The 72089-nt window shown below is 36.9% G+C and overlaps 5 protein-coding genes across 8 annotated transcripts in view; 3 read left to right on the top strand and 2 right to left on the bottom strand.

Annotated features, from left to right (window-relative positions):
* The first annotated feature begins 9398 nt into the window (after positions 1–9398).
* On the top strand, positions 9399–13920 carry LOC111777189 (probable splicing factor 3A subunit 1). The gene is made up of 3 exons (XM_023656663.1): positions 9399–9497; positions 11084–13349; positions 13435–13920. The coding sequence occupies exons 2-3, from the start codon at positions 11187–11189 to the stop codon at positions 13702–13704; spliced, it is 2433 nt and encodes an 810-aa protein (XP_023512431.1). The 5' UTR covers positions 9399–9497; positions 11084–11186; the 3' UTR covers positions 13705–13920.
* Positions 13921–40131: 26211 nt separating this feature from the next.
* On the top strand, positions 40132–45925 carry LOC111777323 (calcium-dependent protein kinase SK5-like). The gene is made up of 7 exons (XM_023656864.1): positions 40132–40875; positions 42566–42709; positions 42828–42980; positions 43070–43185; positions 44407–44574; positions 44647–44871; positions 45603–45925. Exons 1-7 carry the CDS (start codon positions 40323–40325, stop codon positions 45753–45755), a joined length of 1512 nt encoding a protein of 503 aa, XP_023512632.1. The 5' UTR covers positions 40132–40322; the 3' UTR covers positions 45756–45925.
* Positions 45873–48514, bottom strand: LOC111777324 (acyl-coenzyme A thioesterase 13). Its single transcript, XM_023656865.1, has 3 exons — positions 48277–48514; positions 47997–48140; positions 45873–46208 (listed from the first exon to the last, which is right to left on the bottom strand). Exons 1-3 carry the CDS (start codon positions 48448–48450, stop codon positions 46065–46067), a joined length of 462 nt encoding a protein of 153 aa, XP_023512633.1. The 5' UTR covers positions 48451–48514; the 3' UTR covers positions 45873–46064.
* Positions 48515–49607: 1093 nt separating this feature from the next.
* On the bottom strand, positions 49608–53023 carry LOC111777529 (protein SUPPRESSOR OF GENE SILENCING 3-like). The gene is made up of 6 exons (XM_023657172.1): positions 52887–53023; positions 51292–52274; positions 50861–51158; positions 50487–50731; positions 50252–50409; positions 49608–49934 (listed from the first exon to the last, which is right to left on the bottom strand). The coding sequence occupies exons 2-6, from the start codon at positions 52261–52263 to the stop codon at positions 49703–49705; spliced, it is 1905 nt and encodes a 634-aa protein (XP_023512940.1). The 5' UTR covers positions 52264–52274; positions 52887–53023; the 3' UTR covers positions 49608–49702.
* An 8231-nt stretch (positions 53024–61254) lies between these two features.
* The window catches only part of LOC111777163 (vesicle transport protein SFT2B), a 17711-nt gene continuing 6876 nt past the window's right edge, over positions 61255–72089 (top strand). For 3 of the 4 annotated variants that reach the window (XR_002812349.1, XM_023656629.1, XM_023656631.1), the window contains exons 1-3: positions 61255–61619; positions 63046–63099; positions 66706–66779. Coding sequence is in view for 3 of the 4 variants with exons in the window: in XM_023656629.1 (XP_023512397.1) it covers positions 61470–61619; positions 63046–63099; positions 66706–66779 (278 nt within the window). In the remaining variant the exon portion in view is untranslated. The remainder of the gene's footprint in view (positions 61620–63045; positions 63100–66705; positions 66780–72089) is intronic. The other variant, XM_023656630.1, reaches the window with a different exon arrangement.

Here is a 72089-nt window from a genome sequence, read left to right as displayed (position 1 = left end):
ATCATGCAACACGTAGTAAACTAACTCCAACAGTAAGGTCACTTACCTCGATGGCCTTGGCCGAAGTCACTCACAGCAAGCTAATCCCAACGGTTAAATACATCCTATAATAACCACATAAAAACTTAGGAACCTTTCATAATACACCCTAGCTAAATCTCAGGCTATTTAATACAATAAACTCCCAACCCAATCTGTCTTTAACGGTTAGGAACTATACTGACCTCAGATGGTAAAACTAAGGGCAAAAACTACTTCGGAAGGGCCGAAAACCTTGGAATCAATATATTATAGTGATATCGAGCCGATAAGCCTAGCTGCCGAGTCGACCAACTAAGCCGCCAAACCGAGCTGCGGGAATTGACAGAATCGAGCCGATTTCATACACGTGCGAGTCGAGCCGCACTGTGTACGCGTGCGAAGCTGTCGGAGCTATTGGGCGTGCGTCTGCGGCTCGACCCGATTCCAAAAACCTCGCCTTCCTTACCTGACAAGCGACGAAACCCTAGTTCCCGCCTTCCCGATTCTGGCGACGCGCCGACGATCCCACAACGTCCTCAACACCAATTTCCGACAGTCAACCTTCTTTGACACAATGATCCCGACATCAATACCTTACTTCCACTCGATTCTTCCTCCAAAGAGCAACCCCAACATTCAAGAGGAAAGTTTGGAGAGAAAATCAAACTTTTTCAAGGGACGTAAAAGGTTGGGCATAGGAATATAAAAATAATCTCAAGACAAATTTGCCAATAAGGCATTCTAGTGTTTTAGGATAACGAAAGTTAGAGAAATAGGAATGTTTTTATTAGGCAATAAAAGTCTCGCAGGAAATCCCTCGATTTTCGGGGAGATTGCATTTAATTATTTATTTTATTTTTATTTGATTTTATTTTATCCCATAAACTCGAATCGTTACAACACAAGTAGGTGACATGATGAATTACTACGGGTGTAGATGTAAACCCGCCTTGAGAGGGGACGAGGGACTACACGACTACACGAGTAAACAACATGAGAAACACTGTTATGTGTAAGTCAAACCCACCTTGATAGGGGTAGGGGACTACAAAAGTAGATGATGTTAGTGAAGAACTTCCTAGGCACTGAGAAAAGACTGCGGTAACTTACTAGGATTAAGGAAGAGGAAGCGATGACAGGCTACAAGTAAATTCCTCATTGAGTATTTTTATATTCACCCATTTCTCCTTTTCGATCAACCAAGGTGGGGAACATTCGAGAACACCATGGTCAAAGTGGGGGTTGTTCCGGAGCGTTCATTCATCTTTGTATTGAGTCTTTCCTATTTCGTTTTGTAAATGTATCCTTAACCTATTTTTCCCCTTTTATAATCAAGTTGAACAACACTCTCTTATCATTATAGTTTATTTTTTATTTAATTTTGGTGTGTGGTCTTCATTTCGATTTAAATTTTATCGGTTTGGGTTTTCAAAACCTCAAAATTTAAAAATGTTCATGTTTCTCGATCATTAAAAAAAAAAAAAACAATCCTATTGGCAAGAAAACTATAGGATTTTTTTTTTTTTTTTTTTTGGCCAACCCCTCCATATTTTAGTCTTCTACTCTACTCCTATTGCAACATCCATTTCAACCTATAATTTATACATTAAAAAGTGATAAAACAATAGAACAACTTTGATTTCTAATTAATTTAGATATCATCGTTCATCATTGAATTATATATACAAATAGTAATTTTTGAGATAGCGATCTTCTTGTGTTGATAAAAATTGAATATAATCTCTGTACGACTTTTTCGTTTTATTACCTAATCCAAGAACAAAAGTTAGTGGAAAATTCCTTGAAAGATACTGAATAAAGAAAATTATATTTTAGACTCCTAGCTAGAATTATATTTGTAAAGAATTGAGATATTTATAGAGAGTCTAAGTTGAATTCTTTAGTTGTATTCTTATGTACTATAGGATAAGTTATATCTACACATGCGATGTAACGACCCTAAATTTCTACTTACTCAGAGTCACTACTAACGTCTCATGCTCTGCTAAGATGCATAATTTATCTCTTAAAAGAAAATATCATCGGTAATATAAATGTTGAAAACATTTAAAACATCTTCTATCTCTAGAAAAACACAGCCATGGTATTACGTGTTTAATACAAAATACTAAAATTTAAAGAAAATAAAAACAAATACAAAATAATTTAAATCGATGAAATGCAAAACAACCTATTCTAACCTAAGACTAGAAATTAAAATATGAGGCTACCCCTATTTACGTGCCACAGTCTCTGCTCGCGATGTCTTCGTCATCCGTACATGTGCGCCTTGCCTTTACCTAAAAATGATGTGGCACACGGGTGGAGAATTTCGAAGAATACTCAGTAAGTGGCCCCACTATAGGGGGCATGCTAAATGCAATCACATGCAAATATGCCCTAAGGACCTGTCTCTTTCTCATCTCATATTAGGGTGGCCTCCAGTCTAGAACACTATGGATGTGTAGTACTTCCCTACACACAACCCACACATGCGAGTGTGAATCTCTAGGCAGCTCGCACACACCTTGGATTCTCTCTTGTTAAGCTAACTGTCTGTAGCAACGTCCGGAGGTCAGACAAACCCCTGGTGTCATGCTTCCCATAAACACTCTCATCATTATACTGTGCGCGTCCACACTCATCATTATCAAGGAGAAGTATCCTTATGATTATGTCCACACAACATGCATGAGGTCCCTCTAATTCACATCTTATCATCTCTTTTGACACAACCGTAGTCTCATCTCTTTCTTACCTTTAGTAATACATGCTCGTTAGATATTTATATTAATATCATTTTCATACTCTTAGGGTTGTGTCCTAGGTCGATCTATCGACATGATGCAATATGACACTCTTCATCATATAGCATGCTTAATATAGAAACATCAACATATTAAGATGAACATCATGCAAACACATCATACTCATCGTAATGTCATTAAGTGCATCAGCATGTCAAGTACATCATACATCGTAATATAACTCATGTACATCATACATCATCATAACTCATACATCATCATAGCTCATACATAATCATAGCTAGTACATCATCATAACTCATACATCAATATATAACTAGTGTATGACATCATACGATACAGCTCATACATCGTAAACATAAATATCACATGCATCATTGTACATCATATCAAACAATCATAAATTGTAACTCATAAATGATCAAACCCTTGTCACCGAGGTGACAAACGGGAATAACTGCCACTATACTACAATGACAAGGTAGGACATAAACCCAAGTCACCATCATGACTAGGGGGAATACTTTCGGTATCGCGGTCCTTGTAGGAGTGTAGAGTTCACGTCTCACAAGTTTTTTTCAAGCTAATGGTATTAATAGACGATTTATAGTAGCCTAAATCCCAAACAAAAATAAAATAGTTGCAAGAATAGGACAATCATGGATAGAGTTAGAAGTATGTTATCTGGTCAAGGATCGAATTTGAATCACCCACGTGACAATCACGAATACTTACAGTAGCCTACATTCCCCAACAAACTAAAACAGTTGCAAGAATAGGACAATCATGAATAGAGTTAGAAGTATGTTATCTGGTGAAGGATTGAAAAACTTTAACGTCTTTGCCAGGGATCAAACATGAGTCACTCTCATGACAAACGAGAATACCTACCACTAGACTACAACAACTAGACGAGAACCAAACCAAGTCACTTTTATTACTAGGGAGAATACTTACCACTATTCTACAATGACTGGGTAGGAACCAAACCCAAGTAACCTTCATGACTAAGGGGAATACTTACGAGTACACTAGAGACTTCTTAATTTTACTTACCAGTGTACTACAATGACTTGTAAGCTTTCGGTGTTGCATTCTTTGCAGGTGGAGAGTTCACGTCTCACGAGTTTTTCTTTTCTTTTCTAAAGCTAATGGTATTAATAGACAATTTATTGTAGACTACACTCCCCAACAAAATATAATAGTTGCAAGAATAGGACATCATGAACAAAGTTTGAAATATGTTATCTTTAGGTATCTTTAGGTCAACTTGATATAAATCACAGGATCAATGCAACAAATATTCTTTAATAATGAAATTGAAGATGGATAAACAAAAAATTCTTAATGAAATTGAAGATGGATAAACAAAAAATTCTTAAATAAGAAAATAGTTTTGCCCAGGCAAAGTCTCTAATGTTCTAATGTTCTAATGTTCTAAGACTTTACCCATGCAAAGTCTCTAATGTTCGCATGAAGTCTAACATACGGACAATTGTAAAATTTAGTGAAATAGTTTTGCAGAAGTTCGAACTTAAAACTGATGTTGTAAGTTCACATAGGTTGTCGTGGGCTCAAACTTTCATCAAGGATAAATTAGTGACACACGCTTAAGCTAATCAAGTAAGTGATGTCTTACAGTTGGAGTTAGATAATTAAAAGATGTATGATGGTGATGCCTCGTGGCCCCTACATGCACCATATTAGTTTATGATATGTTTATGTGTTCTTTGTATTGACATATGATGTTATGCTATGTATGCATGTGATATCCATTATACTATGTTATGAACGAAATGAAATGTTATGTACATCATCTTATGTCTTTTCATGTAAAGTTATGTGATGGATTATGTGATGATTGTCATGTATACATTATACATATATGTAATAAGTCATGGATTAAAGGAGAAAGAGAATGATGTTAATGTTATGTTATGAATAAAAATCATGGGGACCTCATGCATGTAAGTATGTTATGTGCATCAGGATAATTTCCTGTTATGCTATGTTAGTACAGATGCATACCTTCAATATTTATGTTTTTCATGATATCATGCGGGCCTTTATTTTTCTGTGGCGTCCAGTGACGTGTTAGCGTGTTGTGCCCGACCAAGTCAGCCCCAAGGGGTACGTATACGAGTCCGTCTGGTGGGTCCATGTGCACATACGTGGGCCGTGTGTGATGAAGTACTGCACATTCAACTCTGTCCGAAACTGGAAATAGCTTAAGGTCATGTTACAATTTTAAAGAATAGGTCACAATCATGTTATGTGTGTGATGGCATTACTAACCCCAACAGTGGGGTGACTTACTGAGTATTTCTTGAAATACTCAAGTCATGTGCTACCCTTATACTTTTCAAGTAAAGGTAAAGTTCTCATGCACGGATGATGGTAAATATTGGAAAGACTATGGAAGTCAAGATAGGACAGTAGAATGCATTGTTTTACGGTTAGTAGTTAATAAGTGGTTTCTTTATATTTCATGTTCAAAGACTGTGTTATTTCAAACTTCTTATTTTTTTAATTAAATAAGTCCTGGCTTCATTTTAAGGTGTATATTATGAATTTCCGCATATATATTTAAGACATGCATGTAATGACGTCACTCATTTAGGACAAGAAAATTAAGGGCGTTACACAAAGATAAGTACTAGAACATGAATCAAGATCTAAGTTCTCAAAACTAAGAATCTAGAACCTTAGAACTAAGACCCGTAAGTTAGAACCAAGGTTAAGAACTCAAAATCCAAGATAAAGGTCTTTGGGTAAGACCACGACAAGAACTAGGGGGTGTACATTCAACCCGACAACCCGGATCAACTGATATGAACCAAGAGACATCCATCATACAATATACTTCAATGAAGATGTGAAGAAAATATTGTTGAAATTATCAAAAGATATTTCAATTTATGTCAACTGAAGAAGAATGAAGTTTCATGTTATAAATTTTGGGTGGATTACAATTTAGAGTTATTTTATTTCATTAATGTATTTTAAGACTTTTTTTACTTTTTCTTTCCCTATTCTAGAACTCTCCCCTTTCTCAAATTTAGCTCGAGACTTCTCATTAATCTCTTGATTTCTATACTTATAATCAATGTTCTTACTATCCTTTTTCCATGTAGAAGTAGAATTGGGAAAAGTTTTAGAAGAATACCGTTTTGACCTTCGTTGGATTTACCTCTCGATCTTAATTGCAATGTGCAACAACTCCTCAATATTAGAATAAGGCTGTAAATCAGTCTTGTCTGCAATCTCTGTGTTTAACCCATTAAGAAACCACGCCATGAGAGCCTCCATGTCCTCATCGAGATCAAGTCGATCCATCAATGTATCCATCTCCTTGTAATAATCTTCCACAGACTTGCGTCCTTGTTTCAATGCTTGAAGCTTTTGCGCCATGTCCCGTTGAAAATATTGTGGAACAAAACGCTTCCTCATGGACTCTTTGAACTCGTACCATGAATCAATTGGTGCTTCAAGGTTTCTTCTCCTACTTGACATCAATTTATCCCACCAAATTTGAGCATATTGTTTGAATTGAGCAATGCATAACAGTACCTTCTTTTCATCACTAAAATTATGACAGTTGAACACCGACTCCACCGTTTTCTCCCATTGAAGGTACTCCTCTGGATCGGTTTTGCCATAAAACTTGAGAAGTTTTAATTTGATGCTCCCCACGTTACGATCAATTCTATCATCATAAGGAACTCGTTGTTGTAAATTATGATACCTTCTTCCATGGTCTCTCCCTCGCATCAAGCCATGACCAACCGCATGTGGATTATCCTCGTGGTGATCAGAATTGTCGCCCTCATATGTATCGGTTGAGGGCGTAGGTAGTGAAATCCTCTATTGAGCTTGATTTTGAATCTCCAATCTTCCTATTCGATCAATCAACTCTTCTATTCCTCGAATTAGTCTTTGCATGGTTCGTTGTTGTGCTTCTCTCAATCGTGCACCAGTAATGTCAGTATTGTCGTCTGGATCGAATATCTCAAGGCAAGAACATTGTTTGAGATTCGAATCACTCCACAACCAAGATCGATCATGTCTAGCTTGAATGATTCTTATTGATCATATATATCAACGCAAGAACACTTGTTTGAGATTCGAATTACTCCACAAACAAGATTGATCATGTCTGGCTTGAATGATTCTACATGCAACCTAAACTACATAGAATTGCAAAGAAACTGAGCCATTGGCTAAAGAAAAGCACAAATGCTTCTTTCTATATTTTCCAAGTCTACTTACAAATATAACATACATCACTTTATATAGCCTAAAAATGAAACTATTAAAGGCATTCCAAGAGTTGTAACATTCCTACTTAATGGCCATAATTAACTTGTAACCTAAAGTAAATAAAAAAATCTTAAAATACATTAATGAAATACAATAACTCTAAATTCTAATCCACCCAAAATTTATAACATGAAACTTCATTCTTCTTCAATTGACATGAATTGAAATATCTTTTTATTGTTGANATGAAATACAATAACTCTAAATTCTAATCCACCCAAAATTTATAACATGAAACTTCATTCTTCTTCAATTGACATGAATTGAAATATCTTTTTATTGTTGAGAAGTATATTGTATGATGGATGTCTCTTGGTTCATATCACCAACCCAACCCGAACTATAAGGGTTGGTGGGTTGGATTAACATTTCGGGTAGGGTTGAGTTCATTTCTCTGAACCCGAATTGAATCGGTTCGATTTTGGATTCGTGGGACAAACCCTCGGGTTGACCCGAGCGAGCCGATCTAAAGATATATATAAAATATATTAAAAATCTTTCAGTATGAATGAGTTTGCCAGAATGGTACTTTGCCTGGGTTCGACTCCAGTCTATTACATGTTTCTTTTTATTATTTATTTAATTTCTTTTATATTATGTTTCTTTATTTTTTATTATTTTGTTTAATTTCTTTTATATATATTTTTTTCTTTTTTTCTTTTTATCATTTTTATATATATACATGTTTCTTTTTATTATTTTGTTTGTTACAACATTATTATATTCTAATTTATATATTTTTTTTAATTTTTTCTAATAATTTAGGACTCTATAAGATTACGTAGGAGCGCATATTTCAATTAAAATATTTTTATATATTTTTTATTTTTATTATATATAATACCTCTAAACTAACTATTTAATTTCATGATCTAACCTTATATATTTATTATTTTAACCGATTCTAAAAAAATATCTCAGTTGTCTCTAATTTTGTGACAATGTTCAACTATATTAATATATGTTAGAATTTTCACTCCTTGTTTTTGACTGATTTTTTTATTTTTTTATTTTTGAATAATTATAGATTGATTTGTATTTGTTTGTAAACTTTTAATATATTTTATCTAAGATTGTATCCGAATAATTATAGCGTGGACTAATAAAACTTTAAAAAAAAATGACAACCCAACCCAAACCCAACCCAACCAGGTTGGGTTGGGTTGGGTTGTGAAAAGTTTTGGGTTGAGTCCAACCAACCCGAACTTTTGGGTTGGGTCAAAAAAATCCTTCAACCCAACTCAACTCGGACCATGTACACCCCTCACAAGAACTCAGAACTCAAAAATAGAACCTAAGGGCTAAGTTCTCAACTGAAGAATAAGAATGTGATAAGAAAGAGTATGGTACCTAACCTATCTTAAGGATACAATTAACAGTCTACAAATAGGCTACTTACTCGTCTTTGTACGCACTCCATGTTTTACATATTTTTAACTAACTAGGGAGCTGATCAAGGTCGGGAGTGGACTCTAGAGCAAGTGCCATAGACAAGTCTGACCTTACCCTTCAACTTCTTTTTGTTTTAAATGTTGCATCTCTTCTTTATTTTATATCTAATACTACTTATAATATACACTCTATTTTGATATAATGCAAGTATATTGTATATTATGTTTTAATACGATATTTTGATATAACACGATGAGTACATCAACTCTTTCGTTCATCTGATTATGACTTGACTGTCCGGGTTGGTGGTGGGAAGTTGTCGTTGTAGAAATTAACCTATATCATAATTGCTTAAAAATGAGTGGGTAATTCGTTTAAGTAGAAGCCCATGTAGTTAGCTTCAGATAAATGAAAAGTTTATGGGCTGGGTTGGTTTACCCGTATTTCTAAACTTAATTTGGATTAAATCGAATCCTTGACTCGTANTAAGACCAAAATGCAGCATTCTCCAATCAAAATATTTTCTATCCAGATTTTTTTCCCGATCTATAATATAATTATCTATTAGATAATTATTGATAGGGATATCCGTTAGTATATCAAAAAAAATCCATTTATCTGTGTTGTATCCAGATTTGTAATTTATTTTTAAAAAATACTCTTTTTCCACGTAATATAATTATATATACCTGATTTTAATTTAATTTCATTTCATATTTAAAAATAAAAAATTAAAATTTTGGAAGGTAATTTTTTGAAAAATATATTTTCCAGTTAGTTGAAAACCGAAATAATGGTTCGGTCTAGTTACTTCGAAAACCGAACTAATGGGTTCGGTTCAGAGATACAGACCGGTCGGCATACTTTATCAGCTTGGCTGCTGCAAATTTAGGGTACACTCACGAGCCAGGCGCTCCCCCTCGCTCCTTCAGAATCGCCCCGGACACGGATCTTCTGGAGCTCGCCTCTCGATCTCCGATTTGCTTCCATTTCCAGGTATCCTCCTATATCCTCTCTAAATCCTTTTAAGCGAGCGACTGGCGCTTCCCGAATCATTCTCTCAATCTCGCTCTACAGTTTTCTCTTTCTCAGTCTCTCAACGTTTGTTTTCTTCTTTTTTCTAAAACCCTTTTGCCATTTTTAGCTGCTTTTGAAGTACTTTAGGGTTCGACTCCTGATGCGATTCATGCGAATATTGGTAGTATTTTGCTGGATTCCTGATATCTTTGCGGGGATGTATGAGTTCGTTTGATTTTTTTTGTATGTTAGAAATGATTGGCGATGTTTCTGTTTAATCTGTTCTGCTGTTTATGTGATTTGTTTGCTGAATCTCTAACTTTTTTGCTGCTCTGGTTCGATTTAGTTTTTAATCTAACTGCAAATAAGCTAAGTAGTCAATTCAAGCTTCAGTGCTTATACCGCCATTACCATCTCTAGGATTAGCATCTTTTTCTTTGCATCTTAAGAAATGGAGTTGCATTACGAAAGAGAAGTTGGAAAAAGTAATTTCTCCGCCCAGCCCAACTATGATTAGGAAAAAAAAAAAAATCCCACAGTTGGTTTGTGTAGGAACAAGTAGTGAAAATCTCAGAAAGATTGTACAATTAGAAACGAAACGTTCCTTATAAAAAAGGCGATACAGAACAGTTAAATAGAATCAATCTCTTTATAAAGTAATATTGGAGAACGTTACAAAGGTCTGAAAATTGAAAATTTAATCAATCTCTAGTTCATCCCAAGAAACCGAGACTTGTAGTTTTCCAGTTAACCAAGTGAGTCCCACTATGGAATATGGCTCGCACAGAAATCCCACAATAGTTTCTCTATCAGCTTGTTGGTTTAGAAGGTGTTAAGAATGATACTCTGATACCATGTTAAGAATGAGAAATAGAAGTGGGATTGAAAGTCCAAGACACATAGGTGGGATCGAAAGTCTCAGTGGGATCTAAAGTCCGATTTTCATTAATGTTCAACGTTTAAATAGAATACAACAAACTAAATCCTAAAAATAAAAGAAAATATGCTACTAACCAAATCCTGAAGATAAGATAAAATATATCAAATATAAAATCCTAACTGATTAGGGCTATATAAAATATATTCCATTAGAAGGACTTCAAAGAGTGGACAAGCAATATCTCAAAATACTTGAAAGAATAGCTCGGATGGAAGTAGGGCCTCCCTTCGTTCGAGAGGAAATCAGCCTTCTCCTGGGGTTGTTTGCTTGTTGCTGATATCTTTGTGGTCTTTAGTTGTTATTTTGCTGTCACCTACAAATATATTTACATGCCGACACACATAAACTCATGTATAGTGCACGTGTTTGTATATGAGTGTTATTATGCACCCAAGCACACATCCCTTTAGCCCCCATGTTTCTCTATTCCTCCCTTTGCACCAATAATTCTATATTGCATTTTCCTTTTGGCATAGCAATATTTTAAATGTGTTTTCTCATCTTTCTGGATGATACATTGGTTTTTCCTGTCTTTAATATCGGTATTCGAAAAGATGTTAAGGGTTAATATCAACCTTACTTTTGTGAACTATAATGGCATCGCTCTCACTCTTTAATTTTGCAGATAACAATAGGTTGCAGAAAGTATATATCTTGCTAGTATGAGGCGGTGTTACCATTGAAATATTTTGTGTTTGTCTTGAAGTCTTATTTTATTGTGGAGAAAAATGCTTGGCTCATTTGGACCAATCTTGACTCTTCCAGCTCCATCCGAGGATTCAAAACCTACTGTTCAGGATGAGCAGGATGAAATTATTAATGACCATGAAGTGGATAAAGACAAAACCAACTCTGCACCGGTATCAGTTGCAACTCATACTAAAACTATTGGTATCATACATCCTCCTCCAGATATCCGAAGCATCGTTGATAAAACTTCACAATTTGTTGCGAAAAATGGACCAGAATTTGAGAAGAGGATCATTGCAAATAATGCCGGTAACGTCAAGTTTAATTTCTTGAATCCCTCAGATCCCTACCATGCATACTATCAGCATAGGTTGTCTGAGTTTCGTGCTCAGAATCAATCATCTGCACAGCAGCCTTCACAGGCTGCAGATTCTACTGCACCTGCGTTAGCCCCATCTGGTCCTGCTGCTGACAGCAATGAAACAGTGGCAGCTAAGCCTGATGTTTCTGCCTTGTTCAAACCTGTACGCAAAGTTCTCGAGCCTCCAGAGGCTGAGCAGTATACTGTCCGTCTTCCTGAAGGTATCACAGGGGAAGAATTGGATATTATCAAGCTGACAGCCCAATTTGTTGCTCGAAATGGGAAATCATTCTTGACAGGATTGACGAGTAGAGAGATTAACAATCCTCAGTTTCATTTTCTGAAACCTACTCATAGTATGTTCATGTTTTTCACCTCACTTGCGGATGCATATTCCAAAGTGCTAATGCCTCCTAAGGGGTTGACTGAGAAACTGAAGAAGAGTGTTACTGACATGACGACAGTGCTTGAGAGATGTGTGCATAGACTTGAGTGGGAACGTTCACAAGAGCAGGCAAGGCAAAAAGCTGAAGATGAGATTGAGCAGGAAAGGATACAGATGGCTATGATTGATTGGCATGATTTTGTCGTGGTTGAGGCGATAGACTTTGCAGATGATGAGGATGAAGATTTGCCCCCACCAATGACTCTTGAGGAGGTAGTTAGAAGAAGCAAGATTACGGTTGCTGAGGAAGAAATTGTTGAGCCTGGGAAGGAGATGGAAATGGACATGGATGAGGAAGAGATGCAACTGGTTGAAGAGGGTATGCGGGCTGCTCGGTTAGGAGAAAATGACAATGACAAGAATGATATGAAGGTAGATGAGGAGCCCGAGCCACCAATGAGAATTGTAAAGAACTGGAAGAGACCTGAAGAGAGAATCCCTGCAGAAAGAGATCATACGAAATTTGTTGTCTCTCCGATCACAGGTGAGCTAATTCCAATCAATGAGATGTCTGAACATATGAGGATTTCACTTATCGATCCGAAGTACAAAGAGCAAAAGGAAAGAATGTTTGCCAAGATTCGGGAGACTACACTTGCTCAGGATGATGAGATCTCACGAAATATAGTTGGACTGGCACGAACTCGTCCTGATATATTTGGTACCACTGAGGAGGAGGTATCAAATGCAGTCAAGGCAGAAATTGAAAAGAAGAAAGACGACCAACCGAAGCAGGTCATATGGGATGGCCATACTGGAAGCATTGGGCGTACAGCAAATCAAGCTATGTCACAGAATCTTGTTGGAGAGGATCCGAATGATACTACTTACAACGATGCGAGGAACCTTCCTGGCCCTGCAGCTCTGCCACCCAAACCCGGAGTGCCATCAGTTCGTCCTCTCCCGCCTCCACCTGGACTCGCCTTGAATCTTCCTTCCATGCCTCCAAATGCACACTATTCTAACCCAATTACTGGACTTCCTGTACACCAACCACAGCCGCCTGTTATCTCAATGATTCCATCCGTTCAGCCACCACCTCCTGCGATGCCTGGACAACAATCATATTTCATGAATCGTCCCCCATCTATACCTCCACCAATGTCTATGAATGCACCAAATATGAGTGTCCCACCACCACCTGGATCTCAGTTCACTCCCATGCAAGTTCCACGGCCTTTCGTCCCTCTCCCTGCCCCTCCACCTATGAATAGTATGATGCCACCTCCCCCTATGCCACAAGGGGTTCCTCCACCACCTATGCCCCAAGGGTCGCTGCCTCCCTTACCACCTGACGAAGCTCCTCCACCGCTTCCAGATGAACCCGAGCCAAAGAGACAGAAGCTGGATGATTCTTTGCTTATGCCCGAAGACCAGTTTCTGGCACAACATCCTGTATGCATTTGTTTTTGTTGTTGTCTGTCTATGAGTATCTTAATGCTTATTACCTCGATAATAACTGTGACTCTTTTGGTGGCAGGGACCTATCCGTATCACTGTATCTGTTCCTAATCTTGATGATGGAAATCTGAAAGGCCAAGTTCTGGAGATTACTGTGCAGTCCCTTTCTGAAACTGTTGGAAGTTTAAAAGAGAAGATAGCGGGTGAGATCCAGCTTCCAGCAAACAAACAGAAACTGAGTGGAAAACCTGGGTTTCTGAAGGACAATATGTCGCTTGCTTATTACAACGTTGGAGCAGGTGAAGCGCTTTCCCTGTCTTTAAGGGAACGTGGTGGTAGAAAGAGATGATCAAATCCTTGTAGCAGACAGACTATTTCAGGTTTAAATTTGGACTTTCCTAGTAGTATTTAGAAGACAACAATATATGTTCAAATTGAAGTGTATTGATCTTGTTTCAACTCCTCCCTCAGCTCCTCCCTATAATGAGACTGTAAAATTGCTTTCCAACTGTATCCTTATCAGAAAACTAGATTATGAAGTATATGTCAGAATTTTGAGTGTCCACGTAGGTTGTTAATTGCAGCCATTGAGGGGCAAATCAACTTAGTCTGAAGTAGTGTCGAGTTGAGTTATCGCGTTACTAAACTAATTCATGTGCCAGGATTGAACATCATGTCAATGACGTCATGTTTCCAAGTGATGCATGCCCAAGAGACTCTACATGCATTTAAAACAATGTAGGTAGGGTCGGTGTGTAAAAGTAATACATATTTATGCACGAAAGTGATGCATATCTAGTAAATCTAAAAATCATGAAAGTCTCGTATCTGATAGGTTTAGTGTACATGAACGTGATATTATATGGAATTATGTGTATGAAAGAAATGAAGATCTAGAGTACCTCGATGTTAGGTTTTAAGTCTAATCATAGTCATGTTAGTTTGATTCATGTTTGAATGTGTATGCACTTCATGGCTCAGGAGTAATGTCATTTATGGAATATTTTAATACTCAATCTTTTTTAAATTATTTTTTTACTAAATAAGGTAAGGACAAAGATATGCTATTCTGACGACTTTTGTTATCAAAGTCACGGGACAACCTTTGTCTGAAAAAATAAAACCTTTAAATCTAAATTATACCAGAACCGAAAATATAATAAAATTCTAACTCGAAGAAAAAAAATTTAATTGATTATCCTAATGATCAAGATCAAAAGTAAATAAAACTCATTTCTAAATTCGTGATTTGAATCGCTACAAGAGGTTTGATTAACGTCAAACACCACTTTATTGAGCATGCAAATTCTAAACATAATAATTTAGAAAGGATAAAAAAAAAAAATTAGCTCCCAACAAATCTAAAATAGAAGTCGGCCAATTTGAAAGGACGACCGTTCTAGTTTGAATCATGTTTTAGAAGTTGGGTCGTTACATTTTACATAAATTCAATTTCTTACTATTGATTTATATTTACATCAGCGATATTATTTTCTCATACATTTTGATATTCCATCGATATTTTACTAGAAAACGAAAATCTCAATTCACTCGATGATGTCAATTTGAGACCTATAAACATAAGTAAATAACAACAGAAATATCAAACACGTGCGAATTTATACACGTATAATTGGATACTATAATTATAAGAGACATGTTGTTCCATAATGCAAGCACATTAGATAAGTAGTTTGAAACATGGAAGAAGTTGATAAGGATGAGTTTGAGTTCACAAATTCCACCAACTTAGGAAGCCACACTCCATCTCTCACTTGCTTCAGTGATTGGGTCTGCAAAAGCCTCTCTCCCATGCACCATAACTCAACCTAATTCAAAGCTTCAAAACTTAATAATAACAAAACAACCCCTCAATTCATCATTATTTATAATTAAACCCCTCTCTCTCTCTCCTCTCTCCTCTCTCTCACTAGGACATTTGAGTGAGACAATTCATCTGACTTTGTAATTATTAGAGAGAGAGATAGAACAAAATAATGACTTTGAAAGAAAGGGTTGAAAATTAGGAGTAGTTACCTCAGCTTGATGGGAGAGCCCCAACTTTGTGAGCAGGTACTTCTTCACCATTAACACTGTCATCTTCTCATCCCTAAATAGTTTGTTCACCAAAATCCATAACCCAAACCCTTAGATCTTTGTGATTCGATCCAAACGATCGAAGGTATACGTGTTAATTGAGCTAAACTCAACTTACCCACGTGTCAATAGATGAAATATAATTGAAATCACAGTCTTTTCGACTTTTTGATCGAATGTATACTTCTCAACTGAGTTTAGCTTGATGAGTTAGAAGAGCTTTGAGTCTATATGGATTGAAATTTTCGATCTTTTGATCGGAGGTATACATGTTAATCGAGCTAAACTCAGCTTACCCACGTGTCAATAGATTAAACACAGTTAAAGTTACGTGTTTTTGACTTTTTGATAGAAGGTATACTTGTCAACTGAGCTAAGCTCGGTTAGCTAGAAGAACTTTGACTCTATTTGGATTGAAATTTTCGACCGAGGTATATACATGTTAATTGAACTAAACTCAATTTACCCACTTGTCAATAGGTTAAACACAGTTAAAGTCACGTGTTTTTGACTTTTTGATCGAAGGTATACTCGTCAACTAAGCTAAGCATGGTTAGCTAGAAGAACTTCAACCCTATTTGGATTGAAATTTTCGACTTTTTGATCGAGCTAAACTAAGCTTACCCACGTGTCAATAGATTAAACACAATTAAAATCACGTCTTTTCGACTTTTTGATGGAAGGTATACTCGTCAACTGAGCTAAACACAGTTAGCTAGAAGAATTTCGACTCTATTTGGATTGAAATTTTGACTTTTTGATCGAAGGTATACATGTTAATTGAGCTAAACTTAGCTTACCCGCATATCAATAGATAGAACACAATTGAAATAACGTGTTTTTTGACTTTTTGAAGGTATACTCTCAACTGAGCTAAAAGGTACACATGTTAATTAAACTAAACTCCATCTACGCACGTGTCAATAGATTAAACACAATTAAAATCACATTTTTTCAACTTTTTGATCAAAAGTATACCCGTCAACTAAGCTAAACTCGGTTAGCCATGTCTATCAAAAGTTCATAATATATAAGAAGGAAAAGAGAGATTTTGTCTCACTTACTTGACTCTAATGTAGGCTTTGGGTATCTGAGGCAATGGTGCTCCACCTTTCCTGTCATATTCCAAATGCAATTCTCATAAGAACTTGAGAACTTCGTTCTTTTTGTTTCGATATATTTCGATCGTGGGTTAAATTCAACAAATAAAAGAACATCAAAATCAACACCGGGTTTACGAAGTCACCTGTTGGGCGAAGATCGTAGAGAGAACCACAAGCCAGCAGGGTTAGGAGGAGGAGGAGGAGGTGGTGAAGAAAGGCCATGAAAATGGGGAAAATTGGTGAGTGAATGGCTATGAAACGCCCATTTTTGGTTGTTTTGAGTACTCATAAAACCCATTATTCCCATGTTGGTATCAAAACAATTGGGCCCAATTTGTAGCCTTAAACTCAAACTCCTACCCTCACCTTCATCATCCAAACTCATTTCATCTTCTTCTTTCTCTGCTTCTTCTTGCTTCTTCTTTGTGCCTCTCAATCCCAAGCTCAGCTCTAGCCACTCCTTCGAACCATGGGAACCCATTTTGCCAAACCTTTCCAAAGGAGATGCCTATATCAAGCTTTAATTTTAGATATATATATATATAGGGAGAGAGAGGTAGTGTAATCATTACCAATTTTTTATTATTTTTTCTGATTATTTCCCTTTTTTAAATAACTTTTGAGTTAATCGATGATTTATCGATATATAAGTGTGCTTCGTATCTTCCTAACATCGACCCATTGTAGTTAAATGAGAGTAGTATTCATATTGTTATCGGCGGGCCAATTTGATGACCCCATGGTCCCAAGTTTATTAGACCTACGCGTACATAAAAGGGAAGGGAATAGAATCGTGAGAAAAGTCTTTAGGTCGAGCGAAGGTGTTCGTGTTGACATCGTTTGTTCATTGTGTGGGGCTATCATCGTTGTAGGGTTGGAGCAATATAAGTATAGGAGTCCACTCTCTGTTCAAGATATACACTTCATTGTGTTTAACTTAACATCACTTTGTCTTCGATACTAACTCATGTATTAGAGAGTATATTGGGTCAAATGCTACACTCACTACAAATCAACAAATATAAAAAGAAGGGGAAGCCCTATTGACCACTAGACGTTGACCGACTAGCCAAGTTGTTCAACAACACTGATATGAATCAAGAGACATCATCAATCAAATAATATACTTCAATAAAGATGTGAAGAAAATATTGCTGAAACTATCACAAGATATTTCAATTCATGCAACATTGAAGAAGAATGAAGTTTCATTGTTATAAATTTTGGGTGATTACAATTTAGAGTTATTGTATTTTTTTAAGACTTTATTTACTTTAGGTTACATTTACATCATGATTAATTATGACCATAAAGTATGAATGTTACAACTCTTGGAATATCTTTCATAATTTCATTTTGAGACTATATAAAGCTATGTACGTTGTATTTGTAAGCAGACTTGGAAAATATAGTAAAAGAAGCATTTGTGCTTTCCTTTAGCCAATGACTAAGTTTCTTTGCAATTCTATGTAGTTTAGGTTGCATGTAGAATCATTCAAGCTCGACATGATCAATCTTGCTTGTGGAGTGATTCGAATCTCAAACAAGTGTTCTTGCGTTGAGATATTTGATCAACAAAAATCATTTAAGCTAAACATGATCGATCTTACTTGTGGAGTTATTCAAATCTCAAACAATGTTCTTGCCCCTTGAGATATTCGATCAACAAGGTAATCCGAATCTTACTCCCATTGTAGTGATTCTTTATCTTATCAAACACTCTCGCTAACAACATTGGTCCATTTTATGGGCCTTCTACCAGTGTCGGGTGGAAGCAATATGTGAGTCAATAAGCTCGATTTGTTCAAAATCGAGCATTAAGAATTACATTAAAATCATGGGATGTGACAATCATTTCATTAAGAAGTTGCTAATCATAGAGCATTTTTATAAGAAGTTATTAATTGTGGAGTATTTCTAGGAGAAGAATCGTTTTAGTATGTTTTGATCGAAGGTCAGAGCCAACACAAAGGAACCCACTCCATACCCAAGATATGACTTAACTACTCTCAGCTCGATATCAATATATTATCAATACTAACTGTAACAGCTCAAAACCACCGCTAATAAATATTAGCCGCGTTGGCCTGTTTACGTATCGTCATTCACCTCACAATTTTAAAACGCATCTTCTAGGAAGAGGTTTCCACACCCTTCTAAGGAATATCACATTCCCTTCTCCAACCGAAGTGGGATCTCACAATTCACCCTCCTTAGAGGCCAAGCATCCTCACTAGCACACCACTCAGTTTCTAGCTCTGATACCATTTGTAACAACTCAAGCCCACCGCTAGCAGATATTGTCCATTTTGGCCCATTATGTATTCCATCAACCTCACCGTTGTAAAACACGCCTTCTAGGGAGAGATTTTCACACATTTATAAAGACTGCTTCATTCTCCTCTACAACTGACGTAGGATCTCATACTAACTTATATATCAAAGTACGTTGAGCGAAACACCACACTAATTAGCAAGATCTATCGTACAGCCATATAGGTCGTCAAGATCATTTGTAGTCGATCCGAACCAACCGGACTAACCAACTAGATTCATTCACAAATGAACACAAATAATCACAAAGTAACATTAGTAACTGCAGTAAAAATGGGGTGAGATGGGTCGCTCTTTACCGAGGCATATAACACAAAGGATAAGAATGATAAAAAGAAGAACAGTATTTGGTTTAAAAATGGTTGCAATATCTCTATGAACTAAAGAACTGAAAGTAGGATTTGGTAGTTAGATTGAACAGCTACACGCAACACTCACAGAGAGAGAAGAACAAAGAAAGGTCAATATCCATAGGGATAGCGAATGATTTGGTCTGTTCTACTTTCTGTCACTGTTCATTGTGTTGTACGGACCGACAAAACATTTAATAAAGACATAGACAGAGACAGAGAGTGTGGGATTTGGTTAAGAAATCCTCAATTTAAGGAAAGGAAAGGAAAGAGATTGCACGTGAAAGGGTAAATGAAACATATATATATATATATATATATATATATATATGAGGCATGCAACGTGAAACGCTTAGCTTCGTGTTGTGTGTACTTTTTGGAAAAATGTCGGATAAAAAAACACACAAACACAAAATCTGATTACGTGATCACGGTCTTGTTCATTCTAAATGTATGGATTTGATTGAAACCCATGTTAATTGGATTTGGTTTTGTAACTTCTAAGATTTTGTTTCACTCATTTGTGGGATATACATCGATTATGTTGTCTATATTTGCCTAACTTAGACCTTCTTCGAGTACAAATCTTCGTGTGTGAGCTAATAAACTTGATTTCGTAGAATACGTTACTAACTTATCGAGTAATTTTAGTAGTTTGAGAAATTTTACGAGTTAAGTGATTAGAAGTGAACTAAAGTTGGTAACTCTCTATATCGACAACAAATTTGTGATTGCACTGATGAAGAATTCGATATTTCATTGATGCAGTAAACACATTGACACTTGTTTCTATTTCGTCCGTGAGTGTGTTGAGAAAAGACAAATCATTGTGGAGTTCGTATGCACTAGAGAGCAACGTGTGAATATTCTAACTAAGATCTTAGCAAGGGTTAAGTTTGCAAAGATGTGGGAGTTGCTGGGGTGAAGAATCTCGAACAATTGACTTATAGAATAAGTTACTAACTTATGGAGCAACTTTAAGAGAGTTTTAGCGGTTGCCCAGTAAAGAGAATTGAAAAACATAAGTGCTTACAAAAGATCTCTCCACTCAAGTTGTTCTTTCTATTTTGATAATTTGTTTTGACATATTTCGATCGTGGGTTACATCTAACATCAATGATCAAGATAAAATCTAAAATAGTAAAAATTTTAAACCCGAAAATTGATGGGCGTTCAATTAGTATTTTCATGTTTTCGATAGGTTTCATGAGTTTTGTTCTTATATTTGAATGGTTCTAATAAAGAATTTAAAGTGTAGTTCGTTTGTAAACGTTCATAACGTGTAGTTAGGGTCATTATAGGGTTTGAGACAAACCCAAATAATAGTGTCCGGTATTGCCCACATAGCTCAAATAGGCCTAATAATTAAAACTTTTCAAGAGATTCAAGTCATGAACCATCGCTTATTAACGTGAAATATTTAAAATTACTTAATAATTAAAACTTTTAAAAATGTGTACGAAGAATACTTAGTCCATAAAATTATAATATCTGGAAAGGAAAGAAAAGACACTGATCTATGCCTCTGCTTCAACCACTCCTAAAAATACTCGGTAAGTAGCTTGATTGTAGTTCTTAGATTCATTCTTAAGTCTTATTTCATTGGTTTGTTTGTTCGTTAGGTGCCTTATTCATACTTAGGAATTCGTTTTTAAGTTAAAAGGCTTTTCCTACGCTATACTTAGGTTTACTTGGTACACCTAAATCAACTTAGCGTGGTTGTGTGAAAATCGTAAGTTATCTTTCCTTAGACCTAATTGGGCTGTCAATTCTCATGGTTTGTTCTAAAAGTTTTTGTTTAGATGATCTTCTAATCCTTTTCATCGTCATCAACATCATTATTATGAACCTTGTTAGCATTATCATAGACCTATTGCCAGTAGGCTCTCGAGGCGCGACCTTAACATTTGTGTGTCAACCCATAACTCTCATCATACTGTTTAAAGACGTTGTTCTCAAATTCTTTAATGGGGTTTAGTTAGCATCCCCGAGTAGGCCCCATAATATAAGCAGTACTACAAAGGAGGTTATGCTCCTCAATCAAGCCAAGATTCATTTACCTATGTGGTCTCCCACTCTCTTCGGAACTAGATCATGATTAGACAATGGTTCGAGACCCCCTAACCGCCCCACAAGACGCTCACAAAATTCTTATTCGGTTCATGTGTTTTTAAGGCTCAACCCTAGTTCTACCAACTCGTAAAAGTAATGCAGCATATCCCTACCGATCAGGCTATTTTACTAAAAAAAAATTTAACATGTAAGCCCATTTATAGTCTCCACAAAGTACACATAAATTATAGTAACCTCTATAATATTATCCAGACCATCGATGACTCTGTGAAGTTCACGATTCGGGGCTTGTTGGCCAACTAATCGTCCNATCTTTTGATTTTATGGTTTAGAATAAAATCTTAAGAAAAAAAAAAAAAAAAAAAAAAAAAGGGAACCCGTTCGACTTGATTGGACAGGCCATCCAATAAAATCGGGTTCGATCGGTCCACTTAGACCAGTCACCACCAATCTCATGACAATTCTCTTGTCCGCTCGCCTCTTATTGGTGCTCATTCTTTCTTCAACCGGTCTATGCACTATAGGCATCTACAACGTCTATTCCCTTAATAACGACTTGACGTTTCGCACACATGCCAGTCGGATACGTCACTTAACTAAAACTTTATAACTTAAAATACATGAAAATATGCTAAAGACATTTCAAAAAAGTATGCTTGGGGTATCCTTTCTAAAGAAATTTAAAAACATGTCATTTAACAAACAACATAACGATATAAAAGAAAATGACATCCTTTCAAAATTTTCTAGTTCCCATAAACTAAGAGTGTTCTAATCAAAATTTTAAATAGTTAAAACTACTCTACTCGTCACTCTCATGCTTTAGTCTGTTGAACACAACTCTCTGTGAGAAACACTCGCACATTTTATTAAGAACAATCAAGAAAAAAATACAAGACATAGAATACTACTATTTTGTATTGCTTGGATTTGTTGGGATGATGAACTGAGTAGGGTGGAGAGGTATTTATACACGATGGTAGGCAATCTATTCCTAAAATTTCTCAACTATTTTTTCTAAAATACTTAAATCATTTTCTAAATTTATTCCTATAATCCCTAAATCATTTTCCTAAATTTATTCATAGAGTCCCTAAATCATTTTCTTAACATAAATATAATGATTCATATAATGGTTGGGCTTAACGGGCTAATGATGATATTTTAACACTCCTCTCAACACTGGTCTTCATTTGCATGTGTGCAAGTATCCAGCTCTTTTGTAGACAAGTCTGCCACTTGGTCATCCGTATTCTTCCTTCAAGACTTTGTCTCTAATAAAATGGCAGTACACCTCCACATGCTTTGTTCTGCCATAAAACATCGAATTTTCTACTAGACGAATCATAGATTGGTTGTCGCATTGAAGTGGTATCGAATAGTCAACTTTCTGGTGTCAATCTTTCATCAGAAGTTTCAGCCATGTACATTCCTGAGTTGCTCTCGCCGCTGCTCTGTACTCTGATTCTCTAGTTGACAATGATACAATTGGTTGTCTTTTGTTACACCAAGAAATTGTTCTTGAACCGAGCTTGAACACAAACCCAGTGATTGATCTTCGGGTATCATGGTCTCTTGCATAGTCAACATCACTATATCCAGCTGGCTTACAGTCTTCGCTTCTTTTGACAAACGATCGTAATTGATTGTACCTTTGACATATCTTAAGGTCCATCAAGCCGGATCCAAATGAGGCTTCTTTGGACTTTGCATATATTGACTAATGGCTCCAACTTCATTTTCAAATTTCTTCTTTTGGTTCATGTAGAACTCTCTGTTTAACTCATTGTTCACGAAAGCATTCTTCATATACATCTTCCACAATTTCCAATCTTTATTTACCACAAGTACGAGAGAAACCTGTATAATAGTTATCTTCGCCATTGGACTAAACGTTTCATCATAGTCTAGTCCATATCCTTGAGAGAACCCTTGAGCTACATATCTAGTCTTGTATCTTTCGATTGATCCATTCGAGAGATACATTATTTCGTAAGTTCACTTGCAAGAGATGGATTTGACATCTTCTGGTCTTGGTACTAGTTCCCAAGTTTGGTTTTTCTCCAAGGCTATAATTTCTTCCTCCATTGTTTTCTGTCAAGCTGAGTTTTGTGATGCTTCTTCATATATCTCCGGCTCATTAACTTCGTCTTCTAGTGCGTTGGCATACTCTGGATTTGGCTTTAAAATTATTTCTAATTGTCTTAGTTGTTGAGGTGTCATTTTCCTTTCACCGAGTTCACGTGACTGAGTCACTTCTTGTTCACTAACATTAGTGTCACTCAAATCTCCAACCACATCAGCACTTAGGCAAATGTTTACAATTTGCTCCCCATACTCTGTGGAAGAATTTCTTCCGTTTGCTCTCCCGTCTTCTGTGGAAGAATTTCTTCAATTTGCTCCTCCATCTTCTGTAGAAGAATTTCTTCAATTTGCTCTCCCATGTGGAATAATTTCTTCAATTTGCTCTCCCGCTAGAAGAATTTCTTCAATTTGCTCGAGGCCTAGTAATGCTTCCTTCTCTAAGGGCCACCCCGCTTCCATTGCACCACTTTGATCGTCAATCATGTGGTTTGAGCATCCTGAATCAATGATCCAATCATTCTCATAATTGATATGGTCTCTCATCATCGCCATGAGTGCTAGCTCATCTTCTTCTATGACATACAGTACCTCTACATCCCATTCTTCCTCCATCTCCATGTTGGAGGATGCCACATTGCTTTCGATAGATTTTTTCTTAGACCAAAAATCTTTGGACATGTGGCCCTTATTCCCGTAATTGTAGCATATGCCTTCAAATCTCTTCCCTTGAGAGTTATTGTTATCATTCTTCTGAGCTCTCCTTGGTTGTGCAGTACCTTGGTGACTTTTTTTATTTTATAACCATTGTATCCACATTTGCTTTCACGTGTGTAGAGTGCTTCTTCTTCACCCTTCAATCTAATGTCTCCCATTGTTTAGCCATGGCTTCTTGACTGGCTAACAAATTCTGGTCGCAATCTGTGGATAATTATCCTCTTCATTCGATCTTCTCCAATTGCAGACTTTGGGTGTAGTTCAGTAATCTCCCAACAGATCAACTTGACCTTGTGGAAGTACTGAGCAATCGTCATGTCACGTTGTGAAATTGATAACAACTCGTTCTCCAGAAGTTGTAGTTTTGTATCGTTCTTCTTTGAGAGCAACATCACGAACGTGTCTCATGCTTCTTTTGGTGTCTTGTCATCCCAAATATGCTCTAACATCCCTTTTTCGATTGTGGTCTTCAGGGTAAACATTGTTTTGCCTGCTTTGATTCTCCATTTGTGCAAGGCGCCATAGAATCATCCTCTGGCAGCGTAGTTTCACACCTGTCAACGATCTCCCAAAGATCATGTCCTTGTAAATAGGACATCATGCCCACGTGTTGTAGTTGTTGTTGTTGAGAATCTTGATTCCTCCAACGATTTGGAAATCACTCATCGTGTTGGTTATACCTCATTAATACCAAACAAGCTCTTTCGACACAAGACTTGAAGAGTTAGACTACTCATGACACAAAAGAAACTCACTCACTACTAATCTCAAGAAATTGTTTCAGATGTGGAAGATCAAACAGAGCTGCAACCACAAAGCATATTAAGAATTCCAAGAGATCAGATAACTTACACTAACCTCGCTCTGATGTCAGATTGTTGAACACAACTCTATGTGGGAAACACTTGCACACTTTATTAAGACCAATCGAAAAAAGAATACAAGACACTTTGTAGAATACTACTTCTTTGTATTGCTTGTTATTTCTTTGGATGATGAACTAGTGGAGGGTATTTATACTAGATAGTAGACAATCTATTCCTAAAATTTATAACTTTTTCCTAAAATACCTAAATCATTTTCCTAAATTTATTCCTAAAATCCCTAAATCATTTTCATAACATAATTATAATCACTACTCATCCAATGGTTGGGCTTAACCCTATTGGGATATTTTAACATAGTCTTGCTCGGACTTGAAATTCATTTTAAAAACAAGTTGAGTATTAAAAATGCTCAGTAAAGCGCTTTCTATTGGGTCAAATATGCAACACCATCACATAGTTCATCAATCAAAATAAACGGACCTTCGTGGTTGATTTTCCAAAACACACAACGTGTAATCTACTCATTTAAAACATTTTTCAACAATCACTCCTCAGTAACCACGGGTTGTTGGTTACCTGATACATACAATGTGTAACCCTTGCCATAAAATAATTTTTAGAAATCACCTCATATAACAATTAATAGCTGGTTACTCGATACACACAACGTGAAACCTTTACCATATCTATTACATTAAAAAATTTGCTATCTCAAAACATTTATTTATCATGATCAATAGGCAATGACAGAAAACAACAAACATCCATACAACAACATACCTAAATTAACCAATGTGGGACACTCCCAATCCCAATAATCCTCAACAATCCTCCCCTCGAACAAAGCACACTATAAGCCTCCCCTTAATTGAGGCTCGACTCCTTTCTCTGGAGCCCTCGAACTTTCTATAAGTCTCCCCTTAATTGAGGCTCGACTCCTTTCTCTGGAGCCCTCGAACAAAGTACACCATTTGTTCGACACTTTAGTCACTTTTGACTACACCTTCGAGGCTCGCCATTCTTTGTTCGATATTTGAGGATTTTATTGGCATGGTTAAGTTTAGGGCATGGCTCTGATACCATGTTAGGAATCACGACTCTCCACAATAGTATGATATTGTCCACTTTGAGTGTAAGCTCTCATGGCTTTGCTTTGGGCTTCCCCAAAAGGCCTCATACCAATGGAGATAGTATTCCTCACTTATAAACCCATGATCTTCCACTAAATTAACCAATGTGGGACACTCCCAATCCCAATAATCCTCAACAATCCTCCCCTCGAACAAAGCACACTATAAGCCTCCCCTGAGGCTTATGGAGCTCTCGAATAGCCTCCCCTTAATTGAGGCTCGACTCCTTTCTCTGGAGCCCTCGAACAAAGTACACCATTTGTTCGACACTTTAGTCACTTTTGACTACACCTTCGAGGCTCGCCATTCTTTGTTCGATATTTGAGGATTTTATTGGCATGGTTAAGTTTAGGGCATGGCTCTGATACCATGTTAGGAATCACGACTCTCCACAATAGTATGATATTGTCCACTTTGAGTGTAAGCTCTCATGGCTTTGCTTTGGGCTTCCCCAAAAGGCCTCATACCAATGGAGATAGTATTCCTCACTTATAAACCCATGATCTTCCACTAAATTAACCAATGTGGGACACTCCTAATCCCAATAATCCTCAACAGGGTCCAACTTCATTTTTCTCTAAAAGTATTAAACTTTGTTGGTTAGAACGTCAAACCTCCAACTTTGGTACCCTAGCTACAATATTAACATTTATAGGTGAATAACAACTCACACAATGACCCTCCCAAATGGTGGTTTCAACACAACATAGTAATAGCCGAATAAAATTACATTTTTACCCTTAATGCGTACTTTTTCCTTTTCAAACCTTTACTTACGCCTCCGGGCATCTTAATCCTTTTCTTTGTTTCCTTCCCGTCATTCTAACTACGAATTTTTTGGAATTTCTTTAAATGGATTGGTGTAGATTCTTTTTAATTGTTAAAGACTATATTATAATATTAAAATTTGAATTTATAGAAATGATGTTGGTAGCCGTAGAAGAACTCGAAGGATTAAGAATAAAAATGGAGAAAAAAAAAAGCCGGATAAAAGTAATGAAGAAAAATGAGATGGTATAGTCATGTTCGAGCCCACAAAGCATCCAGATAAATGAACATGAACTTGAATACGTTGGATGTAGTTTACTCAGTCATGCCATTGAGAACGGGCTCACGTGTCACTCATCTCATCTAGACATCCCGAACATCCATTCATTTGAGTTCTATCGAGGCATTGGCCCTCTTGTGCCCATGCCATGTCATTTACATATACCATACCGGATAGCGGGTGCATAATTCAACCTCCTACATATGGGCTGGGATGCAATATCAACACACCCGTGCCGCCTGATACTATTCTTGAAAACCCCATTTTAAAGAAATTCACCTAAGACACTTGTCTCAAAACACTTGTCTTCCCTATGACACACGCATGTGTCACAGGGTAGCTCGCTTAAGTTACAGGGCACAGAGATGATGGAAAGCTGGGTATGGTATTGAACCAAGATGACATAAGAAAATATAGAAATTGCAGCCAAAGATCCGCCCACAAAGCACTTAGAACGAAAAAAAAAATGTCTACGCTAGCAAAAAGCCCGTCGATCTATATCCGATGAACTAGGACGAACAATTTAGTAGGTTCTTGGATATTCTCAAGCAGCTAGACATCAATTTTTCATTAGTGGAAGCTCTTAAACAAGTGTCCAACCACATAGAGTATTTTAAAGGTACAATCACAAAGGAGAAAATTTTAGGTTAACTTGAACAATAGCACGAAAATTGTAGTGATTTATTAAAAAGTGTCACCAAAGTTAGAGGATCCTAATAGCCTTATCATCCAATGCACCACACGAGGAAGACATGTAGGACGAGCACTATATGACTTGGGAGCGAGTATGAACTCAATGCCCTTATCAATTTTCAAGCAATTTGGAATATGTGAGGCAAGACCAACAACAATTACGTTATAATTGGCCAGATCGCTCCATAGCTCGTCCCATAGGAAAAATTAAAGATGTTCTAGTCAAAGTTCACAAGCTTGTATCATATTAGGAAGACGTGTTTCTTGTCACAGAGAATCTTGATTGATGTTCAAAAGGAAAAACTCACTATGTGAATAGTTTATCAACAGGTCACTTTCAACGTGCACTTGAAATGATAGTCTTCAGATGTACAATTTATTCACAACAACCAAAAGAATTGAAAAACATAGTGAGTAAGTTTAGTTTTCTCTATTTGAAGAAACTCTTCCCTCACGTTGTTCTTTCTGTTTCATTTGTTTATTTTGGCATATTTCGATCGTGGTCAAAACCAACCAATAATTTGTCAAATATCTAGTAGATACTTCTCGTTTATAAGTATTATCGAGCTTCTAAACCCAAGTTATTTCTGCACATATTTTTAGCTATCTTAGCAATTGCAATTCTACTCGTGATCCAAAGACATATTTGACAAAATTTTGCACACCAAGTTCAACAAAACATCTGGTCCTTAGAGGTCGTGTATAACATGGCAACGAACACATGGAAGAAAACATTAAGTTGTTGAATTGACCTTGTGTTCATTCAATTCATGTGCAAGTCTAGGATTGTTACAACTCGATTCTCCTTGACAAGGGTTGAATCAGGTTAAATAAGTTGTACATAAAGTTTTGTTAAAGGTTCACGTGTTAAAACTTGTTAGTCTCGTCCAGGTTAGAGCAGAGTAAGATTGAAAGACCCCAAAACTTCTTTCCAATGGAGTCCAAATGTTATTTCGTTCTTATAGCAGTCAATAGTGGCATGATGGATAGCAAATCGATGCCCAAAATTATACCATAATCATGCCTATTCAATATATTAATAAAACATCGAAGTGTTGTCCGACACTACAACTTTGTCAACTTTCACTTTATCACAAGTCATCAATATCGCTCTCGATGGTATAGATACCAATAACTCATATCCTAAAGACTCTATTTCAAGCTGAGTTTGACGAACAAATGCAAGCGCAATAAAATAATGTGTAGAGCCTGAATCACATACAATATAAGCATAATAACCACATATAGGTAAAGTACCCGTCACCACAATACCGACATTCTCCACCACTTTGTTAGTTGTGGCATAAGTTTACCTCGAGCCTCAGACTGTCCACCAGTACTCATTTGACCACCTTCACCTCCTGGGTTAGGTTTCTCAGTTCGTGCCACGTTAGAATTCCTCACATTTTGGAACATTCTCACCGAATGATCACTCTCGCCACAATTAAAATAAGTTCTATTTATTGTTGTACAAGGTCCTTCATGAGTCAAACCACATCTTCTAGAACTGCTCTCCCATCATCAACTAGACGTCGACGATCAACAAATCGTTGTACCGCCTGCTGCTAGGTCTAGAAGAAATTTGAGCATAGTTTCGTTTACTCCCCACTCGTATCTAACTACCAATACTATAGTCACCTCTCGAAGTATTCATATCCAATCTAATGGCAGCTTTTAAAGTTGTGGCAAAATCTTAAGATGCATGTGCCGACACGGAGCCCTGTATTTCCGGTCTCAAACCTTTGATAAAAAACTTTGTCTTCTCTTCTCTGATACTGATCAAACGAGAAGCAAATTTAGATAATCGTGTAAACTCTATCTCGTACTCCTCCATTGATCGATTACATTGTTTCAGTTCCAAAACTACTGTCTGATCAGAAACCGTGCCAAAGTAGGATAATATTTTTTTTTTCACAAAAGTCCTGTTTAAATCTAAGAAATTGTACCTCCATTAGTATCCATATTTGGCTTATTTGATATCCACTAGAAATAAGTCGGTCCTGCTAACATGTACGTGGCACATTAAACTTTATGTCTTTTCGGGCAGTTCGCTATCTAAACTTCATTTCAATAGACTCAAACCACCATTCAGTAGGTAGATCAAGTCTCTTAAAATCACGGAAGTACCCACTCTCCTCAGTCATGGAACGTCGGTCATAGGGTACTATTCGAGTTGGTGTCTCCGACAAGGCCACTGGATTTAATTGCACCGACTGATTTGGTGGGGGTATGACTGCAATTGGAGTTGTCCGACTCCTACAACCAACAAGAGTCGCCTGCACTGCCTAGTCATTCTTGCTCTAAATCAATGATTGTAATGCCTCCAAGGTAATAAGCAGTCGGCTAATCCCTGGATCCAACTAGTATAGTTGGCTCTAGACCCGCCTTTACTAGAGAAGTCCCCTCCAGAGGTTGTTCCTCACTCTTCTTGTCCACTCTAGACATATCGGGTTTTTTATTCCTTAATAATATCATAATCAAATAAATTATAGGTCACAACCAAATTTTTTTAATTTACACAATACTTCACATAACCTACGCATATACCACTTGCATGACCGAGGCGAGATGCATACTGTCTATCTTAGATTGTCTACAAAACCTATAACATGAGCTCTGATACCAACTTGTAACACCCGCTCATCGGAATGCCGAATCACAAATGTACTAAAAAAATAGACTACTACGATCTACATCAAGCTTAGATTATTGTCTCTATGTATGCTTATCTCAGTTTTCGAACACGTACGTAAGGTTCGCTCTTAGTCAAATACGACCCATCTACAAAACTCTCTAGCAGTCTGTAACATCATAGAATCTAACGGTCATGAATTCTCAATGTTCCTAACTTAGCACGGAGTACTTCCGTCATGAATTTCACAGGAATTAGTGAACTAAAAATACTCATATATAATTATTATTACAATTATTTACTTATTCATTATTATTTATTATTATAATAATTATTATTACTATTATTTACTTATTCATTTATTTATATACAAATAACTTTATTTTATTTCCTTTTCCTATGTTCACGTATACAAATATTACAAAGATATTCTTGTTCACCAAATACATGGAAGAAAGAATTAACTTGTTGTACTAACGTCTCGAGTCGATATCTCTTTATGACAGCAAAGCTTTCGAGCACTTCCCCAATTCGACCAACAGCGTCACGCACCTAAAAAAGAAAATGTAGAAAGGGGTGAGTATAAAAATACTTAGTAAAAAACCTATTTGTAGGCTCGTATCGCATCCTTAACCTATTAAGTTACCACATGCTTTTCTTTGGACTCTAAGAAGTTCAAGCTTAGTTTAGGAACCCGTGACACCACATGGAATAATGACATCTATTATGTGCTAAACTATTTATGTCCCCTCTCAAAGCTAGTTTATGGGCTCTTGACCTGCTTCTACACAAAATAGTAGCTCTTCAAGACAACTACTTATGCAGTCTCTTGTCAATATCGAAATTGAGGTAAATTACTTGGATGAAATGTGGCTTTTCGAACTTGTATTTTCACTTGTTGTATTCTCACACGCATGCTTTTCACGCATGTCTACCACCTGCCAATTGTTCGCTTAGTCATCACTCGCTCCCACATTCGAGCCTCAATAGCATGAAGGACTTCCTCTGATTATTCTTGTGGCAACACATGTCATGCCCAAATAGACACGTCAAAGTATGGTCATAGCGGGTTGCGATTCGAGTCATGGTTCTAGGGTTGAGGTGGAGAAGTTTGGACGTAGGCACATCGGGTCAGGTCAAATCGGGCATCCCACTGATAGCGTGACGCGTGTCCTCCTTTCGCCCCAAATGCACAACTATTCTCCTCGCTTGACACGTGGCCCTATTCACGCCTAACGCGTGTCTTTCCCCTTCAGACACTTTGTTTCCTACATTCTTAACTTCCATATTTCTTAAGTTTTCCAATTCTTTTCATATTCTTTGGATTTTTGTAGTTTTACCTGACTCGAATCAATTTGGTTTCTTCACCAAAGTTTTAGAGTTTTAATCTTCCTCCCAACAAACTTAATTTTGTCATAATCCCTTAACTATACGAGAAATAAATTCATCCAAAAAGGCTCAAAATTAGGAGTGTACATGTCGGAGTTGGATTGGGTTAAAGGATTTTTTTGACCCAACCCAAAAGTTCGGGTTGGTTAGATTGGTAACTCAACCCAACCTGAAAATTTTCACAATCCAATCCTCTATTTTTGGGTTTGGTTCGGTTCCGGTGGTTAAAAAAAAGTATTTTTAAAAAAAAGTTTTATTTATCCACAATTTATAATTATTTGGATACAATCTTACGTAAAGATAATTAAAAGTTTACAAACAAACACAAATCAATCTATAATTATTCACAACAACAAAAAAAATCAATAAAAAACAGAACGAAAATTGTAACATATTAACATAGTTCAACTTGATCATAAAACTAAAAGATGGTAGATGGAAAAATTATTCATATATATATATAGAAAATTATTCAAATATATGTATAGTCTATGAACATTGAACACTATATACATTCTTCCAAAATAACCTAAATATATGTATACATTACAATTAATAAACTTATCATAAATTATATTCTTAAATTAAATGATCGTTGGTTAGGAACAAGTTAGAATAGCTATATGTTAATTTATTCATATTATTAAGATAGGACAAAGTACCACTCTGACAAATCCATTATTAATGTAAATTTCTTAATATATTTTATATATTTTTATTTGGCTCGAATGAACTTGAGAGTTTCGTCCCATGAACTCGAAACCAAACCGAGTCATTTCGGGTTTAAAAAAATGAACCCAAACCAACCCAAAAGGCTAATCCAACCCAACTCAACCCTTATAGTTCGAGTTGGGTTGGTCTAGGTTGTTGGGTTGAATGTACACTCCTACTCAAAACTATAAAACTCATAGTTCTTGATGTTCGCCAAAATTCCTCTTTACAGTTTGATTCAACACGAGGTTTCTTCATGAAAAGTGTGCAAAATTATATCGGGAACAACATAATAAAATTTCATGACCTAATTCCTCATAAATCTTACAAATGTGGAGAAAAAACTGAACTAAAAAGTTAAAAGTCTTTCCTCTCATTTCTTGACGATTTTGAAACAATTCAAATGTCAGATTGAATGTCCTCGTCGTGGTTCTTAGTAAGTTTTGTGAAGGAAATTTGATTANCCCCCCCCCCCTAATTACGTTAATGCGAAAATGACCAAAATACCCCTTCAAAATTGATTTGACAAAATTGTTCAATTTTTCACCATTTTCGTTTATATTTATATTATTTCTAAGCTACTTAGAAATTATATATTCATTCTGGTTTTGGCTCGGACTTTACATTTACCTTTCTTTAATATAAACTATATTAAAAAATAGAAATTATCCATAAAATAATTTTTAAAAAGATATTAAAAAACAAAAAAAGAATCTTACCATCTAATCTAATCTCTATTAAATTTTCATAAAAATAAATAAAAACTTTAGTAAAAATAAATAAAAATATTTATAAGAACGGTGATAAAAGACAAGTCTCATCGTATCAACTTCTCGACCTCATATTCTCCTTTCTCCCTTAATCATGAGAGAGACAAAGTGGTCCCCTCACACTTCACATATTCTTTATTTATTTATATATATAAATAAAAGTGACAAATTATTTTAAATTTATAGTAATTTAAAATTGCCCATAATTACCCTTGGTTAAAGTATTAAAATGAACCGTATAAAAATTACCTTGGTAAAAAGAGTTTTTATAACGTGGAAGGTAAGTTTTATGATTTATGAAAGGGTTAATTGACGTGTAATTCTATTTTCGAGGTCAAAATTCATTTTCAACTATAAATTTAAATTTGTAGTCAAAGTCAAAGATAAGTTAGAGACTAAAGTAGAGGGTATGAATTTGACCATACTACTATCGTCATTGACTACTGGAATTAGCTGAAAGTCAAACATAGTGTTTTACGTACAAATTTAATCTTATTAGTTTATAGTGTTTAATAATAGTCGCTTTTAGAATAGTTAACATCAGTGAATTGTTGATAGTGTATTGATCGAGCTTTGGTATTACAATTTGTCTAATCTAGATAAGGTAGAATGATTTGATCGTTGCATTCATGAAAATTACTAAAATACCCTCGTATTACTCTTCTTAAATCTAGCTACTTTTACTTTTACCACTCTGTTATCTACCTCGTTGACCACTAATATCAGCTACCATTAATCACCATTTCTATCCACTTTCGTTGTCACGGTTGGTGACCACTGCTGGCTATCGTGAGACAATGATAGTGCCACACATTAGCTCGTTGCCACGAGCGACCACTACTGCCTTTCGGAAACCATCAATTACTATTATGTGTAGAGCAAAGCAGATATGTTTATAAATATGTCTTACCAAATAATTCGATTTGAATCTAAATGAGCTAGTTTGAACCAAACTAAATGTAACAATCCAAGCCCACCACTAGCAAATATTGTCCTGTTTGGAGTTTCCGTTCAGGCAAAGGCCCCCCCGAGCCCGAGTTTACCAGGGATCTTAGAGGGGCACCCAATCAAGGCCGTCACCCTCGCCCTGGGCTTCCCCTCAAAGTTTTAAAATGGGTTTCTTGGGGAGAGTTTTCCACATTCTTATAAGAAATGTTTTGTTCCGCTCTCCAACTAATGTGAGATCTCACAATCAACCCCTTGAAGGTTCAGTTCTCACTGTCACATCACCCGGTGGCTGGCTCTGATACCATTTATAAAAATTCAAGCCCACCACTAGTAGATATTTGTCCCTTTTTGAGCTTTCCCTATGGGCTTCCCCTCCAAGTTTTAAAATTTGTCTTCTAAGGAGAAGTTTCCACACCATTGTACCAAAATGTTTGGCTTCCCTCTACAACCCATATGAAATCTCACAATCCACCACCCTTGAGGGCCCAATATCCTCGCTGACACACCATCCGATGATTGGCTCTGATACCATTTGTAACAACCTAAGCCCACCGCTAGTAGATATTGTTCTCTTTGGGCTCTCACTTCTGGGCTTCCCCTCAAGGTTTTTAAATGTGTCCGGTAAGAAGAAGTTTTCATACTCTTACAAGTAATGATTCGTTCCCTCTTCAACCGATGTGAGATCTCACAATCCACCCCCTTGGGAGCCAACGCCTCGACACACTGTCCGGTGACTAGCTTTGATATCATTTGTAACAGCGCAACCCACCGCTAGTAGATATTGTCCTCTTTGGGCTTTCACTTCTAGGCTTACCCTCAATGTTTTAAAATGCGTATGGGGACAAGTTTCCACACCCTTATAAGGAATGTTTCTATCCCCTCTCCAACCTATGTGAGACCTCACAATTCACCTCCCTTGGGGGCCCGGTGTCCTCGCTGACACACTGCCCAGAGACTAACTCTGATATCATTTGTAACAACTCAAACCCACTACTAGCTGATATCATTTGTAACAGCGCAACCCACCGCTAGTAGATATTGTCCTCTTTGGGCTTTCACTTCTAGGCTTACCCTCAATGTTTTAAAATGCGTATGGGGACAAGTTTCCACACCCTTATAAGGAATGTTTCTATCCCCTCTCCAACCTATGTGAGACCTCACAATTCACCTCCCTTGGGGGCCCGGTGTCCTCGCTGACACACTGCCCAGAGACTAACTCTGATATCATTTGTAACAACTCAAACCCACTACTAGCAGATATCATTTGTAACAGCGCAACCCACCGCTAGTAGATATTGTCCTCTTTGGGCTTTCACTTCTAGACTTACCCTCAAGGTTTTAAAATGCGTATGGGGACAGGTTTCCACACCCTTATAAGGGATGTTTCTTTCCCCTCTCCAACCTATGTGAGACCTCACAATTCACCTCCCTTGGGGGCCCGGTGTCCTCACTGACACACTGCCCAGTGACTAACTCTGATATCATTGGTAACAGCTCAAGCCCACCACTAGCAGATATTATCCTATTTTGGTTTTTCCTCCTAAACTTACTCTCAACGTTTTAAAATGAGTCCGCGAAGAAGAGATTTTCACACCCTTATAAGAAATGTTCGTTCCCCTCAACAACCGAGATGAAATCTCACACTAAACCACCCACAACGTTGGATTGGTAAGTTCAAAAAAGCAAACTCCACTAAGAAAAAAAAATATATGATCATGATCTTGAAATGCAAATGCAAGGGAGAGTGGGGCATAAATGAATGTTCAAGTTTGTTGTTTTTGGCATTAAATAAAGGTGCATGCATGCATTCATNCCACCGCTAGTAGATATTGTCCTCTTTGGGCTTTCACTTCTAGACTTACCCTCAAGGTTTTAAAATGCGTATGGGGACAGGTTTCCACACCCTTATAAGGGATGTTTCTTTCCCCTCTCCAACCTATGTGAGACCTCACAATTCACCTCCCTTGGGGGCCCGGTGTCCTCACTGACACACTGCCCAGTGACTAACTCTGATATCATTGGTAACAGCTCAAGCCCACCACTAGCAGATATTATCCTATTTTGGTTTTTCCTCCTAAACTTACTCTCAACGTTTTAAAATGAGTCCGCGAAGAAGAGATTTTCACACCCTTATAAGAAATGTTCGTTCCCCTCAACAACCGAGATGAAATCTCACACTAAACCACCCACAACGTTGGATTGGTAAGTTCAAAAAAGCAAACTCCACTAAGAAAAAAAAATATATGATCATGATCTTGAAATGCAAATGCAAGGGAGAGTGGGGCATAAATGAATGTTCAAGTTTGTTGTTTTTGGCATTAAATAAAGGTGCATGCATGCATTCATTCTCGATCTTATTATATATGAATAATAATAATAATAATAATAATGCATACAATATGGGATGTCTACAAATGCATAGCTTTTTTAATTAATATCTATGGAATCTTATCTTATACCATACTATTCCTTTCCCCATATGTCCCACCATCTCAACACATTTTCATATGTTTTTATATTATAACTTAAAACATCATGTGATGATGTGACATTCGGGTCAGAGCGTAATTTAGAGATGCTTTTGGCTACTAGACTCTCGTCATCTAAGGTGCACCACAACACTTGTATTGCTATCCCACAACCACGTTTTCACGGTTTAGGCTATTCCCATTTCGCTCGCGGCTACTACAAGAATCTCTTTTGCTTTCTTTTCTTCTAGCTACTTATACGCTTCAGTTCGCCATGTTGTCTCTTACCTACCTATGGATTCAGTAGCAGTTTAAAAAGTTGACCTATTCGGGAATCTCCGAAACTACGCTTATTTTCAACTCCTCGATTTTTATTTACAATTTTAAAAGATTTCAATTCTAGTACGAACATAGAAACTTTTATAGAAGTTAAAGGGTAATATTGTAATTTTTTAAATAATTAGGGCATTTTTTAAACCACAAACAAAGTATATATATATATATATATATATATACACACATGTATGTATGTATATATAATTCATTTTTTTTTTTTGTTAAAAGAAAAAAAGAAAGTACTAGACTCTCGTCCAAGCGTATTTTAGAGATGCTTTTGGCTACTAGACTCTCGTCATCTAAGGTGCAACACGACACTTGTATTGCTATTCCACAACCACGTTTTCACGGTTTAGGCTATTCCCATTTCGCTCGCGGCTACTACGAGAATCCCTTTTGCTTTATTTTCTTCTAGCTACTAATATGCTTCAGTTCGCTATGTTGTCTCTTACCTACCCATAAATTCAATAACAGTTTTAATAGTTGACCTATTCGAGAATCTTCGAAACTACGCTTATTTTCAACTCCTCGATTTTTATTTACAATTTTAAAAGATTTCAATTCTAGCACGAACATAGAAACTTTTATAGAAGTTAAGGGTAATATTGTAATTTTTTAAATAATTAGGGCATATATATATATATATATATATACACACGCACATGTATGTATGTATATATAATTCATTTATTTTTGTTAAAAGAAAAAAAGAAGGTACACGTTGATTCCGACAATGCTTTATGCTTTTACGAGAAGGGAACAGCAAAATCACGATTGTAACTTCCTTTTCTGAATATTAGTAAATAAGACGGAATGAATGAAAAAACTCTGTTCACAACTTTAATATATAAATATATATATATATATATATTATGTTTTAGGAGTCGAGAGGCTTAAACAAAATAAACTTATTAAAAGCTTAAAGATCAAAACGAACCTTTTAAAAGTTTAGAAAGAAAAATAAAATATTCTTTAAAATTTAAAGTCCGAGATCGAGATTTAAACCTTAATACCTACCCATAATACAAACTAGCCACTAATACCTACCAATAAGGAAAATATAAATTAATTAAATATTGAAAATAAAATAAAATATACTATAAATTAAATCAGGAAGAAAAGAATATTAAAATATAATATCTAAGATATATCCATAAACAATATATTCTTCAAATATTATATTTCAACCTAAAATTTATTTTATATATATATAAATAAATAAATAAATGATTCCATCCGATCCAAGTTGAATTATATATATTCTAGGAAGGAGCCTGCCTGGTTTGACTTTGACTATTCAAAACAGCGCTTTTTTTTTTTTTTTTTAATTTTAAATAAAATAAAAAATAAAATATTATATTTTATTAAAATTATATTCACTGCAATGCCAAAATCCAAAAGTTGTTGGGAGAAATGGAACCCACCAATAGGAAGCACTCTGCCCTTTTCCAACTTTACCCTTCACCACTCCAAAGACAATACCCACATGCAAAACTATATATATATATATATATATATATATATATATATATATACCGAGGAGATAAGTGATGCTTGTGACAAGACTGAACTAATTACTTTTCAAAATTATTTTAACTTTTTTTTTTTTCTAGATAGAGATGATGTATGCTAAGCGAGGACGAGACGAGCGAGCTAGAGACTAAAGTGAATCTATTTTAACTTTTCCTTTTAGGTATAGATGATGTAGGTCAACTGAGGACGAGATTAGCGAGCTAGTGATTACAGTGAATCTCTTTTAACTTTTCTTTCTAGATATAGTTGATGTTGCCAACTGAGGACGAGATTAAAGCGAGCTAGAGTCTACAGGGAATCTATTTTAACTTTTCTGTATAGATATAGATGATGCAGGCCAACTGAGGACCGGATCAAGCGAGCTAGAGTCTACAGGGAATCTATTTTTACTTTTCTGTACAGATATAGATGATGCAGGCCAACTGAGGACTGGATCAAGCGAGCTAGAGTCTTGAGGGAATTATTTTAACTTTTCTTTCTAGATATAGATGATGCAGGGCAACCAATGATGAGATCAGCAAGCTAGAGACTACAGTGAATCTAAACTTTTATTTCCAGATATAGATGATGTAGGCCAATCGAGGACGAGATCGACAAACTAGAGACTACCGTGAATCTATTTTAACTTTTCTTTCCAGGTATAGATGATGCAGGCCAACCGATGACGAGATTGACAAGCTAGAGACTACATGAAATCTATTTTAACTTTTCTTTTCAGATATAGATGATGCTGATCAACCAAGGACGAGATCAGCGAGCTAGAGACTACAATGAGTCTATATTAACTTTTCTTTCCAGATATAGATAATGCAAGCCAACCGAGGACGAGACCAGCGAGCTAAAGACTACCGTGAATCTATTTTAACTTTTTTTTTTCATATATAGATAATGCAGGTCAACCAATGACAAGATTAGAGAGCTAGAGACTACAATGAATCTATTTTAAGTTTTTTTTTTTCAAATATAGATAATGCAGACCAACCGAAGACGAGATCAGCGAGCAAGAGACTACAGTGAGTCTATTTTAACTTTTCTTTCCAGATATAGATAATGCAGGCCAACCGAGGATGAGATCGGCCAGCTAGAGACTAGAGCAAATCTATTTTAACTTTTCTATCAAGATATAGATGATACAGACCAATGAGGACAGGACGAGTGACCCAAAGACTTTAGTGAATCTATTTTAACTTTTCTTTCCAAATATAGATGATGCAAGCCAATAGAGGAGAGGAGATCAGCGAGCTAGAGACTACAATGAATCTATTCCTGAGTTGGCTAGAGACTACAAAAAAAAATCTATTTCTGAGTCTATTTTGTGTACACATGTTTTCCAGTTGAAAACTTACCCTAGCTATTTTTGTGGGGTAAAAAATCCTGGTTTCACGTGTTTTACTTGTCCTGTATAAAAAATGTTTTGGTTCTATGACTGGTTTCCAAAGTAAATTATCGATGTCAGTGGTAACTCCCGTGAAGAGAATTTTCGATGAACGGGTCTTACAAGTTATATGTATAAAAAAAATAATTGAGAGATAATGAATTGAACCAGCATACACAGAATCTTAGGCCAAAAGTGTGTCTGTTTTCAATCCATATTTTATTTCAACAAGGAAGAGGGAAGGAGGGAGAGAGGCCTGGTTTGTTTGGTCTAGTCTGGTCCAGGAATCTGCTTCTTTGAGGGTTTGGGTCCACCCCGTTTTGCCCATTTCCTCTAATCTGATCGCCATTAATGAGTAAATCAAGCTCTGCAACTCCACCCCCATCGGCAAAACCCTCATGGGTCCTCCCTTATCGGACCCAACCCCTCACCGATTTCTACACCCTTGGCAAGAAGCTCGGCCAAGGCCAATTTGGCACCACTTTTCTATGCACCCACAACCAAACAGGGTTCAACTACGCCTGTAAGACCATCCCTAAGCGGAAGCTTCTGTGCAAAGAGGACTATGACGATGTTTGGAGGGAGATTCAGATAATGCATCATTTATCTGAACATCCCAACATCGTTAGAATCAAGGGCACTTATGAGGATCCGGTCTCTGTTCATTTGGTAATGGAGCTTTGTGCGGGTGGGGAGCTGTTTGATAGGATCGTTCAAAAGGGTCATTACAGTGAGCGTGAGGCGGCTAAGCTTATTGGGGTTATTGTGAGTGTTTTGGAGTCTTGTCATTCGCTTGGAGTTATGCATAGAGATCTTAAACCTGAGAACTTCCTGTTTCTAAGTGTGGATGAAGATGCTGCTCTTAAGGCTACTGATTTTGGGCTCTCTGTCTTCTACAAGCCAGGTTTCTTTTACCCTTTTGGGTTCATTTTCTTCTGTAAATCTCATATCTATTTCTCTGCATTTTGGATATGAAATTAGTGTTTCAGGCTTCATTGATCTGTTCTATATCTGTTCTATATCGACCATTTCCACTTTTTTCTCTACGAAAATCGATAGCCATTGCCAAGATAGAGGTCTCTTACTGTCGATCTTTTCAGTAAATTGTTGAGGATAGTTGGGAGAGAGTCTAGGAATGGTCATGGGTTCATAAGTAACGAATACATCTCGATTGGTATGAGGTTTTTTGGAGAATTTCAAAGAAAAGCCACGAGAGCTTATGCTCAAAGTGGACAATATCATACTATTGTGGTGATTCGTGATTCCTAACATGGTGGTAGAGTCATGTCCTTAACTTAGGTACATCAATAGAATCCTCAAATGTTGAACAAAGAAGTTGGGAGTCCCGAAAGTGTAGTCAAAATGACTTAAGTGTTGAACAAAGAGTGTACTTTGTTTGAGGACTCCAGAGGAGTCGAGTCTCGATTAAGGGGAGGTTGTTTTAGGGTTCTATAGGCCTTCGGAGAGGCTCTGTGGTGTACTTTGTTCGAGGAGATGATTGTTGAGGATTGTTGGGAGGGAGTCCCACGTTGACTAATTTAGGGAATGATCGGAATCATCTCCATTGATATGATGCCTTTTGGAAAACTAAAAGTAAAGCCATGAGAGGTTACGCTCGAAGTGGATAATATCATACCATTGTGGTGATTCGTGATTCCTAACATGGTGTCATAGCCATGTCCTTAACTTAGCTATGTCAATAGAATCCTCAAATGTCGAACAAAGATGTTGGGACTCTCAAAAGAGCAGTCAAAAGTGACTCAAGTGTCGAACAAAGAGTGTACTTTGTTCAAGGACTCTAGAGGAGTCGAGTCTCGATTAAGGGGAGGTTGTTTGAGGGCTCCAAAGGTCTCAGGAGAGACTCTATGGTGTACTTTGTTCGAGGAGAGGATTGTTGAGAGGGAGTCCCACATTGACTAATTTAGAGAATGACCATGGATTTATAAGTAAGGAATGCATCTCCATTGATATGATGCCTTTCGGTAAACTAAAAGCAAAGCCATGAGAGCTTATGCTCGAAGTGGATAATATCATACCATTCTAGAGAATCGTGATTCCTAACACAAATTATGTGTTGACCCAAATCTTCTGCTTAGAACTTGATTTACGATGAAATTAAGATTTGTATCAAAATGAGGAAGAGTACCTTATTTCATACAAGTTCTATCATCGTCGAGCATCATGTTGGGCCGATCCCCGACATTGAACATGTAGTGTGCATAATAACAAATAGGATTAACCGTGCAAAGTAAAGGGTCTCTCAGAAATTATGATTGAACAAAGGGAAACTGAATGGATTGTATCTACACGGTTAGGAATCACGACTCTCCACAATGGTATGATATTGTCCAGTTTGAGCATAAGCTCTCGTGACTTTGCTTTAGGCTTCCCCAAACGATCTCATACTAATGGAGATGTATTCCTTACTTATAAACCCATGATCAACCTCTTAATTAACCGATATGGGACTCCTCTCCCAACGATCCTCAACGTACATTCAACATACATAATGTAGCTGTGCTAAGCTACTACTCAACCTTATTCTTTACATTTTCTTGAACGTTCTGTGTTCTTAGATCTTAAACTGTTTGCAGGGGAAACGTTTTCGGATGTGGTCGGTAGTCCATACTACGTCGCACCAGACGTGTTACGCAAGCATTATGGACCGGAAGCTGATGTTTGGAGTGCAGGGGTTATCTTATATATCCTATTAAGTGGGGTACCTCCATTTTGGGCAGGTAGCTACTAGAAATCCTTAGGTGTATGCATAAATGACATTTCCTGGAAAGTTTTGGATGAGTAACGCTTTCGACATAGTTTCGTTACCGATAGTTTTCTCCGTTCTTTGTACAACAGAAACTGAAATAGGGATCTTCCGACAGATATTACAAGGACGACTGGATTTCGAATCGGAACCGTGGCCTGGCATTTCAGCAAGTGCAAAGGATCTTATACAGAAAATGCTTGACAGAAATCCAAAGAGAAGGCTCACTGCTCATGAAGTCCTATGTAAGTTTAGGTTCCTAGCATTGAGCTATATGACTGGCGAGTCAGGATGATATGTTGTGTTTATAAGTTCCAAAACCTTTGTGTATCAGGTCATCCATGGATTGTAGATGACAAAGTTGCACCAGATAAACCTCTCGACTCGGCGGTATTATCACGGTTGAAGCAGTTCTCGGCTATGAATAAGCTAAAGAAAATGGCTCTAAGAGTAAGTTTTTGTAAACTACCGAAGGAATGATTTGAAACCGTATGATATACGACATAGATCGTGTCACTTGTCGAATCTGCTAGATTTTAACATGATTAGTTACGGCATCATCAAAAAGTTGATGATGATATTGAATATCAGAGTGCTTAGCATCTAGGTAATTGTTGAACATGTGAGATGTCATATCAGTTGGAGAGGGGAACGAAGCATTCCTTATAAGGGTGTGGAAACCACTCCCTAGCAAACGTGTTTTAAAATTGTGAGGCTGATGGCGATACGTAATGGGCCAAGCAGTGGGATTGGGCTGTTACAATTGGTATTAGAGCCAGACACCGAGCGGTGTGCCAGCGGGGACGCTGGGCCCCCAATGGGGGTGGACTGTGAGATTTCATATCGGTTAGAGAGGGGAATGAAGCATTCCTTATAAAAGTGTGGAAACCTCTCCCTAACAAACGAGTTTTAAAACCGTGAAGCTGACGANCGATACGTAATGGGCCAAGCAGTGGGATTGGGCTGTTACAATTGGTATTAGAGCCAGACACCGGGCGGTGTGCTAGCGAGGACGTTGGACCTCCAAGGGGGATGGATTGTGAGATCTCAAAACGGTTGGAGAGGGGAACAAAGCATTTCTTATAAGGGTGTGGAAACCTCTCCCTAGCAGACACGTTTTAAAACTGTGAGACTGATGACAATATGTAATGAGCCAAAACATACAATATTTGTTAGTGGTGGGGTTGGGCTGTAACAAATGGTATCAGAGTCAGACACTGGGCGGTGTGCCAGCGAGGATGCTGGCCCCCTAGAGGGGGTGGATTGTGAGATCCCACGTTGATTAGAGAGGGGGACGAAGCATTCCTTATAAGGGTGTGTAGACCTTTTCCTAGCATACGCGTTTTAAAACCGTGAGCCTGATGACGATACGTAACGAGCCAAAGTGAATAATATCTACTAGCGGTGGGGTTGGGCTGTTTCAAATGGTATCAGAACCAGACACCGAGCAGTGTGCTAGTGAGGACGCTGGGCCCCCAAGGGGGATGGATTGTGAGATCCCACATCGGTTGGAGAGAGGAATGAAGTATTCCTTATAAGGGTGTGGAAACCTCTCCCTAGCAGACACGTTTTAAAACTGTGAGGCTAATGGCGATATGTAACGGGTCAAAGTGGACGATATCTATTAGTGGTGAGCTAAACTTTGAAATCTTACGACGGATTGTATTGTAGGTAATCGCTGAAAGGCTTTCTGAAGAAGAAATTGGGGGTCTGAAAGAGTTGTTCAAAATGATAGACACGGACAACAGTGGGACGATAACCTTCGACGAACTAAAAGAAGGCTTGAAACGAGTCGGCTCGGAACTTATGGAGTCGGAGATTAAGGATTTGATGGATGCAGTAAGAAATAAAGCTTTCTTCTACTTATGAATCCTTACTTTCGACGCAAACTGATGATGTTTTGTTTGGCAGGCAGACATTGACAACAGTGGAACCATCGACTATGGTGAATTTCTTGCTGCTACAATCCATCTGAATAAACTAGAAAGGGAAGAGAATTTGTTGTCGGCCTTCTCATATTTTGATAAGGATGGCAGTGGTTTCATAACCATTGATGAACTTCAACTAGCCTGCAAAGAGTTTGGCTTGAGCGATCTGCATCTCGACGACATGATCAGTGAAATCGACGAAGACAATGTTAGTTACTCTTACATCTCCCTCATTTTCTGTAACGGCTCAAGCACACCACTAATAGATATTGTCCGCTTTAGCTCGCTACGTATTGTTGTCAGCTTCACAATTTTAAAATGCGTCTACTAGGGAGAGGTTTCCATACCCTTATAAAGAATGTTTCGTTCTCCTCCCCAACCGATGTGAGATCTCACAATCCACCCCCCTCCCCCCTTGGCATCCAGTGTCCTCGTTGGCACTTGTTCCCTTCTCCCCCTCCCACCTTGGCATCCAGTGTCCTCGTTGGCACTTGTTCCCTTCTCCCCCTCCCCCCTTGGCATCCAGTGTCCTCCTTGGCACTTGTTCCCTTCTCCCATCGATGTGGGATCCCACAATCCACCCCCTTGCCTCATGTTCACTCCCCTTCGGAGCTTAGCCTCCTCGCTGGTACATTGCCCCGTGTTAGCAGATATTATCATTTTTAGGCTAAGCTTTCCCTCCTAGTAGATAAGACATTTGTTTTCCTTCCTAACCGACGTGGGATCTCACCTTTTTCCTCTTCCTTCTCTTTGCTTTCGATTATACAAATGAATCGACAAGTTAAAGACCAATGATTCCCTAAATTTTGATGTCAATTCAAAGCATTTGATCGTTTTTGCTTTCCCCTCTCCCTGATATCTGTTTATAAATGTTCATCAACTGTCTCTATTCCTATGTATTGATGAAACTTCTTTGGTTCTGTTTGGGGTTCATGCCAGGACGGGCGTATAGACTATGGCGAATTTGCAGCAATGATGAGAAAAGGCAACGGAGGAGTTGGAAGGAGGACGATGAGAGGACCGATGAATTTAGGAGAAGCTCTCGGCCTGTCAACAAGTGCCAACAACCAATCTATCGATAATCCTACCTAAGATGCTTACATATTACCTGTATGAATCCTATTTTAGTTCCATGAACGTTTCGATAAAACAAAAACGAAACTAAACGTCCTTACTGTTGCGATTCTCATTTGAGGAACAGATATTTAAAAAGAAGGCATCAGATGAAATTATATTTCAGCAATAGCAACAGATTATAAGAATTATATCAGCAACAAAGTCTTGGAAAAGGTTATTGTCGTTACAGTTCTTTCAGATGAAGGTATAGAACGTAAGATGCCATGTCAGTTCATGAAGCAGAGGAATTGTTGGAGGTACTCTAATGTTGAAACGAGTTTATAACTACAATTTGCTTGAGATGGCAAGGTACTTGGTGTGGCGACCCTGAGCAATAATTTTACCATTCCCTTTTCTCCTCAATTCAACATTAATTACTGCAATGGTCTTGCCCAATCGCAAAACCTTCGCGTCGATCTCGATTTCCTCCTAAAACAGTAGACGAAAACAGATTATAAGAATTATTAAAGCAACGAAGTCTTGCATAACACATTTTGATGACGGTGGATGTGCCCGCTAAAGGCGTTTATGTATTAGTTTTATTAACACTATTTTTTTCGGCTGAGTCTTTTTTATTTCATTATCTACTAATATAAACTAAGACATCTCAATTTGTATTTAAGGAAGATATAGAAAAATGTTGTGAAAATTGTCTATATTTTTTATATTTGTAGATTAGAATTCAAATCTTTTCTAAAGAAATTGAGAAAAGAAAAGCACAATTTCAAAAACTCAAATGATTATGAAAGCTTAAAATTTCCATTTGTACACAAAGAAATAAGCGTTTATTAAACAAATGAAAGCACCAAAATCGAGACATGCAAAAATATGGTTGGCCAACACAGGAAAAACAACAAATCCAGTCAGTATAGTGCCTTCTAATATATGATAGAATGACTTAATTAGCCATTCTAACGCCCCAGATCCACTGGCTTACCAATATTGTCCTCTTTGAGCTTTCTCTTTCGGGCTTCTCCTCAAGGCTTTAAAACGTGTCTGCTAAGGGAAGGTTTCTACACACCCTTATAAATGGAGGTTTGTTCTCCCCCCCAACCAACGTGGACATCACAATCCACCCCCCATCGAGGCCCAGCGTCTTCGCTGGCACTCTTTCCTTCCTCCAATAGATGTAGGACCGCCCCCAAATACACCCTCCTTTGGCACCCAGCGTCCTTACTAGCACACCATCTCGTGTCTACCCCCGTTCGGGGAACAGCGAGAAGGCTGACATATTGTCCGATGTCTGGCTCTGATACCATTTGTAATGTCTTTGGGCTTTCCCTTTCGAGGTTCCCCTCAAGACTTTAAAACGCGTCTGCTAGGGGAAGGTTTCCACACCCTTATAAATGGTGGTTTGTTCTCCTCCCCAACCAATGTGGGAGGTTTGTTATCCTCCCCAACCAATGTGGGAGGTTTGTTATCCTCCCCAACCAACGTGGACATCACAGTCATCCTCCAACTTTACCTTCTGGTTAAAATTCTATAAAAAATCATCTCCTTTTCTCCAAAAACTCACCTAGAATCACCATCTGCCCAGGATTAGCTATGTGTAGCAGATCAAAAATCCAAGAACATGATTCTTAAAAAATCTAAGGAAGTCTTTACCTGTCATAATAAAGGTATTCCTAGCTCTAAGAACTTCAGACAACTCTGCTAACAGCGGTAGTGGAAGAATTATTTGTCTTCATAGCTTGAGAGCTTATTCTAATAGCTTGAAGTTCTTAATCCGACAATAATTAAAAGTAATATCAAAATATACAAATATATTTCTGTTCACTTGCGTTTGTGTCTTGGGAAACTGAATCCACACATTCCTTTCGTGTAATTCCTCACGTCTTGTGTTCTGTGTTTCCAAGTCACTTAATCCAATCTTCATACCCTTAATACTCAGATTCTTCAACTATTTGCCCATGAATTGCTCTCTACGAGAAAAACCTAGTCTATTCTTTTCCCTTTTCCCAGTGGCAGTGAGGGCAGAGGGGATCCTTGCACTATTTACATCACTGGAAAAAATGTGTATTGTGCAATATATCATCGGGTAGGAATCTGAACATTAAGCTTCTTACTAAGAGTTGAAATTCAGATTCACAGTAATTGGACCAGAAATTTCAAATTCCGTATCTGCTATTAGGTTAAAATAAAAATTATAGAGACCGAGTAATGTGATCAACAGTAACGGAAAAGTGAAAGGTAGAAAAAGTGGAAAGTGGAACTCACGTCGAGATAAGCAGCATCCAGATAGGAGAGGTTAATTTCAAGGGAGACTCCAGTGGTGTTAGCGCCCAAAGTCTTTAACGCTACAGAACCAATACAGTCGACGAGTGACGCCGAGGCTCCTCCGTGCAAGGAATTATTCTCGTTCTTAATAACGAAACATCAAGCAGCAAACAGAGAAATCCGAATTGAGGTGAGAAATAGGCAAAAGATCATGTACAAATCTAATTATCAAGTGAATCATGCAGATGAACAAAGAAGAAGAAGAAGAAGAAAAGCATACGAGCAAACGAGCGGGGACTTTGAGAGAGCAAACGATCCGACCAGGTTCGATGAGATCAACGCGAAGATCAGTCATCACAAAGTTTTCGTAAAACCTGAAAGGAAGGGCATCAATGGTGGACGCAAGCTTCCGATCATCATCATGCTTCTCCAGGTATCTCTTCGTCTTCTCCATCGCTCACTCTGTAAGATTATCTCATTTCCGAAATTTCCCAAAACTGGTTCATCCACTCCGAGAATGAGTTTTTATATTAATATTTATTAATTAAATTAAAAAGTAATAATTTATGGAAAATCATTTAATCAAAGTATGCAATAAATAATCTAATCTTTTCGTCAAATTTTTTCTTTAAAATAAATAAATCTCAATTGTATAATCCAACAATCCCAAAAATATTAACTACCNTAGGTTTTTTTTTTTTTTTTTTTTTTTTCGGATTGAGTTTGATTTATGAAAAAACTAAAATTGAGTTCACACCGAACCCAACTCTATTTTAAAATGGTTCTTGGGTTCAGTTGTGAGCTCTATTCGACTCACTAAAATAGCCAACTCGACCAACTCAACCTAACCCTACCATAAAATAGATAATAGAATTAAGTTGTGAACTCTATTTAAGTTATTCGGTCAACCCAATCAATCTTAAATTTTGGATTTATCTAAAAAAAACTTTTCTAACCCAACCCAAGGTCTCAACTTGACATATGCTTGATATTATTAACTAGCGTTCATGATCTTGATCCCTACAAGTTTCTATACGATTTTATAATCTTTCGTTGTTAATTGAATCTCTTTGCTAAGAGTCTAACCTCGCCTACAATCAACTTTCAACCACCTTCACCTCTGATTCACACATCACACATCAATCATGTTAAAAAAACACGTGGTGGTATGTTATCTTTGTAAAATAAGTCAATCTGATATTCGATCAAGAAAGTAATCCACTTTGGGATGATTTCTTATCAACCTCGCCCTTATAAAAACGAGGAAAAAACTCAATACGTCGTCATTCAACTTATATGAAGAGCTATCGATACTAACGATATGGGTAGACAAACAACGCTCACTTTAGTGAACCCTATCATGTAGTTTGCAGCCCATATAATTTGGTCAACCAGCAAACAATGGTGTGTATGAAGACAATATTAACATTGTGTCAGTTCTAGCATGATTTTTAAAAACATATTATGAATTGAAAAATATTTTTTTAAATAAGGTATGAGAAAGACTAAACAATTAGTTACTTCAAATCAAGAAATGAATATGAACATTTGCAACTTTCCTATANTTTTTTTTTTTTTTTTTTTTTTTTTTTTTTTTTTTTTTTTTTTTTTTTTTTGTTATCCTTCCTGTATCAACGTTAGAGAAGAACATAAAATGGATTGCAATACTCCATTTGCTTACCTTTGCTGTGGTCTCGACTCGACCCTCAGCTCGACTGTGGCGCTTCTGCATCTTTTGAACTCTGAGGGGAATACTTTTCCATCAACCGAGCTAGTTCTGCATTGAATCCTTTCTCGAGCTCAACTTCTTCGAGCCAATGTCTTCGTTTCATTGCTGCCATCCGTTCCTCATGAGCTTTTATCAGCTCCTCCCTTTCTGCTACAAAGTCTTCTATCTCCTTCTCTTGAAACTTTATGAACCTTGCAACTACCTCCACCCTAAGCAAAAAAAAAAGGGAACGAGTGTCAGGGGGTGAATTGTGAGATCCCACATCCGTTGGAGAGGAGAATAAAACATTCTTTATAAAGGTGTGAAAACTTCTCCATACCAAACGCGTTTTAAAAACCTTGAGGGAAAGCCCGAAAGAGAAGCCCAAAGAGGACAATATCTACTAGTGGTGAGCTTGAGATGTTACAAAAACAGTATCAAGTAAAACTACGAGAAATTTGTAACATGTCGCAGCATCGTTTTCCCAATATCCGCCGTTGTATGAATGACTTACCACAGATTTAGACAAACAACATATCTCAATTACCTGTTTCTATAATTATGTGTATTTGAATGGCTTCCATCAGTTTGTTTCATCTTCTCACGTTCCTCCTGCTGCAACCTTTCAAAATTCTCTTCCTTTTCGTCCCTCATTTCGTGCAATAGTTTGATTTGATCATTGAAAAATTGTTCTTGCAATTGCATCTTCAAAACAAAAAGGGGGTAAATTGATTAGTAAGTGACATCATTAATCTCTAAAACTTCCAGTTGAAAAGGCATACCTCTTCTTTAGTCTCTCTGTGTTGCATAAGGGTTCTTTGTCTAACAACTCTATTCTCTTCCTTGGTTTTCCTAAGCTTTTCACACACTTTACCAAGAGATTCTTCATAGGCCTTAACCTTACTTCGTTCTTTTACCACCCTGTTCTTCAACCAGCTAAGCTCCTGGTTGTCCTCGCTCATTTTCCTTATCTGATCAACGACCATCTCTTGGTATGATTTCATCTCAAATTTCATCTTAGATTTACCTATTTCATAGTTTTAAATATCATAAAGAAAATAAAACTTCACATCATAATCATAATGGCATATTCCATGAAAAGGATATAAAGTTAGATATATGTCAGACACCAACAAAGATGAGAGAGTGATGAAACCTTGCATGTGATGGTTAAAAAGGTCGAGGTCTTCTTTTAGAGGCATAAAACCATAGAGCTGGCGCTTCCCACCAGGATAAAACAGAATCCTCCCCTTACGATCCCAAGCATCTCTACCTGTTCTTTGTTCAATGAAATGCTTATGCAAGCGCTCAGCGTCTAAATAACCCTTTGCTGAGGACTCAAAAATTAAAACACTCATCCCACGATGCCCCTGCGGGCCATACGAGTGTCGTGCCTTGACAGGAACATATGGACTGAAGTATTCAAGGAGTTCCTGATTTCCCATGCCAATCCACTGCCATCATCCCAACAGGAAAGAATAATTCAGTCAGATATCAAATATGCATATAAGACAACAATTGCATTACAAAATACAAACATAATAGACCAATCTGTCCACTTTTCAAGCAGCGGAATTGAAAACGTACCCTGTCATTTTCATCCTGCTCAAGCTTTGTATTCATAATAACAACCATAGGAGGCCACACAATCTCGTGATCTTTGTCTTCGTTTTTCAGACCTTCCCATTTGCCAAATTGTTCACCAGCAGGAATGATGGATGCTCCTTTACACCGCAAATCCTCCTCCAACATTGCTGCTAGCTCTCTGTGCAGCTTCACCCTTCTACATCCTTTCGTTCTGGCATGTGCCATCAAGGGTTGCAGGCCACGATACCAGTCAATGGCACCAGGGCCTCCTTGGCATGCTGGACAATGCCACTGCCTAGCAGGATCACTAATCTCATCAACAGTCAAACGATCCAAAATCTCAAAGAATTTCTTAAACCATCTACTCTTCTTTCGAGTCTCATAGCTCTTTTGACTTGCGTCAGAATCACAGTCGTCACTTAAGAAATCATCATCACTATCCTCCAGATCATCATCAGAATCATCAACATTGTCATTTTCTTCATTCTCGTTACTTGGATATGAGTTTGAGTTAAATTCATCTTCATGTTGGGCATCTTCCAACACCCTACTTTGACTGGAACCTGCCCTAGAGCGCCAATTCCAGCCATGCTCCAGGGGAGGGCGTATTAATGCTGGTGTAGCCATTATCCTTGCATCAGGGTGTTGAGGTTGCCAATTCTTACCAGATGCCTTTCCTCGCCCACCACCATTAAGTGTGCCTGACGTTTGAACCATATCTGTTGATTTAGGACTGAAATTCTGGGCACCCCATTGTTTATTTGCATTGGTCCCAGCTTTGTTCCTGGACTTTTTGGCATAAACTTCCCAATCGCCATCTGCGTGACCTGATTCCAGGCTAACATCCGCAACACCCTGACTCAAATGGCCCAGCGTAGTGGTAGAAATTCCAGAAGCATTGCTCTCCTTGGGTGACTTCTCACTGTTGGTGCCTGAGCTTGAAGGCTTCCCACGCCCTCTGGTTGAACTCATTTTTAAATAACCTGCTCATTATATATATAAATAACTAAAGTTTATAAAAGAAGCGAGAGCAAAATACACATTGGAAACTACGCGATCCTTGACCCAAAACAAATCCTCCAGCCATAATAAGACGAAGCAGATATCAAATCAGACAAAACAAACAAAGAACGATAAACATCCCGAAACATGAACACATTCTGGTGTTGAAAACGCTAGAGGACAAGGATTTTAGAGTTGAATAATTTGAATAATAAATGTCGAGCAAAATGCATATCGGATTTCCAATGTTAATGTAGAACAGGGAGAGGTAATCCATTATCAGAGACATAAAACGACGGAAAACAAAACAAATAGAGAATATGATGCAAGAATCGAAAGCCATGCAGCTCGTACAACGAGACAAAATTCTCAGAACAACACAAAAATCACATACAGACTTCCGCAACGTACAAGATTTTGCTCTCTTCCGCCTCAGGTTCTAAAGAAATCTAATCGAAACACACTAGACTCCAAAGAAATCCACATTAACATTGAAATGCCAGATACTTCCATGATCAAGATAACCAAGAAACCGAAACCATAGCAGAAAAATCCCAAACCATGCACGAGCGAGAGAGAAAGAGAGAGAGTACACTAAGATCTTGAAGATTGTCGCCGGAAACGGAATCCAATGCCGGAAAAAATGGAGTTGAGAAGAAAGATTCGTGCCAATGGAAAGTTCGTCTCCAGAAATGGCGCATAGATAAGCGAGAGCGACTGACTGATCAGTGACCCGCAAGAGTGAACCGAATGAAACGAGAGAACAACGACGCCTTTAAACTCGTCTCTTACGGGTCCGGACTCTAATTAATTATTAAATACAACGCATAAATCGGGACTAGATTGTAATATTTACCATTTATTATTAATTAATTTTAAATAATTTTAATTAATTAAATTTTAAGTTTATTTCTTAATAATCCTATCATTTATAAATATTTAGTACAACTAATATTTTTAAATTATAATTAATGAGATATATATTTATAATTTATTAATAGAATAATAAAAGTAATTCAAAAGATTACTTAATTAATTTTTATTAATTATAATTTTGTATTATTAATTACCATTTTAATTTGAACCAATTAATTATACTTTAAAATTATAATATATTAATGAATAAATAAATAAATAAACAAATATAATTATTGAAAATTAATTAATTGTAATTAAGATATTGTGAATTAATTAATTAATGATTTTGTAAATAAATTATTACAATAATCCAATTTCATATATAAACTATTTAAATCTTGATTTAAATATTATAAAATATAAAAAGACATTTTCATCCTTAATGATGTACGCATCCGTACGTAATATACTGGAGAAGTTCATTCTCGTGTGAGATATAACATGCATGAGGTCCCACATTTAAACTTATGGTTCAGGATCACGGTGCACATGGTACTTTTATACTCATCGTGACATGAATTTCCATGAGACGTGCTTACATGTTTATCATACATGATACGGCTGGAATTTATGGCCTAAAGTCCCGTGATTAATTATTTAATTTTTAATAATAATTTTGATTATTTTGTTGACTCATTATCTCATTTTTCTCCTCTTAATAAAAATTTTAAACAAAAATTTTAAGGACGTTTTTGACCTTGGGAGTTGCAAGAAAAGAATTTCGTAGATTTAGGGTGTGGGAGAAGGGTAAATTGGTAATTTAGATAATGCAAAACTATGAAACGGTTACGTGTGGCTTTCACTGCTACAATCCTTTTTCGAGTTTTGTCTCTTAGGGGTTGCTAATAATTCCCCCATGCAATTACCTATTTACCCTCGCTCAACGCTGGATTTAATGATGGGGGAGATGGCATTATCGACATTTCACAAGTCGGATGATCGAGGGGACTACATTGTACTATCCTTGTCCCTTTATTATCATATGTTACGATGATTTAACACTTTTCTTCAATCAGTCGATCAAAAACGAGTCAATCAAACTAATTGTAGTTAAACTAAGTTAAGAAAGTTGAGTCTATTCTTTTTTAATTATAACAAAAATATTAATTTGAATCATTCAAATTATAAATATTTTTCTTTTATATAATGAATATATAAATTATATTAAATATTAATCTGAACATTTCAACCACAAAACTTGTATCCATATATACCAATGTATATTGACGAGTAAATAATTTCAAATAAAAATTATCAAGGAAGCTTAGTAGACGAAAATATTTTATAGTCTGCTATAGATATTAGAAGTAGTAGTGACGAATGTCGAAAGAAAATTTCGTCACTACGAAGTTTGTAAATATGAAATTAAAGTATTAGTATGAACAAAAATATATATATATAATTGTTAGGATCGCACAACAACGCACACACTTGATCTAGATGAACACAAAAAACATGATAGAGAAAATGGAAGGAGAATATTGGCTAAAAGTTTTGTATTGATGACTACATATATGTACAGTAACACAGAGAATACAGAGAATATAGAATGTACATTTTCAAAGTTGTACCGAGAGGATATATATATGGTTTAGCTTACTATATATAGATTTAGTAGATATAATCATCTACTGTATATAACTATCAATCTTTTTACTATACATAGTTATTTACTATTTATGACATTTTACTTTATATGTCATCTACCAAATATATAACCATTGACTAAACTATAAATAAGGAGCAGACTCCATAACCTAACAATTCTCCCACTTGGAGACTGATCTAGTCAACCAAGTATTTCATTCTCAAATGACCATGAGCATCTTCACGGCACCATACCAATTGAGGCTTTGCACAACCTAAATATTCCAACATCAACCCATTTTGTCAACCTAAATATTCCAACATCAACACATTTTGTCAACATGTTTGCTGGATTCTTTGCACCCTCTATCTTCTCAAAACACATCACCATCTTCCACTAACCTGCAAGTGAAATGGTATCGCCTTCCGTGTTTTATCTTTAAATGATAGGTCGGGTTCTTCACCAACTGTAGGACACTCTGACTATCTTTATAAAGAATCTTTTCGTGCTGCTTCTTGCCAAATTCTTCCCGATGCATCCATATTGTCTCCTTTCCAGCTTCAGTTATTGCCACGTACTCAGCCTCAGTACAACTAGACATCTCCCATTGCTTGCTCCTACTTGGTTGTATCCTCCAATTGTAGGGCCTCATCAAAGGGCTCTGGTTCCCTTTCATCAGTACAGATAGTGTAATGAAGGTACATACATATTTGATACTCTGATAGTACTGGATGATCTTCTCAACACCGGTTCAGGTGTCACTTGCTCTACCGCTAGTTCCTCTGCAACAGTCTCAAGAGTTTCTTGAGTATCTGCTACAACATCACTGAGTGATTTTTTCCGCAACTCAACCTCAACCCCCACTTGTTTTGTTGTCTTAGAACCTTGCTCCACATCTGGTTCCTCAGCCGTAGTCTCAAGAGTTTCATGAGTATCTGCTACAACATCACTAGGTAAGTTTCCCTACAACTTAAGCTCAACTCTCACTTGCTCCGTGGTCTTGAAACCTTGCTCCACATATGGGTCCTCAGCAGTAGTCTCAGGAATTTCATGAGTATCTGCTACAACATCACTAGGTGAGTTTTCCTACAACTCAAGTTCAACTCTCACTTTCTCCATGGTCTTAAAACCTTGCTTCACATCTAGTTCCTCAGCAGTAGTCTTAGGAGTTTCATGAGTATCTGCTACAACATCACAAGGTGAGTTTCCTTGCAACTCAAGCTCAACTCTCACTTGCTCCACGGTCTTAAAACCTTGCTTCACATCTAGTTCCTCAGTAGTAGTCTCAAGAGTTTCATGAGTATCTGCTACAACATCACTAGGTGAGTTTCCCTGCAACTCGAGCTCAACTCCCACTTGCTTCGTGGTCTTGGAACCTTGCACCACATATGGTTCCTCAGCAGTAGTCTCAGAAGTTTCATGAGTATCTGCTGCAACATCACTAAGTGAGTTTTCCTGCAACTCAAGCTCAACTCCCACTTGCTTCGTGGTCTTGGAACCTTGCTCCACATCTGTATGGACCATTTCCAACCGCACTTTCTTCAATTCTCTGACATTCCTTGTGAAGCTAACTCGTTTATGCTTGCTCATAACGCAGTTCTCACAAGGACCCACATCACACATATTTCAGACCTTTTAAAACTTCTTTCGCAGCCAGCTTCTTCATTCCTTTCACGCTCATAGGTCCAAATCTATTGTGCCATAGACTTGAATTTGAAGCACTCTCAGCAACAGCAGTCATGTTTATACACCCTGCAGTGGTGTATAAAGTTCCAGAGTTTATGCCACGTGCTACCACCATAGCACCCTTCATAATCTTCCATGAACTCTTCCCTAACTTTGTTGCATAACCTGTATTGTCCAACTGACCAATAGAGATCAGGTTCTTCTTGAGACCAGGAATATATCTAACATTCTTTAATGTCCACTGATTTCCTGCTAGAGTTTTTATGCAGACATCCCCTTTGCCTTTAATCTCCAAATCTTTGTTGTCGGCAAGATACACCTCCTCGAAATTTCCAAACTTGAAATTTCGGAACAACTCTTTATTTGGAGACGAATGAAAAGATGTACCTGAATGCAAAATTCAGGATTCAATCGAACTGTCCACGGTGAGGATTAGAGCATCCCCAATGTCTTCTGCTGAATTTATAGAATCATCATCATCTCCAGATTTGTGATTCTGCTTCCTCTTTGGTCTTGTACAATCTGTCCGAAAGTGACTTTTTTCTCCACAATTCCAACACGTTACGTTTGGTCTATTTGAAGATTTTTTCTCGGTTCTTTGATTTTGATCGGACTTTGTTTGGGCCCTTTGGTTTACTTCTTCCCCGTTGGTCAACACTGAGAACACTACCAGGTGCATTTTCAATTTCTCATTTGCGAATACTTTCGCTAAGAACTACATCTCAAATTTCATCAAACTTCAGTTTATCAGATCCTCGGGAACTGCTGATTGCGGCAACAATAGTATCCCACGACTCGGGTAAAGATGACATCAAAATCAATGCTTTAATTTCATCATCAAAATTAATTTCCACCGAACTCAGTTGACTTACGATCATATTGAATTCATTTATATGATCAACAACAGATCCACCTTCTGACATATGTAGATTGAACAATCTCTGCATCAAATACACCTTATTTAGCCGACGATTTTTCGTACATATTCAACAACGCCTTCAACAGATCTGACGTTGTCTTCTCCTTAATGATGTTGAACGCCACATTTTTGGATAGCGTTAACCGGATCAGCCTTAAGGCTTGTCGATCCTTGAGCTTCCACTGTTCTGTGGTCATGGTATCCGGCTTCACCCCCAACAGGGGTTCGTGAAGACCTTTCTGATACAGATAATCTTCAATCTGCATTTTCCAGAACCCGAAATCGGATCCATTGAACTTCTCAATTCCAATCTTTGAACTTTCCATCTTCACAAATCGTGGTGACTTCTGCTTAACTCTGATACCAGTTGTTAGGATCGCACAACAACGTACACACTCGATCTAGATGAACACAAAGAACAGGATAGAGAAAATGCAAGAAAAATATTGGCTAAAAGTTTTGTATTGATGACTACATATATGTACGTAAGAGAGAATATAGAGAATACAGACAATATAGAAAGTACATTTTCAAAGCTCTGCCTTAGGGGATATATATATGGTTTAGCTTACTATATATAGAGATATAATAACTATCTCCCACGTATAACTCTACCACATATAGCTTTTTACTATACATAACTTTTTACTATACATAGCTATTTGCTATTTATGACATTTTACTTTATATGTCATTTACCAAATATAGCTTTACTACGTATAACCGTTGACTAAGCTATAAATAAGGCTCCATAACCTAATAATAATTATTAGCTAACACCGTAAAAGTTAAAACACTATATACGGACTACTGTATGAGATTGTCAAGATGTCTTAAATTTAGGAAACCATGATTTAAGATGGACTTGGGGGAGGATCCACGAGGATTACAAAGGTAGGTGTAAAATGACTAAAATGCCCCTATAGTTATGTACCGCTGGCTTATGACCAAAATTATCTCAAAATGGCATTAAATTTGATGAGGAGCATTATTTCATGGTTTAAAGGGATTATACAAAGTTACAATGACATTGGAATATGTTGAGAATTTAAACAAAGATTTGGGGTGGTAAATGTCCAAAATACCCCTATGAGAATTCTGAGATGTTTTCAAGACCTTAAACATGATGTTATGCTATGCTATATATACATGTGATATCCATTACGCTATGATGTGAATGAAACAGAATGTTATGTATGTCATGTTATGTCTTGTCATGTAAAGCTATGTGATGGATTATTTGATGACTGCCATGTATACATGATGCATATATGTAATAAGTCATGGATGAAAGGAGAAATGGAATGATGTTAATGTTACGCTATGAATGTAAATCATGGGGACCTCATGCATGTATACATGTCATGTGCATCGAGATACTTCCCCATTTGTTATGTTAGTACGGATGAATATTTATATTCGTCATGATATCATGTGAGTCTTTCCTTTTCTGTGGCGTTTGACGGTGTGTAATGTATTATGCCCGACCAAGCCAGATCTAGGGGGTACGTATACGAGCCCACCTGGTGGGTCCATGTACACGTGCATGGACCATATGTGGGGAAGTACCACACATCCAACCCTGCCCGAAACTTGAAAGAGTCCAAGGCCATGTTACAGTTTTAAAGGATAGGTGCCATATTTTTATGTGTGTGATTGCATTACTAATATCAATAGTGGGGTGATTTACTGAATTTTCTTAAAATACTCAAGTCACGTGCTACCCTTATATTTTTCAGGTAAGGGTAAAGCGGCCCTACACGGATGACGATGAATGTTGAATTATACCCAACATGTCCTCCCACTTACCTTGCAGAAATTGAGACATGTCTCATAAATTTAGACATTCTAAATGATCCTCAAACACTTTAACTTGAAGAATTGTTTTATATAGATCAAAACGATTGGCATTACAATAATGTTAGCAACTATCATGATATTTTTTCTATATTAATATGATTCCGTCATTACATTACTGTTATCATAATAAATAGTGATAGAGTAAATCACATCTAAAACATTTTTCAATTATTTAAGAAATTATTATAGTCATACAAGTAATTTATTTCTTTAACTTATATACCAATTATATATCTACTCTTCGAAAAATTCGATGGGTCTGCATACATCAAAGATGCTTTACCGACCGGTTTAGACAATTAAATTACTTGACTGTGAAGTAAGGGAGGGGAGTGAAGCTGTGAGATTGAGAAGAAGGAGCTCGAACTTGCATGAACGTTTTCCACTGAGCTAGAATGAAAGAAGAGATATTGTGATTTGTATTCCAGATAATTGATGAACTTTATATCCACATTGAGGTTGCATGAACATTTAGAGGATGTGTTTCTGTGCTTTAGGTGATTGATAGGAATATCTCCCTTAATAAGCATGCAAGAATGTACTACGTTAAGACTAGGGTGCTAGAGCTAGCGCGGTTTTCACATTGACCTAGGTTAGTATGTTTCCAGTAGATCGAGCACCTTAGGATTGTGACCAGCGGTCAAAGGTCTAAACCTGAGTGCTTCTAGAATTTAGATTAGCCCTTCGAAGCTAGTCCCAAGTGTTTTGGAGATTGAGATGAGGTTAAACCACCTAGACACCCCTATTAACCTAGTAAACCTCCACAATAATGACGAATAAATAAGGCTAACGAGCTCAATAGTAGTGTGAATGGTGTCACTATAACCTCTTAGGCCACTTAAGTTACTATTGAGTGTAGAGGTTGTCAAGGGTGAGACCGTGATTCCGTAAATTGATATTAAGGAGGGACTTGGGACTACATAGGTAGTTAGCTCTAGACGAATACTTCTATTGAGTGTAGAATTGGTCGAGGCTAAGGGCGCAATTTCGTAAGTTGGTCTTGAGAAGAGACTTGAACTACACTAGTAGTTGTGTCAAGGTAAGTGATTCTATTGAGTGTAGAAATGGGACGAAGGCTGAGGCTGCAATTCAGAAACCAGTCCTAAGACCCTGGGCCTACACAGGTGGTTGACTCATGATGGGTGCCCCTAGTGAGTGTGGAAACGACCCTGGGCCTCTTGAGCAAGGTCACAACATCATAAATTCGTTTGAGCGGGACGTGAAACCACATGACTAAACTTAGTCGTGGGTTCGCTTGTGAGGTCGCTCTCTTAAATTCATTGGGTGCTATAGTCCTATGTTAAGAGTCGCCAACTAACCTTACACAGATGATATCATATGGTCCAAACAAATATGATGAGGTCGAGCCTAAACCCAAGATACTGGCCATTCACTGTTGTGGCTATGCAAGCTTACTAAGTATGAGAATTGAAAAGTTGGTTATCTTGAGATGAGATTTGTAGTTTAGTAGGTATGCGACACTAGAACCTAGTGAATAGCTTCTAAACTCCGATAGGGTTTCTAACGTGTAAGAGAATCGGATGAAACTTCAAAGCTTTTTTGGAAGCTTAGATAGCTATATAATTAGGCCCGAACTTCCTAGGAATTGGACCAGTAGGTTGCTTACTGAGTAATTTATATTTACCCCATGCCTCATTTCTTTTCCCATGTTCACTGACTGTTGGTCGCAGTCGGAGAGCGTTTGAGAGCTGTGTGGTCATATAGGGGGTTGCTTACAAAATGTTTCTTTAGCTGATAATATACCGAGATGAAACAAAAGATTATAAAATTTCAACTAAGTTAGTTTACATCAACTTGGATATAGCTCAATTGATCAAAAGTTAAGAAGTTTAGGTACACCGTGATAAGAAGATAACATCTGTTAATAGTTAGAATATCCACCAACAATAAAAAAAAAAGAAAAAGAAAAAATTATAATAAAATTTCAAAGGTTAAAAAGGTAATTTTATTATCCCCCACGAGTCTAAATCTGTGAACAACCGCGGTGGACCTTGACGGCGACGGGGGAATGGGTTGCTGGTGACTTGGGAGATTGCTGGTGGCAATTTTTTGCTTCAATCAGCCGAAGTATCCATTCTGTACATGCCTTTGCTTTAGATCTCTCTGAATTTCCTCTGTTCTTCTCCGCTTTCCCTCCCTCTCGCCATAATTTGCAGCAGAATTTGAAGCGTCGGTGGCGGAGTCATGGAGAAGATGAATCAGGCGTTTGAGAAAATGAAAATGTTGGTAGGAGTTGAGGTGGACGACGAAGCTTCTACTGCTACCATTAATGACGATAACTCTTCCTGGTTTATGGACGATTTCAACCGCAATTGCACGCTATCCACCAAACAGGTTTTCTTCTTTTAGATTCTAATTTTGATTCTTCCATTGCTGAATTTAGCGCAGCAAAGTAGCGTTTTGATATTTTATTTGTATTATGTAAATACGCAGTATTGCAACTTTGATATACATTTTTCATTGCGGACTTTGATTTCTGAAAGATGATCTAACACAACGAAATGGGACTGTAAATGGGTTTCTATTGCCACAACTGAACGCCACGAAGAAGCAAAACCTTGTATATGTTAGATTAAAACTGAATACTCATCACGAAGAAGTAAAATTTCAGTGATGTTAAATTAAAAGTGACTGGCAAATAACAGCTATGTAATGCTCCTGGCATTGTTTAAGAGCTTTTATCCTCCATCTTAATTGCTGTCCTCTGGAAAAGGAAAGGGAGATTCTCTGGTTATAGATCAATAGAACATTCCTATGGAGTATTTGGCTCAAAAGAAAAAAGAGAACCTTAATAACAAAGGGAATCCGTTTGATAGTTTCCTTGAATTGTGACTGCTTTATCATGGTGCATATGTTACTCCCTTTAACAATTAATAATCTTTTGGTCAGTTGGATTTCCTTTTTTGGAATCACCATTGGGTAGGAGCTTGGCCTTTTCTCCTTTTGCAGTTTTTCATTCTTTCAATGAAAATTTGTTCCCTATAAAAACTTGAGGTCTCACAGATGAGGCATAACTATCTGTAATCAAGAAGAAAAAGAATGGAAAAGTGTTATCCATATACTTAATACTTATAAGTGTGTGGCCATACACCTTTAAAAACATATTTAATAGTTGAAATAGTAGTGCAATGGGAAAAGAAAATTCTGTGAAAACTCATTCTGCGACCAAGCAAATTCTAAAATACCTCCAACAAAAGAAAATCCACTGAACTAGAGGGCAGGGCAGCCAACTTTGAACCATCTTTGAGATTTATATGACTGTAGACAAGCGGGAAAGGCTCAATTAATGAGAGGGGGTTAATGGGTTGGGTTGGGTTGGGTTTTTGGTATTTTAGATCCAACCCAATTGTTTCAGTTGTATTTATTATATTTTGGAGGCTCCTTCATTTTGTGAGTGCCTTTGTCTTTTTGAATGACCTTCAAGTAACTTCACCATAATTTATTAATTCTTAAATGAAAGGCATACTTTCATAGAGAAAATGATGAAAGTATTCATTATCATGATGAAATATTTTGTTTTATTTTTTAATTTTCCTAAACAAACACAAAGATGTCCATGGCCATTCAATTATAAGTAAGAGCAAGCCCAATAAACCAGTCCTTTGGACTGATTGATCTACAATCTGACTTTTTCAGCATATGCCAATTAATGCTCTTTCCGATTATCTTTCTGAATCTAATGTTGTGTTTTTAATATTGTTCACCTTTTGGAAAATTTTTATCATACTAATTCATCCTTCTCCCTCTCTCAATTTAACAGCGATTATATGGTTTTGCCATTTGCTTTGTTTCTGGCTTAACGTGTACGTTGATGGTAAGTATCCCTGAAACTAATATTCATGATCTCACCTTTCTGGTTATAAAGTCATTCTGAATTCAGACTATTCATTTACTCATACTATCTCTTAAGTGCAATGTTGACTTCGTAATAGAAAGTGATCTTTTCATTTGTAATGCAACTGAAAGTGTGTGTCCAAGACGATGTCATCTAGCGTCCAAGATGATGTCATCTAGCTTTTGCTAATTTGTTATAGTCTCCTAATTTTTTTTATCATTTCAGTAGAAATAAATGGAGGTCATGTATTTATATGACAACTCACTGATCCATGTTTCCTGCCATCCTTAAGGTTTTGATGAAGAGTGGTTATTGTTGGTTATGAATAAGTGTGAGCCAAAGAGAGCTACAAATGATTCCTCAATTGGCTTAATTAAAAAAGAAGTAATATTACAAAGGATTTTTTTGACAGAACTTCATTTCGAGGTTAAGGGAAACATTTATGGATTTCATCCACTCTTGGAGAACTCTTCAAAGTCATGGCTGCTTCTTTCATACATAACATCCAAGCTATAGTAATCACTTGATTTGACTACAAGATTTTTGCTTTCTTTCGACCTGTGGCTGAAAGGAATAGAAGAAATTGTTGAACTTTGACGGGGTTACCCCAATTTAAGCTGAACTTCATGAGAACAACATTCTATATTCTGTTTGAACCTGCTCTCTGCGTTTTAATGGGGAAGAAACCATTTGTCACTTATTCACTTTCTGCTTCATTGCCCTTTTGTGCTCAAGGGTTGGTCCTTTATTTTAGAAGAGTTTGGGCTCTTCATTTGCCTCCCCTAATAGGTTGATGATTGGCTGCTTGAGGCCTTGGTGGAGACTCATTTTGGGAAAAAGCAAAGGTTCTATGGAGCTGTGCCATTAAAGCCATTCTATGGTAGACTTGGAAGGACCAAAATCTTAGAATCTTTGAAGATTGGAGAAGTTTGAATATTCTTTTGTCCACAGTACACCACACTTGGATTCTTTGGTGGAGTTCAAGTCACAAAGATTTTTGGTGTGCCTTCGCCTCGATTATTAGAAATGGGAAGGCTTTTTTGTGTTAGCTCTTTTGCATTGGGAAGGGGTTCTCTCTACCGTTTGTCCTTAAGTTGTCATCCTTTTTTGTCGATATGAATATACATATTCTGTCTCGTATATATATATATATATATATATAATCTGTTTGAAGAATTGCAGTGGATAAAGATACTCCATGTTCTTATACTGTTAGACAAGATTTTTGTCTGAATGACCTTCTACTGTTGGACAAAATCTGCGATTATTTAGCAATTCAATGCAGATATATCATGTCATCTGCATGTATATTTTTCTGCAAAGAAGGTTCTAAACTCAGTCCACACAATTATAAATTCCTTGTATTGATATGCTCACACAATACATCTAAGTTAATGTAAAACATCCATCTCACTTCTATATTGATTTGCAAATATCCAAAACAACTTGCGAATACACATATTTATGGGCTGGACAGCAGCCTTTAAGGAGCAATAACAAGCCAAATGTTCAAATCCTAAGATCTTACTTCAACCATGGTAAAACAACATTTAACCAAGCCTAAAGAGCTTTAAGACCCAATAAACCTCACAAGACATACACCTGAGACTTCCTACATCAATTCTTTCCCTCCCAAAAAAACTTGCACTCAAGTTTATTAAAGAAAACTTTGAAATCTTGCTTCAAGAAACTTCTTCCAATAATTAAAGGCTGTCTCCTGACATTTTCAAAAAATTGTTCCAATGGCACTTCTTTTGATGATTAGAAGAAACTCCCACAGAATTTTTTTTCTCGAGTTCGTCAAAACACTAGCAAATCCTTGAAGTAGCATAGAGGACCTATAAATGGTATGTTCCAAATTCTTCTCTGTCTTCATCACATTTAGCTCACTATCGTCAATTGAAGAAGAGTTTAGGGCTTGGTTTGGTTGTCCAGCGAAGAATGAATCGTGAAATAGAATGTTAATAGGTCTAAATGGGGAAATTTCATCTGAATGGTGAGAAATTGATTTGGCTTTCTCCTACTCCTCATTCTTGTTCTGTTTGTATATTTTCTTGAAAGATTAAAGAACTATGCCCACTATGGTCTTGCTCTTCAACTTCAAAGAACAATTGAGCCAAATAAAATGGAGAATCATCAATCATTCATTTCTTCGTCAACTTCGTCTTCTTCATCAAGATGATTTTCAAATTTTAGGAAATTCTCCTCATTGCTGAAAAAACCAGAATCTTTATCCTCAATCCTTGAAAAGTTTCCTCTTCTTTGCTGGAACAATTTGAATCTAGAACCAAGAAACCTTCATTTCTGCATTATTTGAGTTTATCATGATATAAAAGGTTCCTAAATTTTTTTGTAAGGTTGGCTTTCTGTTGGAACATTTTTTCATTTTTATCTGCATGTCTTTGGTGTATATCTCCTTGATAGAAATCTTCTTTGCTCGAACATTCATAATCTTGATTGAATATTTGATGATAAATGAAGGGAAGAGAACATTTCATCATCAACCGAGGCATTTTTGGCCAGTTCTTGATGGGTTGTTTGCCATAATATCTCCAATTTTTTTGAAGTTGGTTCCACCAAACCAAAGCTCCAGTTTGAAGCTTGAAAGCCACCAATTTGACCTTCTTTTATTCGGGTGTGTTGGCATGTTCAAAGAAATTCTCCATGCTTTTTTACCCAATCTAAAAACTTCTCCACGTCCATCCTCTCAATAAAACTTGGTAGTTCAATGTTTATATGAAATTCTTATTTTTCTTGACCGATTGAACTATATTGATGTCTTCTTGGGAATCTTTCCTCATGTTCTTGGTTTTCTTGAACTGTTCTTGCATTATCCGTCATTCTTGCATCTTTGAGAACTTGTTGGTTTTTGTGAGATGAATCATTTGGCAAGATACTTGCCCTATTGCATGCTGCACGTCAAACATTCCTTTCTTGATTTCCTCTAATGAGCCTCCGATCCACTGCAAGTGTTGCTCAAAATCTTGGTGAGTACTCAAAGAAGCTTCCATCTCCATTGAATTGTGATCCAAATTTGAAAAAATCCCGGCCCTTGGATCGTGGTGCTCTTATACCAATCGATCTAAAACATCCAAGACATTTCTATATTGATTTGCAATTAGCTAAAACTTGTGAATACACATATTTTTTGGCTGGACAGCAGCCTTTACAAAGCAATAACCAGCCAAATGGTCAAACCCTAAGATCTAAACATTAACCACGGTAAAACAACATTTAACCTAGCCTGAAGAAATTAAAAAAAACCCGCCAAGAAACAGATACAATGACTCAAGAAACACACTCTAGATTTCCTACATCATAAGTCCTTCTAGGAGTTTGTTTTGTTTGAACATTTGATGTGTCTTCCATTATATCAATGAGGAGTTTGTTTCTTGTTAGGAAACAAAAAGAAAAAAAAGAAAAATGCTCACACAAATGTAGAGGTTAGGAAATCTATTCCTCGTCTAAGTTTCAGGTCAAGGAAAAGCATCTTTAAGTTTGATATATTCAACACTTACTTCCTTGAGTTCCAAAGTTTGATATATTCAAACACTAATTTGCATCTTGTTTATTTACATGCAACAGTCGATGCTTGTTTTCTTCAATCCAATCAAATTTGGAATAGCTTTCACATTGGGCAACATGCTATCGCTTGGAAGGTTTGTGTTTATATGTTCTACATTCTAATTAATGTTTATTGAGAGTTTTTTTTTGTCTTTTGTGAGCTTTACTTGGCTTATGGCAGGTATCATATCTTCCATTTTCGTAACTAGTTTTTTCTCTTGATTGAAAGTTATTTCATATCTTAAAAAATGCTGTTCAATATTGCTGTGTTGAATCCTATTCGTCTGGTTAATATGCTTCGTTGGTCTGGTTAGATTTCACAGTTCCTGTTGTTTTGTAATTGGTTGGGTGGGTGGCGTTGCTAATAGGTTTTTACCGTTGGTTCATGTAATTGATGAGTATGGCACTCTCAGGAACGTTGGTGGAACTTTTATGCTTGAACTTTATATGCTTATTAGGGTAAGGGAAAGGGTTTAGTGAGAATTTGGACACGACATCTAGATCTTCTCCCAGTTTCTGGATGATTTGTTGCCAGTGTGGATCATTGTGTACTTCCTCTCAAATCATTGATACATCCAACAAGGTGAGGGTAGGTGAGTGGGCAATGTGTGCAACTACTGGTAATTGAGATAAAGCATCAACTGCTTTGTTTCTAAACCCGACTTGTACTCAATTATAAAACCATAACTCAATAGCTGAGGCTTAATCCTCCTCTGCTCCAATAGAACTTCATTGCATGCTGGTCTATTCAGACAATGAACTTCCTAGCTAGCAAATAAGAACGCCATCTTTGAATAGCAAAGGCTATGCATTAGCTCTCTTTCATAGACAATAGCCATTAGCAGACAAAATGTGTATATAAAAAATTGGTCATCTGTTCTATGATAGGAATTCTCCTAACCCCGTTCTAGAAGCGTCCGTCTCCATAATGAACACTTGATTAAAGTCGGGCAAAGCAAGATCTGACGATGTAATCATGGCTTTCTTCAAATTCTTGAATGTTTCAATTGCTTGATCATTCCATTTATAAGTCTTTCTTTCAACAATTGGGACGAAACAACTATCTTTCCATAATTTGCCACAAAATGTCTATAATACCCTATTAATCTTAGAAAGCCTCAAAATATTTTAAAACATAAAGGTTGAGGATGATGGGTGAGGCTTTTCTATGACACCTATTTCAGAGTCCACTCCCGACCTCGACCAGCTCCTTGTTTACCTGGAAAATATGGAAAATAAGGAACGAGTACAAAGACTCAATAAGTGGCCTACGTGTAGGCTCTTAATTGTGTCCTTGATATGCTAGGGTACCACACTCTTTCTTTTCTTGTTTTGGTTCTTGTTGTAAGTGCTTAGGCCCTTTGGTTCCGTTCTTGGCCTGTGGGTTCTTATCATGATCTATCCTGAGGATCTTGGTCCTTGGATTCTGAGGTCTCAACCTTGGTTTTGATCTAAGGGCCTTAGTATTGAGGTTCTAGGTTCTTGTCTTTCGAACTTGGATCTCGATTCATGTTCTAGTCCTTGATCGTTGTCTTGTTCTTGGTTACTTTCTAGGTTCTTGTTTTGTTCTTGGTTCGTTCTGCAAGACACTTCCCATAGGATTTACGGTACGAGTCATGAACCTGAGAACCTGTGTCCAAGGCTTCATACATTCCAAGCGACACATACTAAACCTACGTCCAACGCTTCATGCATTCCAAGTGGCATAGTCTGAATACCTATGCTCAAGGCTTCATACGTTCCAAGCAGCATAGTCCGAGTCATGAACATGCTGTACCGTTGGAGGTCTTGGGAGGTTCTTGATTCGTGGCTAATGTAATTTACTCTCTTCTTGTTCCATCGTGGCCCTAGATTACTTCCCATGAAAGACCATAAAGGTCATGTGATCGGTGCAAAACATGAACATAACATCGTGCAATCGTAAATAGGGTACTCATAACATGGTGCAGGGCATCTCATCTAGATGAGGGAACATGAGGCCGAACTTGACATCATGTTGAGAAAACGTGGTGCTGGGTATCCTATCTAGAAGAGGAAAACATGGGCCTCTAAAAGCATTACGTGGTGGGAGGTCATGGGTTACATTGGACATGATTACAGTATTACCTAGCATTCTTGAGTTTCTGTATCTGAGGACCTTGGTCCCTTATCCTTGAGTGGTACCTAGCATTCTTCTTACCTTGGTTTGTAGAGCTTGTATGGTATTGTTCTTGGTTCTCAATTTTATAAGTCTAAGGTTCATAATTCCTTGAGGTGTAAGTTGTAACATGCCTTTATGCACATATGAACCCATCATAGTAACAAGCATGAGTTATTCTAAAGAGTCAAAAAGTCAAAAAGTCACCTGAGTTATTCTAAAGAGTCATAAAGTCATAATAGATTCCGTAGAAAGTTCTAGAAGAGTCTTGTCACTTGGATAAGGGTTACTTGAGGTGTTTCTTTTATGTGTTTCTTGGGTCCTAATTTGGTTTAGGTTCCAAACTTGTTTTAATCAACTTGAAATCTTGAACATACCTTTCTGTCCTTAGGAATATGCCTTACGAGAAGTACACGTTATTTGGAGCATGTCTAAACCTTAAATTATAAGGAGTCCTAGGGTTATTTTGGTCATTTTACTCCTAATTCTTGGTTTAGCTACTTAATGTATTCCAATGACTTTCAAACTTCACAACATTATCGAACATCATAAAATAAGGTATAATACAAAGTTTTATAGTATTTGAAGATCATCTAGATCATGAACCGTAGGTAGATTATCTTAGGGGTATTATGGTCATTTTACACTATTACTTGTTTAGCTTACTCATCTTTATCCAATGACCACCAAATTTCATTATAATCTTAATATTCCATAATTTGCTCAGAATTAAAATTTCATAGGCAGCGGAGTTCATTTAGTGTGTTATTTTAACGTTACTTAAATCTCGAGCAATTTGATCGGTTCAAGGCCTTAACTCTCGATTCTTTGTGATTTTCTTTCATATATTCTTAATTCATTTTGGTTTAAACTTTATATGGAAATCCAAGCGATTCCTACAAGTATTTCTTAAGGAAAGTCCAGATAGCTACTTACCTCGTCGTTGATTTCAGGACCTTCGTTCTCGAGCTTCCGGTATTTGAATTACTCTAATTTTTCTCCATTAGATTTATCTTTGAGTCTAGTTTTAGGAACCATAAAGAAATTTATGAGAACCGGTTTGGAAGAGGTCCAAATTGATCCAATTGTCTTTGGGATTCATTTTCTTCCTTGGTTGCTGGAAAATTACAATTTTCCCTCATCATATACCTCTGTTTTGCCCTTGTACAGCCCTATATATAGTTCGAATGGACTCGATTTTTTCTCACAATGAAGTTTCAAAGAAGAGGTAGAGACCAATTTCATACCGTTTCTTGGTTTGTAGCTCGAGTTATAACCTTCCAAAGTTCGCCAAAAAACATTCTTCTCGCCGGAATAAATCTAGAAACTTTTTGTTGGGCAGCCTATTCTAGAGCTTTTTAAGGCCTGATTCCTTCACGAAACTTGTTAGAATCTCATATGAAATGTGTAGAAGTTTAGAAGAAATGCAAGGAAGAAAAACTCATAATATGAAAGTTTCAAACTCAAATTTTAAGAATCCTCATCACTCGATTCTTGTCTTAAAACATTGCCCAAAACTTCTTATTTATAGACGAAGCTTGCACTGCCATTGATTGTTCCAGAATCGTGGGGAATTTTCACTTTTTATTTTAAACGTTTCTAGAATTCGTTGGAAATATCTACTCCGATGCTGTCAACATTGATTTTGAATTTCAACTGTTGGATATTCAAATTTCAGCTCAATCCAACGGTTGAATGGGAAGATACAAATGATTAATGGAGGGTTTTAATAAGTAATTCGAAGGAGTTAACCTTTAGAGAAGATTAGAAAGAAAAAGTAATCGAAAATGTCATTTTTTTTTCAATTTCGTACTTTCCTATTTTTTAAATCCTTATCTAAAAGAAGATTCAAGATGCTCAATGAAAATGACCACCAAAGATGAATAATTTTTAGAGAAGTTTTGGAATTTTTCAAAAAATTAATAATAAAATAATAAAAAGTTGCAACTTACAAAAGTACCCCTTAAAGTTCCACTTAATTACGAAATTGCCATTGAGAAAAATCTGCAAGCATATTTGGATTCCAAAACCGTCCATTATTACGATATCATTTGTATCTTCACATTCAACCAAAGCTGAAATTTGAATAGGTTCAAGAAGACTCGATATTCTTTTGATCCAACAGTTCAAATCTAAAACCAATGTTGGCAACACCCTTATCAGAGTAGATATTTTTACACGAATTTCAAAAACTTTTAAAATAAAAAAGAGAAAATTCACCACAATTTTGGAACAATCAATGACAGTGCTAACTTCATCTATAAATAAGAAGTTATGGGTAACGTTTTAAGAAAAGAATCGAGTGAACTTTTATATTATGGGTTTTTCTTCCTTGGATTTCTTCTAAATTTGAGGGGTATGGTTAATTATTTTCCTCCTACCAACTCTACACATTCCATATGGGATTTGCAAAAAGTTTTGTGAAAGATTCGGGCCCTGAAAAGCTCTAGAATTGGCTGCCCAACAAAAAATTTCTAGATTTATTCTGGTGAGAAACATGTTTTCTGTGGGGAATGGTTAATTATTTTCCTCCTACAACTCCTACACATTCCATATGGGATTTGCAAAAAGTTTTGTGAAAGATTCGGGCCCTGAAAAGCTCTAGAATTAGCTGCCCAACAAAAAGTTTCTAGATTTATTCCGGTGAGAAACATGTTTTCTGGCGAACTTTGAAAGGTTATAACTCGAACTACAGACCACAAAGCAGTATGAAATTGGTCTCTACCTCTTCTTTGAACTTCATCTAAACAGTGTGTTCTTTGAACTTCATCTAAAGATTGTGTGAAGAATCAAGGTCTATAACGGTCTATAGCGGGTTAGAGGGTTGTACAAGGGCAAAACCAAAGGTATATGATAAGAAAAATTGTGATTTTTCAGCCACCAATGAAGAAATGAAGCCCAAAGTAAAAGGTAACCTTTGACCAATAAAAGTCAAAAGTAGCCGTATGTTCCTTTCTACACTTTATCAATTTGGACTCCTTCCAGATCGGTTCTCATGAATTTCTTTATGGTTCCTGAAATTAAACTCAAAGATGAATCTAATAAAGAAAATTTGGAATAATTCGGATACCGGAAGCTCGAGAACGGAGGTTTCGAACGTCGACGACGAGGTAAGTAGCCACCTTGGACTTTTCTTAAGAAATACTTGTAGGAATCGCTTGGATTTCTGTATGAACCTTAAACCAAGTATGAATTAAGGATATATGAAAGAAAAACAAAAGAACCGAGATTAAAGTCTCTGAACCAATCAAATTGCTCGGAATTTAAG

This window comes from Cucurbita pepo, chromosome LG16, assembly GCF_002806865.2.
Source record: "Cucurbita pepo subsp. pepo cultivar mu-cu-16 chromosome LG16, ASM280686v2, whole genome shotgun sequence".
NCBI classification, from domain to species: Eukaryota; Viridiplantae; Streptophyta; class Magnoliopsida; order Cucurbitales; family Cucurbitaceae; genus Cucurbita; species Cucurbita pepo.
This window is presented reverse-complemented; position numbering and strand designations above follow the sequence as displayed.

What these genes read in the sequence shown, in the direction of transcription:
- LOC111777189 (XM_023656663.1), top strand. Translation starts at nt 11,187, where the DNA reads ATGCTTGGCTCATTTGGACCAATCTTGACTCTTCCAGCTCCATCCGAG. An exon ending in AGTTTCTGGCACAACATCCT is followed by an intron (nt 13,350 to 13,434) that starts GTATGCATTTGT and finishes TTTTGGTGGCAG; the next exon opens with GGACCTATCCGTATCACTGT.
- LOC111777323 (XM_023656864.1), top strand. Translation starts at nt 40,323, where the DNA reads ATGAGTAAATCAAGCTCTGCAACTCCACCCCCATCGGCAAAACCCTCA. An exon ending in CTCTGTCTTCTACAAGCCAG is followed by an intron (nt 40,876 to 42,565) that starts GTTTCTTTTACC and finishes AACTGTTTGCAG; the next exon opens with GGGAAACGTTTTCGGATGTG. An exon ending in TAAAGAAAATGGCTCTAAGA is followed by an intron (nt 43,186 to 44,406) that starts GTAAGTTTTTGT and finishes ATTGTATTGTAG; the next exon opens with GTAATCGCTGAAAGGCTTTC.
- LOC111777324 (XM_023656865.1), bottom strand. Translation starts at nt 48,450, where the DNA reads ATGGAGAAGACGAAGAGATACCTGGAGAAGCATGATGATGATCGGAAG. An exon ending in AAGTCCCCGCTCGTTTGCTC is followed by an intron (nt 48,141 to 48,276) that starts GTATGCTTTTCT and finishes TTCGTTATTAAG; the next exon opens with AACGAGAATAATTCCTTGCA. An exon ending in TGGATGCTGCTTATCTCGAC is followed by an intron (nt 46,209 to 47,996) that starts GTGAGTTCCACT and finishes CTACTGTTTTAG; the next exon opens with GAGGAAATCGAGATCGACGC.
- LOC111777529 (XM_023657172.1), bottom strand. Translation starts at nt 52,263, where the DNA reads ATGAGTTCAACCAGAGGGCGTGGGAAGCCTTCAAGCTCAGGCACCAAC. An exon ending in TTTTAACCATCACATGCAAG is followed by an intron (nt 50,732 to 50,860) that starts GTTTCATCACTC and finishes ACTATGAAATAG; the next exon opens with GTAAATCTAAGATGAAATTT. An exon ending in ACACATAATTATAGAAACAG is followed by an intron (nt 49,935 to 50,251) that starts GTAATTGAGATA and finishes TTTTTTGCTTAG; the next exon opens with GGTGGAGGTAGTTGCAAGGT.